The 60,948-nt window shown below is 43.9% G+C and overlaps 3 protein-coding genes across 5 annotated transcripts in view; 1 reads left to right on the forward strand and 2 right to left on the reverse strand.

Annotated features, from left to right (window-relative positions):
• Positions 1 to 17,404, forward strand: part of fscn1a (fascin actin-bundling protein 1a) — a 17,813-nt gene extending 409 nt beyond the window's left edge. The window contains exons 1-5 of the mRNA XM_040006208.1: positions 1 to 658; positions 11,112 to 11,268; positions 12,339 to 12,460; positions 14,517 to 14,684; positions 14,976 to 17,404. The exon at positions 1 to 658 is cut by the window's left edge and continues 409 nt beyond it. Of these exons, the coding sequence (XP_039862142.1) occupies positions 1 to 658; positions 11,112 to 11,268; positions 12,339 to 12,460; positions 14,517 to 14,684; positions 14,976 to 15,184 (1,314 nt within the window). The 3' untranslated portion in view covers positions 15,185 to 17,404. The remainder of the gene's footprint in view (positions 659 to 11,111; positions 11,269 to 12,338; positions 12,461 to 14,516; positions 14,685 to 14,975) is intronic.
• Positions 17,405 to 23,267: 5,863 nt separating this feature from the next.
• On the reverse strand, positions 23,268 to 42,997 carry rnf216 (ring finger protein 216). Of its 2 annotated transcripts, XM_040006206.1 has the most exons (17): positions 42,883 to 42,997; positions 41,723 to 41,856; positions 40,713 to 40,843; positions 39,256 to 40,605; positions 39,025 to 39,101; positions 38,016 to 38,124; positions 36,966 to 37,127; positions 36,768 to 36,876; positions 36,510 to 36,643; positions 35,169 to 35,219; positions 33,803 to 33,940; positions 33,251 to 33,399; positions 31,662 to 31,740; positions 25,819 to 25,916; positions 25,068 to 25,290; positions 24,599 to 24,668; positions 23,268 to 24,174 (listed from the first exon to the last, which is right to left on the reverse strand). In XM_040006206.1, exons 2-17 carry the CDS (start codon positions 41,787 to 41,789, stop codon positions 23,783 to 23,785), a joined length of 3,339 nt encoding a protein of 1,112 aa, XP_039862140.1. In that variant the 5' UTR covers positions 41,790 to 41,856; positions 42,883 to 42,997; the 3' UTR covers positions 23,268 to 23,782. The 2 variants fall into 2 exon arrangements, with proteins under 2 accessions (XP_039862140.1, XP_039862141.1); XM_040006207.1 differs by lacking the exon at positions 42,883 to 42,997 and having other exon boundaries at positions 41,723 to 42,853.
• A 1,713-nt stretch (positions 42,998 to 44,710) lies between these two features.
• smurf1 (SMAD specific E3 ubiquitin protein ligase 1) lies at positions 44,711 to 60,590 on the reverse strand. Of its 2 annotated transcripts, none has more exons than XM_040006039.1 (18): positions 60,282 to 60,588; positions 53,731 to 53,769; positions 53,108 to 53,216; positions 51,328 to 51,461; positions 51,150 to 51,215; positions 50,940 to 51,015; positions 50,491 to 50,702; positions 50,314 to 50,398; positions 48,969 to 49,115; positions 48,542 to 48,776; positions 48,315 to 48,418; positions 47,878 to 47,992; positions 47,618 to 47,796; positions 47,357 to 47,494; positions 47,122 to 47,242; positions 46,747 to 46,948; positions 46,379 to 46,463; positions 44,711 to 46,293 (listed from the first exon to the last, which is right to left on the reverse strand). In XM_040006039.1, exons 1-18 carry the CDS (start codon positions 60,334 to 60,336, stop codon positions 46,194 to 46,196), a joined length of 2,202 nt encoding a protein of 733 aa, XP_039861973.1. In that variant the 5' UTR covers positions 60,337 to 60,588; the 3' UTR covers positions 44,711 to 46,193. The 2 variants fall into 2 exon arrangements, with proteins under 2 accessions (XP_039861973.1, XP_039861974.1); XM_040006040.1 differs by having other exon boundaries at positions 46,194 to 46,293; positions 46,379 to 46,454; positions 60,282 to 60,590.
• Positions 60,591 to 60,948: the final 358 nt, after the last annotated feature.

Here is a 60,948-nt window from a genome sequence, read left to right on the forward strand (position 1 = left end):
AACGTGTTCTTCCTCAAGTCACACCTGGGCCGGTACATCGCCGCCGACAAGGACGGGAACGTCACCGGAGACAGCGAGACCCCGGGTCCGGAATGCCGGTTTGTCATCACCGCTCACGACGACGGCCGCTGGTCCCTGCAGTCCGAGCAGCACGGCCGCTACCTGGGCGGCACCGAGGACCGGATCATCTGCTTCGCCCAGACCGCCTCGGTGGCGGAGAAATGGAGCGTGCACATCGCCATGCACCCGCAGGTGAACATCTTCAGCGTGACGCGCAAGCGGTACGCGCACCTGAGCGACAAGGTGGACGAGATCGCCATCGACCGGGATGTCCCGTGGGGAGTGGACTCCATGATCACGCTCGTGTTCCGAGATCAGCGGTACCACCTCCAGACGTCCGACAACCGCTTCCTGAGGAACGACGGCGCGCTGGTCGCCACGACGGACAAGAGCACCGGCTACACGCTGGAGTTCCGCTCCGGTAAGGTGGCCTTCAGGGACTGCAGCGGCAGGTACCTCGCGCCCTCCGGGCCCTCCGGTACCATGAAGTCCGGCAAGAGCGCGCGCGTGGGCAAGGACGAGATGTTCGTGCTGGAGCAGAGCCACCCGCAGGTCGTGCTCACCGCAGCCAACGAGAGGAACGTCTCCACCCGGCAAGGTGGGTGTGGTGGTGGTCCGGTCCAGATCGTGTGTGTGTGTGTGTGTGTGTGAGAGAGAAGAGTGTCTGGTAGAGGAAGGGTTAACGTGATGGAATTTTGAGACTGCATCTCCCTCCTGCAGCGCGCGCACACACACACACACACACACACACACACACACACACACACACACTGAATGATGGACACAGAGCATGGCCTAGACTTCTAGTCCCACACCAGAGGCCTGTGCGCACTTACACATGTTTAAACAATGTCTTTTGGGCCAAATCACCCTCCTTGCATAAAAAGTACTCCTTGTGTGCCATACCAAGCAAATACAGGGCCAGTGTTGTTGATACCAGTACCAATACTTTTAACCTATAATGGCAGCTTATGTAGGGGAGAGCAGTGTGTCATGATTTATGAGAGGAATCTCTAATTTGCAAATTCTGAGCACATTTCAATGACCACTGAATCACTGATTTGAATCCACTATAATTGGCGCTGATGCAACAAAACCCACCTTTCAGCTTTTCATGTACTCTGAAACTAGGTTTTTGTTTGTTTTTGCATTTTTCATAGTGCATGTTTGGGGTAAATGATTTCCATTGATTCTATCACACTTGTATCCATCTGATACCAATACCAGCATTGGTATCGATACTATCGATATTTGGATCGATCAGCCCACCTCTACAAAACGCAGCACCATGCCATCATTAGCTGAGGGTTTTAATACAGTGGAACCCCCCCCCCCCACCACCACCACCACCCCTCCCCTCCCACCCCTCGCTATTCCCAACCCCCTCAGGCTGGAGCGGATTAAAAGCACTGTTGTATTGTCTATGGTCAGTAAACTTTACAAACCACCACCATGTACACAGAGTTCTCAGCCTCTTACACACAGAGCACCGTGTGCACACGTGCCTTCATTCAAATGTAAAACAGTCTTAAACTGGAAGGCTGACCGTGCCACCGAAGCAGAATGGCTCCACAGTTAGAGAAAGGGGAGAAGATGACTGAAAACTTGGTAGGCAACTGCTACTTTTGTCTTTATACCAAAACAGCTTGCTTAATTTAGGTCGGGTGAGGTTCTGACTGATATGACCAGGAGCATTTAAAAATGCAACACTAGAGTCCTCACCATCTGTGCAGCAGAAAAAGCTCCACAGTCTCAGCTGTCCAGTGAATGTGGATGGAAAAGCTGAAACTGGAGCCTTTGTGTCTCATTAAGAGAAATGCACAGCAGCATCCACTGCTGATGTGATTATTAGCGTCGATAAGGCGGAATAGTTTTTGTTTTTCTTCAATCTACTCCCCCTTCCCTCCATTACTGTTTGAGTGAGAGCTCATGGTCTTCATGCATGTCTGATTTTCGGCTGCATGACTGGGCAAGGACACAAGCTTCTCCCTCCACCTTCTTCCTTCCTTCCTTCCTTTTTTCCTCACCCCTCCTTACTTTTTTCCCAGTCTCTGTCTCCTTTATTGTTCTAACCTTTGTTTTTAACACCTCTTCTATATTTCCCCTCCTCCTGCCTTGCCACCCCCTCCCCTCCCCCACTCATACCAAGCCTTCAGGCTTGGCTGCTGTGTGTCTCCAGTCGTCATCGATGGCATGCCGCATGCTGAACAGTTGTCAGCCTTGATGTGTGCCTGAATATCTCTTTTCCCATCATTAATCCAAAACAAAAAAAAAGTATGATGAACTCAGCAGAAATTTGAGATCAGAGCGAGAGTGTGTGAATCATTCTCTAAATATCACTGAGCCAGCGCAGTAATCTCTGAGTATTTGCATGAGGCCGCGAGGCTCTGAAAGTAATGAACGACTTATAACTGATGCTCTCTGAATCGCTCTGAATATCTGGCGTCTGCTGAGAAGACTGGTGGTTTAGTGGCTTTTTTGTTTTGTTTTTTTAACTACAGCTTCTATTTTCATGAAGTGTGATCTGTCTATCCTTTCATTTTCCTCTCTCATCTTTGTCACACCCGGGCATGTTTGCTCTGTCTCCCTGCTTTGTGTACTTGTCACAGAGACATTCATCCTCGACTCACAAAGTAGGAGTTGCTACTTTATTTTTTTCTTTTTGTCCACCTTCAAGCTCAGTCCCAACCCACAAAATGGTGGTCCATTTTGAAGGTGGAGGTTGCGGTATTAAAAGGATGGGCCCCTGCAATGAGAGCACGAACTGCTCTTTAATAATCCACCACAAAAACAATCACACTGTGATCTGAATGGCTGGCTGCTCCACCACAGTTTATTATGGAAGGTGCAGTATCCTGCTTACATGCATGTGTTTAAGCAAATTTTGATACTAAGTGGCTTGTAATCGAGGAAACTGCAGTTTGTCATATCCATCTCTTTACGATTCTTGGATGCAGCGTGGTAGATCTGCATTAATGGTTACCTTGTAGACAAACAAAAATGTACTCTATGTTTCTCAGTGAGAAAAAGGTCAAACAGAGGTGTTGGGTTCAGAATGTCTCTTGCCTGCGACCAGAACTCGTCTACAAACCAGCGAGTGATGTCACAGGTGGTGTGAGTCACTTTTAAGTGTGTTGCTTTAAATTAACGGTGCAGGGAAAGGAGCACTGCCATCAGACTGCTTCTCGTGTCTTTAGATGCTTTATGCTGAAATATTGGAAATCATATCAGACATGTACCCATGATGCCTTGCTCATGGGTGACTCAACCCATGTCATCCCTTCTGACTGCTACAACTTATAACGAGCAGGAGATCCGAATCTTGAGAGGGGGAAAACCACATTCAGCCCGCCAACAACGGGATCATTGTGATGCAGATTAAATGCCAAGTGGAATTAAACTGCCTCCAGATGTTTTTTCAAATCAACAGCTGCTTATAGTCCCCTCCACTCCATTCTAAAGCGGCTATTCGGCTGACAGACCCAAGCCGTGATGATGGTTAAAATCGGCTGGCTTTCATTAGGTTTTTTTTGGGGGGGTGGCTCGGGCCAGCTCAGTCGGGTCACTCTGAAAGCTGCTTTTGTCCAGTCAAAACTGTTGATTTGGTGACTCGCACTTAATTGCTGTTTGTCAAGTTCTCACGCTCAAAAGCGGTAAATCCAGTTTAGACATCCTTTCATTAGTCGGCCATGATTATTGAGTCATGAAATTCTCCTTTTTTTTTTATTTTTATTTTTTATCTTTCTCATGCAACCCTACTTTAAGATAAAATTATGGTCTGCATTGTGTGTGTTTTCAGTTTTGGCTACTGCAGGTTAGTTTGAACAGACACAGTGTTACAGTGGAGCTCGCTGGAGGAAAAAGATTCAGCTGCTCGTTTCAGGTTTAGCACGTTTGATTTGTTGTGGTTACGTCATGGGAATCTGCATCTGCACACCTCAACGGTGCAGATGGTTAATATATTATGAATGCAGCTTCAGCTGATAGTATTAAGTCAGCTCATCCAAACACACCTACCAAAGACTCTGAGCTGAATGGGATTAGAAACGTTATCAGTGCTTTTGTTTGCACTTCATCATGAGACCTCCGTTAATCTAAAATGTTGCAAATAACTCAAATGTTGCAAATGTTTTTACAAGAGAGGAGCTGACTCTTTACTCCCTTCTGTGATTTATTTTATTGTTACAGCCCAGCAGTGTTTTAATAAATCCAATATTTCATATTGGTTCACGTTAAGTCTGATGTCCGTCATTGTGTGACTTTAAACAAAACCCAAACGGTGCCACAGTTTCTGCTGTTCACTAATCTGAACTCGCAGCATTTGTAATTGCTTTTTAAACTGACTCAGTGCTGCCGCTTGTTTTCGGCTCATCCACTCTTCTCGTCTCTGGTCACGAATTCTCAGAGAGGCTGTTTAACGACCCGCATATGGACTCGGACGCAATTATCAGTCAGTTAGCCTGCAGCTCGGTGGCCCTTTAGTGGCCTGTTCTTCCTCTAAACTGTAGGGCAAGTGTGAGTGAAGACTGAGTGCTGGTTTGTCAGCTAAAACAATAAGAATCCGTCACATCCTGTTGGCGACCGGTGGTTGCTTTGTGACCACAGAGTGCTGACTGCTCTTTGTAAGCAACAATTCCCTGAGGGGCAAATGTGAGGTGACTCGGGGGTCTTTGGTTTTTGGTGACAAAGCTCCTGCTGTCTCCATAAAACCCAAAGGACTATGAAAACAACTAGATTCAACCAAACCTCCAACCCCCATTGTGAAACAGTTAGCTTACAGTACTGTGTACCATCTTAAGTCTCCCTTTATTTCTTTATAATTTACTAGGAAAATGAGAAAGAAGTGCAGCAGCTTGTTGAAACATGCAATATCATATACTGTATGTGTATAGTTGTGTATATAATACTTTAAGTAATCTTCAGGAATAGTTCTCAGGGCTTCTTTAAGGGCATTCAAAGTTCTTCTTTGGGTTTCGGCTGCTGTTTCTTCTGTTCTTTGTCAAGATGATCCCAATAATGTTCAACAAGGTTGAGGTCTGGGGTGTGGAGGCCAATCATGCCTCTCAGGTCCCGTGTCAGGCCTTTGCATTCTTTTTTCACCTTTATTTCTTAATGATGTAACTTTATCTTTGGCATTTTTGAGATATTCAAGTAAACAAAATGTGAGCTAATGTTTTTTTTTTTTTTTTTTTTTTTTTGGGGGGGGGGTTGTCTCTTTTTTTTTTGACAGGCTACTAGTAATAAATTTACTATTTAAAACCGGTTCTACACTAAGTTGCCCAGTATGTGCAGACACGATGCTGATTTATCTCTAGAGCTGGGAGTCGGATTTTAAATCTCTTGAATGATTCAGTGAGTAGTAACAAAAAAAACAACCCCATTCCTCTGAAAATGATCAATTGCAACTGATGCAACGAAAAACAGCCTGAAGATGACATTTTAAGAAAATCCGGCTCCTTGGAAGCAAAATATCAGAAAATGAGGTGTGACTAAAGACACTTGCACAGTCTGGGGATCGAACAAACTGAGCTTTAAATGTAGCCAGCCTAAACATCTCTATTGCCTCACAAAGCTCACTCTTGTTAAATGGTTGCTTCTCCCTATAAAGTCATCTATACGGATTACAGGTTCATCTGTGGTTGCTTTGCATTAATTTGACAGAATCCTCATCTCCTAATTCATAAATAATTTTTAAGTCTGCACATTAGTCAGGGTGAAACAAACCGTGCAATGTGTGGTAAACTCAGGAAGCAGAAACACTGGCTCCATGTTGTGTCTGGCCACGAGTCAGCCCTGACACCCTATCTGCCTCCTTCATCCCCACCCGCGAGCAGGAAATGAGACGTGAGAGGCGCAGCTCTGACCTTGGCTGGTGTGCGATAATCCCCGCGGGGTGAAGGGCAACTATTTGCTTTCTCTCACTGCAACAAGGTCGGCCAGTAGGATAAAAAAGATGGGAAGCATTTAATTTATGCATCCTTGGTAATGCTCGCTGGCTGTGACTGAGTGGGCACGCTGGCGTTTTAATGTTTGCACGCCCTCTGCGTGTTTGTGTGCTGGGAGCGCGCCAGAGGATCGGCCTCGCGTCAGCTGCATACCCACGAGGGGGGGAACCTCTCCTCCTCGATGTCTGCACTTTATTATAGGTTAGGGTTCAGCTGGTCTCCAGCGTGTCATCCTGCCGTGCTCTGGGTGTGTCTCCACATCGCCGTCCTTGAGTTCACAGCAACTGTACTTCAGTAGAGACGAGCTGAACACACAGTTTGAATCAATTTGCCCAAAGATTTGGGGCATCCCCGGGCACGATACTCTCTCACATGCCTGACCTCCTTTTCTCTGCATGCATGTGTGTTGTTTTTGTTTTTTGAGTTGAAGCAGCAGTGTTTCAGTCAGTGTGGGCCGGCTGGTTACACTCTGTGTGTTTGGATCAGAACAAAAGCTGATGATCTGGCTCCCTGTTTGTGCCCCAGCTGGTCGCCTCCTCAGTCAGGGCCTGGTGAACAATAGCGTTCACAGCAGGCCTCTGGTGCTGGCTCACTGAGGACAATCTGTGCCTGCCGCCATTAGGCTGAGTGCGATGGGTGGAGTGGACAGAAAGATGGAGGGGTTGTTTAAGTAGAGTGTGTGCATGAGGTTTGGGAGGAATCGGCATGTGTGGTTTGCTGGTGTGTGTACATGATTGCAGACCCTCTCTGTCCTCCTTCATAACCCTGTGAGCTTCAAGACTGATCAGTGTGGACAGATCTGGTTGTGTAGCAGCCTCGGCCTCACGGCTGAGGCTGCACGGCCTTCAGGGTGACTGTTTTGTCTGTCAGTCTGGTATTTTTATAGCAGTGTTTGTTTGTTTTTTTAAATGTCCTTGTGATAACTCAAGACAAGGCAGCAGAATGTGTGAAAGTGTCTGACACCATCTGCAAGGCTGACTGAAGTTTATTCAAATCAGATATTCAGAGAAGCATTTACTCAAATCAGCTCAGCATGCAAACCTGCGTCTTAGTTTCCGGGTTTATTTTCATATAGTGAAATTCATGTTTGTTTTTTCCGCTGAAACTAACAGTTCCAAACTCACGCCAGACTTTAGCCGGTGCCGGTTTTCAGTGTCTGTGTGAAAATGCACATTATACATGCACATAAAAATCAGACGTCTTAGATTTGTACAAAAATGAAGTAAATGAAAAACATTGAACTGAGAATGAAAAACAGAAGCTAAAGTGAACCCTGCTGACCTTTTTATTCAATATTTTTAGACTGAGTTTAAAAGTGTGTGATGCTTGACATTACCCCAAGTCATCGGTCACTGAAATGAACGTATTCGAGCCTTGTGATGATTTGGTGTCAGCGGTTGTTTTATTTTAGACTGAAGTAGTTGTTTTGCTTGGGCAGAGCGCAACTGAATAGACTGTTTGTTTGAAAAATTCCCCAGTTTGGGAAGTATGCTTATCCTCTTGACTGATGACAGTCAGATAAGATGCGTGGTTACACAGTTATACGTTTTGAAGCTGTAATCTAATTTCACCGGTCGCCTCATAAGCAGAAAGAAAAAATCTCCCAAAACATTACCCCGCCAGCAGCAGCATGAACTGCTGGTACAAGGCAGCATGGATCCACACTTTCATGTTATTTATGCCAAATTCTGTCTCTAACGTGAATGTTGCAGCAGAAACTGAGACACCTCAGACCAGGCAGCATTTTCCAAGTCTCCTGTTGTCCAATCTTAATGATCTTGTGTGAGTTTTAGCATCAGTTCGATGGGTTTTCTTCTACTGTGGTCTTCTGCTGCTGTAGCTGAACTGCTCAAAGGTTTGATGTTTTACATTCAGAAATGCTCTTCTGCGTGGCTTGGTTATAACGAGTGGTTGTTGGAATTACCTTCTCCTCAGCACAAAACGGCTTGTCCATTCTTGTCTGGTATAAACAAGCTATTTTATCCAGAGAATCATTTTTCTTCTCAGACCATCCTCTATAAACCGATGGTTCTGTGGGAAAATCCCAACAGACTAGCAGTTTCTGAAATACTTGGACCAACAACCATGCTATGTATAAACAGTAACTTGCATCACCTTTCTTCCACATTCTGATCCTCGCTTTGAACTTCAGCAGGTCGTCTTGAACAGATCTACCTCATTAGGTGTGTTGAGTTGCTGCTATGTGGCTGACTGTTGAGAGATTTGCAATAACAAGGAGTTGAACAAGTGGCCAGTGAGTGTGCAATCTTTGAAAGCAGTTAAAGGATTTTCATGCAAGTTATTTTTCACCATATGAACATATCTAGCTCTTTTCACCAGAGCACTGATTTAAAAAGCCATGCCAGTTCATAATATGGAAACAGCCAGCAAAGAAAAATGATAGGAGGAAGTGCATACTAATGAATAGATATGGCCGCCACCAACACCTGTGCTCCATGTGTCATTGATGAGTGGCTCAGGTTTGGCTCTTGATTGGTTCTTTTGGAGGACGACGCGAGAAAACCACCAACTTTGCCTTTGAATAGATTTCTGTTCAGTGACTTTGAGTGCTGTGAGTCTCGTATGTAATTCATCACATTTGTATGAAGCTGAGGTTAGCACCAGGTTAGCTTGAACTGAACAGATGTAAGCAGCTAGCTTGGCTCTGTCCACAGTAACAAGTCCACCTACCACCTGCTCTTTAAAGCTCAGTAATTACCACACTGATTTGTTCGCCTCGCCCTGGTTGTCTGGTTTGACCCCAAACTTCCTGAGCTGGATATCAAACTGCTTGTTTTTCATAGAGCCGCCTCGACACTGTATCAAAAGAGAGCCCATGCTACTGCTTTGAATGAACAGCTCACGTTAACCCAACCCAGATGACATAACTCACGCTTGACGGGCTTTTTTCTTTGTGCTCTTATCATTTACAAGTCAAAATTTCAAAAGTAAAGACCTCATATTAAAATGAGGTTTTGAATGACTTTCATAAGAGTCTTTTGTAGTGTTTTTAAAATTAGCACATTTGCTATTTGCATTGTAAAGTCGTCTCTAATACCAGCCAAAAGCTCGTCATGGGTCAAAACCACCAGCAGATGGTTTGATCCACGCATAGCCACAGTCTCGGTAATACATGGGCTCTGCTTTGCTACTAGAGTTGCGTTGGCTGAGCAGGAAGCAGCGAGCATTAGAGGAGAGTTCAGAGACGTGTCCTATCTTGGAGGACACGGATCTTTTTTTTTTTTTTTTTTTTTTTTTTGCCATTTTTCTTTCTCCTTGTCCTCTTCAAACCCTTCTAAATGAACATTCTTGTTTCCTCCGTACCCCCTCCTCTCCACCATGTGGTTCCCATTATGGTTATATTTTCCTCCTTAATCATCTGTGTGTGTGCACATGTGTGCATCTCTGCATTTTTCTGCAGAAACTCAATCCCGAGTTGACTTTTAGTGAGCGCCAGACAGTCCGTGAGCAGTAACTGTTGAACACCTTCATGTAACGCTGGCTCTGTGTGAATACTGTTACTACAGAGTGCTGCTGGCAGAATAGTTACTGTTGGGGTAAAGGTTCCCCTCTTAATGTGTTCACAAACACGTGTTGTGCCACTTGTGAGGCTGTTTTTTGTTTTTTTTGTTTTTTCAAACATTTTTTTTTTCTCTCTTCATCTTCTCCTGATTCGCCCTCTCACCTCTTGCTCTGCACACATTTACATAGCAGACAGGCTCTCTCTCTCTTTTTTGTGAGCCCTCTGGCTATAGGTCAGTGCACAGTATGATTTCATCATATACAATAGCGGGCTTTGTGCTGCTTAGATTGTATTTGTGCGTCTGGGTTTTCTCTCTTATAGTTGACTCATGTGTTTACCTCTTTGTTGCTCTTGAGTGCCTGACTAAGGTTGATTTGATTTTAATGAGGTCTGCTGATCTGTACAAACACACACATGCACTCACAGACTCACTGATTTTTGTAGTTTTTTTTTTGGACTACAGATATACAGCAGGGGAAGAAGGACGTGGAAATGACAATTATAACTGTGATGTATTTTAAATGTTCACAGAGCTAAAGCTTTTTTCTTTTTTTAAATTGGCCTACAAGTTTTGTCAAGGCTAGCTGTCATCGATTAAATAGCCAATCAAATTATTCAGATAGTTCCCATTGCTTTTGGTACACCTTAAGGGACACCATCACTCTCGTTTCGTATTCTTGGAATCTGCTATAGTAGCTTTGCATGATTCACAGTTCAAAATAATCCTTTTATCTTACACTGGGCCTTGTTGCAGTTTTCTTCTGATATCTGATTGGCTGCCCCTCACGAACAGGAGGTTTGAACAGCAGGTGGGTGGAGCTTCTGTGTGCCTGAGATGACCATATTAGGGATATGTTCTCACTGACATCATGCAGAGTGGGGGAAAAAATATCTCTGAAATACTAAATGCCTACAAAACCAACAACTTATACTTTAGTTGAGTAATGATGTTTTCATGCTAAAAATGGAAGCATGTTAATATTTTATCATTATTTGGGGATGTAGATGTAAGTATTTAGCTTCAGAGCTGCTGTGCATTCTCAGATTCCCGCAGAGACTGTTGTCACTGCTGGCTAGCAAACTCTCTGTGTGCTGTGACCGTCCACTGTGACGCCTGATCCTTTGAAGTGTAGTGGGGTCTGTCTAGACCAGGACAGATGTGAGTGGGCGGGTGTGGGTTTGTGTGCAGCTGTGTTAAATCCTTCACTAATCTAAGCAGACTGATGTTGTTCATTTGGTACGTCTGATCCTGACCAGCGGATGTGAACGTGTGGGCTGTGTATACCTCGGTGGGTATAAGGGTGCATGCAGCGCTGTCTGGACATATTGAATTATGAGGACAGGGCTGATGTCCTCATAATCCTTGCAAAGAAAAAGCTTTTGGAGAATGTTTGTATAGAAGTTTCAGAAGAAGTCCTTACTATACGGTTACCTGCCTCACGTGTGCGTGCGTGCGTGCGTGCGTGCGTGCGTGCGTGCGTGCGTGTGTGTTGAATGTTAATGATGAATCTTCTGTGGTTATTCATATCCCTCTCATATTCATCAGCCTGACAAGGTCTCCCCAACATTTTAACCCCGCACAGGTATGGACCTGTCAGCCAATCAGGATGAAGAAAGTGACCAAGAGGTATTCCAGATGGAGATCTGCCGCGAAAACAGGAAGTGCGCATTCCGGACTGCCGCTGGGAAATACTGGACCCTGACGGCTAACGGTGGCCTGCAGTGCACGGCCTCCACTAAGTAAGAATCGCACACATCATCACAGCTACACCTGCTTCAGTGTGTGTGTGTGTGTGTGTGTGTGTGTGTGTGTGTGTGTGTGTGTGTGTGTGTGTGAAACTCAAACTGGTCCGTCATAGCTTCTGGTGTTTAGTCCTCACTCGTAATTTGACCGGTGTGTGGGAGGGATTGATGGCATGTTCATAGCTGTGGCATGCTGTGGGAGTTGAAGTGCATTTGTGTGCAACCCTAACCTGTGGAGTCATTTTCTTTAATGTACAGTAGTTCAGTCCAACCAGAGAGTTAGCTATTAACCCCTGACCTTTGACCCTATGCTCTTGAGTCACTTCTCTGTGAGTCCCCAGACAGATCCAGGAGTGGGAGTCTGGTCATTTTACATGTCATGCTTCAGTATTAAGAGAGTTTTACTTCTAAAGCCTCTTTCTTGAGGAAACGATGTGCGGTGATCAGGAGGAGCTGCAGATGTTTAGCATTAGCATGTTTGCACGTGTGCAGGAATGATGCAGAGGACAGCAGTAAACTGATCAGCTCTGTCACAAGCATGCGCTATGAGGGAGCTCAGAAGCAGATCATTCTGTTTAAGATAAGACCGAGCAGATCCTCGACACTGAGGGGGGCCTGCAGGAACTTCACCAGATTACTCAATCACATTCTTGAGATTTCCCTCCGTTTGCTTCTCGCAGATTAGAACACCAAAGTGCTTTTTTTTTTTTTTTTTTTTAAACCAGCTGTGGTCTGCTGAAAACATTTTGAGAATGTTTCTGAGCTTCAGAGAATCAAAATCAACTTAAAAAATCCTCTCCCAAGTGAAAGGATTTAGTAAGCTACTTGATTCCACTTAACCAAAGACTTCAAGCTTATCCCTCTACCCGGATCCTACCTATCCAATTACCCAAGAGTCCCTTGCACTGCGATAAAGCTGCTGGGTGTCTCAGTCTGTGAAGATGTGTTTGTTTTTTGTTTTGTTTTTTTAGCTGACAATCCTGCGAGTGCATTACTGCATATCTGACTGCTGTGTAATGTTTTTTGGGTACTCCTTTAACTCTTTAATTTTCTCTCCGTCTCTGCAGATCAGCTAATTGCTACTTTGACATTGAGTGGCGTGGGAAAAGGCTGACGTTCCGGGCTGCTAATGGGAAATACGTCGCCGCCAAGAAAAACGGCCAGTTGGCGGCCACCATCGACAGTGCAGGTTAGTGCAACGTGTTGATACAGCCGTGCAAACAGACGCACGGGGGATAACCAATTTACACCTCTGCAGTGACGGGGGGGAATTTCAGTGCAGTGGAAGTAATTCAATTGTGGCTCCAGTTGTGCACTTGAGAGTGGAGGGGTTCTGTTTTGTAAGCTGTTTAATGCTTTTTAACTCTGTTGCAGTCTTTTCGTTTGCATTTTTTGCCAAGTTCTTACTCGATGTATTGAATTAATGGTGCTGATTGGAAACATCATGGGAAAATTCCTGAGCAAGCAAGAGTGTGTGTGACACTAAAAATAAGGGCTGGCTTTTGTTACCAGTCTTGTGCAATGAGTGAAAAGCTTCCTGCTGACTAAAAACAAAAAACCTCTTTATATCTCTCACAGCCATGAATGTGCTGTTTATCAGCCACAACATGGAAAGTGAAACCATTGCCCAACACATTATATTGGCATTTTAGAAAATACAGGTTATGCTGACATTATGAAGGTTTTTTTTTTTTTAATGTTACCTTCAAACACTGAATATTTTAAGCTCTTCTAGTACTGCAAAAACTGAGTTTATACAAGACTGAAAGTCAATATTTGGTATGATCCCCTTTAGTCTCCAACACAGTCTGAACTCTCTTGTGCAGGTATAGAACAGTTCTCCAGGCTTCTTGAAGGACATTCAAAGCTCCTCTTTGGATGTTGACTGGCTTTTGCTCTGTTCTTTGTTAAGATGATCCCACACTGCTTCAGTGGTGTTGAGGTTTGGGTTCTGGGGAGGCCAATCCATGACTGACAGTGTAACATTGTGTTTTTTCTATCGAGATATGCAGATATGCTTTTATCCCATTGACAGTGTGTTGGGGATCACTGCAAAGCGCATTGACACAGATTTTCAGTCCAGTTCTTGTATAGTTTGGTATACCTATTACAGCCTTTTCTCCCCGTTTGTCAGTAAGAATGACTTCTTGACAGTCACCTTTCTACTGAGACCATTTCTCGTGAGGCATCAGTGAACAGTAGATGGGTCAGGTGAAGTTCTGGATGCATCTCTCAGGTCGTGTGTCAGGCCTTTCACCTAAGAGCTCTATGCGGGGGAAGAAAAAAAAAAAGGTGAAACAAATGTGTTCTTTTTGTTTTTTTGCAATAATAGAATAGAATAGAATTCAACTTTATTGTCATTGCACATGCACAGGTACAGGGCAACGAAATAAGCTGCTAGCAACAACGTGCCTAAAGGTGCAATTTAAAATTGCTTGTGTTGGGTGCCTTTTCTTCATCCTTGAATGATTCATAGTTTTAAACAAAAGATCTTCCCTGTGAAAATGGTCAGATATAAGAAGACAATGTTGAAATAACAGCTTCTCCTAACAGTCTTTTGTAGTTGTAGACAGATTTGATGTCAGTGCTAACCAGCTAGCTAACCGGCTAGCTAACAGCTGCAGATTTTCCTCATACACTGATGCCACATATTGTCAAGTAGTTTGGTTGATTTGTGTTACATTGATGTCCTTACATTGACATTACACTGAATTTTTATACATGTAACGCTTGGCCAGATAAGTTTTTATTAATAAGTGTTTATTAACTTTGGCTACAAGCACATGATGAAAGTCTTTGTGCTAACTGGCTGCCTGTAACATTAGCATTTAATAGGCAGATCAACACTCTGCAAACACCTTTTTCCTCACATTAGTCGGTGGCACAGAGGTTCTAAAAAAGGAAATGCCAAGCTTTTGCACAGAATTTAGGCTGACAGAAACTACAAGTCAGCAAGCGGATCACAAGATGCTCCGCTTATAGATCAGGCGTTGGTCTCCAGCATTGGCGGATCAAAGCTGACGGGTTTTTGCTTTGTGCTGCAGTTTCTCTTTCAGGAGGCTTTGGCAGCTTCAGCACTCGCTGACACAGATTTCTGACATGAGTTGCATCACATACGTTATTTTTTTAATGAGAACAAAGAGTCAGCATTTTTAATCATAAGCAGCATTCCAGCAAAACAAAGAAGCACAATGTGCTGATGTGAAGACCGCACATTGCTCTGACACATCTGTTGTCTCTTTCAGGTGAGTCTGAGGAGTTCATCATGAAGCTGATCAACCGCCCGATCATCGTGCTGCGCGGGGAGCACGGCTTCATCGGTTGCAGGAAGGTGACCGGGACGCTGGACTCCAACCGCTCCTCCTATGACTACTTTACTCTGGAGTTCAGAGATGGAGCATACAGCCTGCAAGGTCTGTTTTCGACACAACTGGGTCCTGCAGAGGAGAAGTCACATTAATGCAAACTTTCATTTGTAGTAACCTTAAACAGTCAGCAAGCTGATGCTATAACGTCAGTATGTGGAGAGACACAGACACGGGGGGTTTAATCATTTATTCTCCAAGAGATTTAGATTTTCACTATGGACTCACAAGGTGTCTGTGCCAAAAAAGGATTTCAATCTTTTGTTTCTTCCCCATGATTATCATTTTTAATCCTCACTTTTCCTCCTCCCCTGTGCCTCCTCTCCACTCTTCCTGCAGACTCTACAGGTAAATACTGGATGGTGGGGAACGAGCAGTCGGTGGTGAGCAGCAGCGACACGCCCGTCGACTTCCTCTTTGAGTTCTGCGACTACAACAAGCTGGCCATCTGCCACGCCGCTGACGGGAAATACCTGCGCGGCGACCACGCCGGCGTGCTGAAGGCCAACGCCGACGACCTTGAGACCGCCACGCTGTGGGAGTACTGAGGGGGAAGCGGAGGGGGAAAACCCGCGGCGAACGGGGATGTGGTCGCCTGCTGCCGTGATGCCGGAGGAGGGAAACGAGAGCACGGCGGCGGCTCGACGACACCACCCGTCCACACATATATGGTGTCCTCACCCCCCCCCCCCCTCCCCTCCTCCCTCCCCTCTTGCTCCTCAGTATATCCTGTACTTATAACTTTATATGTTGATGAACTGCACAGAGAGAACAGGAAGGTTAGAAGAAGGAAAGAAGGAGACGCTCCTTTTTCCTTTCCTTTTTATCCTTCCTCTCTTTTTTCCAGCTCTGCTCTGCAGTGCCGACCTTTATCTGTTGCCATAGTTACCACGGGGCTGTGCACTTTTCTTCTGCTCCAATCTGGTTTGCTGCTCGACCCATCCCCACCCCCCCGTCACTCCGTCCTCGCCTTACGATTGGGCTGTTTCTCCCCCCAGAGCAGAGCAGAGCCACGTTTAAAGAGCCCCCTCCTCTCTGAGTGAACCCCCTCGTCTTTCCACTCGTCTCTATTGTTTGTGTGAGCGGCACACGGTGGCAGTATTTATGGTGTCTGAGCTGATCTGGTAGAGTCCTTTTTCTACTTGATCTGATCTCTGAAAACAGACTCAAACCTCATCGCTGTGTCCTGTCAGGTGGCTGTAAGATAGGAAGGAGGAGGTCTGTTTCTCTGATGGTTGGCTCTTGTAGAAACTGGTTTTCTCACCAGGCTGTTTTCTTTTTTCTTAATTTCCTTTTCTCTCTCATGAGCGGGCCTCGTGCGCCTGTGATGACTGTGATACAACTGGAGTGGATCTGCTGATGATAAAGATGTTGAAGATGTTGTGATCGAAGGGTTCAGTCTCGCCCGTTTTTCATCTCAAGTGTAGGAAATGTCCAAACAGTTTCCCGTGTAGTTCCTCTAGCTGTTTCCTCATTGGTTTGGCAGGAAATCTGATTTCCTAGACCAAACGATGGGAAGTAGGAAGTTGATTGCTAATGCTATTGTCACAAGAATAGTGTAAAGAAACTAAGTGAAGCATTAAAAATGATGGGCCACGTGTGGTATGTGTAATGGAGGAGGAAAAAAGTCTGTGAAACACAGTTGGATTCATTTCTTTTTCCATGTCCGAGGCACAGACATTATCATGGGTAAGTGTACAGTAGGTAGTCCTAAAAAATAAAAACTGGAGTAAAATGATTTATAAACTCTTTGAAAGCTGCTTTTTCGATTCCCTCGACTTGGCGCACGCCTCAGCCTTTACATGTAGACCAAACCTTTGATACTGGAACCGACAAAAACTGGAACCTGGTGCTACTAACAACGTCCCGTCGAGCATCTCGCACACCGTCCGGGGACGGTTTTCCTACTGCCTGTCCACCTCTACACCCATTCCTTAAATCTGCTGCTTCTTTTCGGTCCGAGCAGCGCCGTGACCGCATTTACAGCGACGTCTCAATTTCTGTTTGCGTTGGATTTTTTTTCTTATGTCTGAACTGTTGGTGAAAGTTCAGTAGAGACTTGTTTTAAAAGGAGGAAAGAAGTAGTTTGGTTTCGCGTTTGATTACAAGTGGTCTGTAATGCAGTCATGTAGCACGCTGCACCCACGGGTCCTCCCCCACCTCCTCTTCGATTCTCCACCCTTCAGCAGCCTGCATTCATACTAACAGAAGCAGAAAGTTTCTATCTGCTGCTTTTTTTTTCTTTTCTTTTTTTTTTTTTTTTAACGATCCAGCAAAGATGATCTTGGCACATGCACCCCCGCCCCCACCTGAATTATTGGGCTCTTCCACCCATCATCATCCAGCATTCCTCTGATCTGAAGGTCAGTATGGAAAACCAATCACTGCTTAGCCCACGTCCAACTTTCTGAAGGTTTTTATTTTTATTTTTTGGCATGAATGGTTGAGAATCTCGAGTGAATAAAAGGAGCAGTTGTCCTCAGAGAAACCAGCTTCTCCAAGGTAACCAAGACATGGGCTTAGACAAACGGATGTGGAAGGGTAAACATGTGGTAATGACTGTGCCTTACTCTTGAGTTTTCGGGCAGTAGACAAATTAGAAAAAAAGAGTCCACATCTTTGCTTTGTATAACTGGAACTTCCTTTTGTATTATTTTGTATAATTTTTCTTTGATATTTGTGGATTAATCTCTTTCTCTCTCTCTCTCTCTCGTGCCATTGGTTCACCTAAAATCCAACGACCAATAAAACTGGGATTTGGAACGCTATGTGGCTCAATGGTATTTTTTTCTCATTTCCTGGCAAGTTTCAGACAAAACCCTGGTGTCCTCAGTGACCTCCTCTCCAGAACTGTTTTTTGTTTTTTTTTTTGAACTGCATGTAGTTTTAATTTAAAAAAAAAAAAAAAGTGCACATCTGCTGCAGTAGTAGTGCTCAAAGCTCTGATTACATTGATCACGCAGCTCACCTAGATACTTGGTCAGTTATAGTTTCTGTGAAAAAGAAGCAGTCAAGTATGATCAAATGGAGGCTTTAAACTTTAGTCTGAGGGGTTTAATGTAAATATTGCATTACTGCTGTGGAATTGCAGACATTTTTTATATTTTCCTATATTTTCAAAAAGAAAATCAGCTTATGGAGCAACGTAAGCCTATAAAAATCAAAAACTCCAAAAGGCCTGAAAGACTACAAAAGAGTGCATGATGACAGAATTATTTCCATGGTTAAGGAAAAACAATGTGAAAACCTCAAACTAGGAAAATACTATTGGATGCAAACCAGAGGTATTGCATCACAAAAAGGTAGGGGCAAGATTTAAGCAGTCTGATCAGTCCAGGAAAGACATTCATGGACAAATTAAGATTAAGAATTAAGATAAACTTCAAGAATGATGGGAGGAGAAAAGCCTGGAAAAGTACTCCTGATCTGAAGCGTGGTGGAGGTGTGGGCACTCAAAAATAACTGGGTCAGTTTTTTGATATTGTGGCTGCTGATTGGATCTGGATCTGAGAGCTACACTTTATGACGGATTCAGTCAGACGCCGCAAATGGATTGTATTAGAAGCAGCCTGCATGTTTCTGAAGCAGTGTCCTATCAAAGTGCTTCTTTAGGAAAACTGGGGATTTAAAAGCGCTAAGATCACAATGCAATAGCATTTGTGTCACTTGCTGAAGGCTACCTTGAAGCTGCAAAGACCTACAAACAGCAGCACAAAATGGTTCCAGTAGAGACATGTCAAAGGGGGATCTTTACAGGTTCCAGACTGTAAAAATATTTGATTCTTTTCATCTCAATTTGGTTATTTATATAGCATCAAATCACACCAACAGTTGCCTCGAAAAAGTTTTATATTGTAACGTAAAGACTACAGTAATACAGAGAAAACCCCAACAGTCAGATGATCAGCTATGAACAAGCACTTTGTGACTGTGGGAAGGAAAAACAGGGTGAAGTCTCCAGCAGAACTCGGAGGGGTGGCTGTTCTTGCCATCTTAGTTTGCTTTTTACTTTTTTTTTTTTAATATTTCAACATGTGAAATGTCAGGAAATAAGATGACGTTCGTGTCCATCTTGCACTTTGATGGTCTCATTTCACATGCTTTATTGTGAAGGTAAACTTGTGAAGGAGAAAACTATCCAAAAGCTTCACATATTTTCTCTTTCTTCACTACTTTCTTCAACCGCAGAGGACCGATCAGGACGATGAATGTGCCAGACTAGGGGGGGCAGGGTTGTTAACACCTATAAGGAGAAAGTCTGTGCATTTTACTCGACATTTAAAGCTTACTTTGAAGCCCAAGACTTTCTCAGGCTAAATTCTTCTTTTGTTCTTGCAAACTGATTTATTTATTGTATCCTCAAGAAGACGACATTTTCCAAGTTCAACCTGGATAATTCTGGAAACCCTAGTCTTTTCTTCCCCTGCTCGTTTCTCATGTAATCATAGCTTCATTTTTAGTCTCTTGCCAATTTCTGACCACAGCAGCTCCATTTGTTGCACACACACAGACACACACACACTTTTTTTTTTTCTGTCTCCTGAATGGAGCCGTTGTGTTGAAACATTTATTCTAGCACAGAGAAAGGGCAACTGCTCACTCACACACACAAATGCACATTTCGGGTGGTAATGTAATGTTGGAGCCTCCAGAGAAGCCCTCTAATCCACCCCCCCCCCCCCCCCCCCCCCACACACACACACACACACACACCCCTGTCAGGTTTGCAGATCCCAGGGGAACACCCAACATAGCAAAACAAACATACACCACCCTATCTAATCCGCCCCCCAACCTCCTCTCTTCCTCCTCCAGCTGCTGACTGATTCTGCTGAAAAAAATGAGTCACTCAGAATATGACCCAGATCCCAGGAATGGGTGCAGCGGTTTGTGGGTGAAGTGTGAGGCTGCAGGCGGAGCTGGGTTGGCTCGCTCTCTCTGCCAGGAGGGGGAGAGAGAGGGAGGAGAGGTTGTGTGCGAAATGGCCGCTGTCTCCACCCACATCTTGTGCACCCCAGCAGTGTTACCATGGAAACACCAGCTGCTAGAAGCTTGGATAGTGTGTGTGTGTGTGTGTGTGTGTGGCACTGTCAGGGCGTGAAGTGTCAAAAACCTTCATTGCATTACTGATGCTCAGGCCTGGTTAGGTTTAATTTGAGGGGGTGGGACTGCACTGAAGGGTGAGGGGTGAGGAGCCTTTAGGGAACAGCACCAGGAGGAGGAGGTCCCCCTTTGATCAGAGAACAGCTCATTGAGCCACGCTCTACTGTGCGGACTCCTCCTCCAGCATCCATCCTGTGGGAACGTACACTCTCCTCCACCTTCGCTATCAGCTCTCTCCACTCTAATCAAATCTACCTCCCACCATCACCATGTTTTTCCACTCTCAGGCAGTGGGTCAGTGGGTCAGCGTGTAATCTCTTTAGGGGATGTGAGTGAGCAACATGGGTCTGTGCAGGATGAATAGCAGGTTGACTCATTTTTACAAATCAGCCATCAAAGGCACGAATGACGCTTTCTGCATAGTTTCACATCAGCAGTGGGTTGGTGGTAAAGGTAGCTGTACTGAGGGGATACAGCTGCATAAGCACATGCTCATTAAAAACATACAGAGCCATTAAAGAGACACACAGACGATAACACACACAAACAAAGCCAGCAGAGGTGGAGCAGCAAAAACCATCAGGGGACCAAATGCTGCCAGACACCAGCGCTCCCTGAGGAGGAGAGCTCCAATATGCATGCACACACACACACATGCACACACACGCCTGCAGTTCTATTTTTGTGAGGACCTCTGTTTATATGATGCATTTCCTTATCCTGATTCGGAGCGAGAAGACATCCCAGATTGCTCTCACTCTGCTCCGCAGAGGTTGTGCTGGTCACCATGTAACATGCAAACAATATGTATACAGCAGTGTGAGCACAGGAACGTGGATGCAAAATAACAGGAAGCAGCAGGAAGCTGAGGCACTATTTGTCCATCACAGGTGTCCCAGAAGATATGTAGGTCACGTCTGTGGTTTGTGTTTTCAGGCCTGCCAGAATGCGACGCATTTAAAATCCGTTTCATCGTTCAATCCCATTCAGAGCTTCGGCTCCACAACCACTATTCAGGGAAAAGACTCGGTGTTTGTCTTTTAGAGGCTTGAATAGCCCATGGTGATACTGTTATTGTTCACGTTTATGCATCGCTGCAGATAAGGACAGTCTGTGCATATTTACATGACCTTTTCTGCACACAATGACCATTCGAGGTACTCCACCTATCACACACAAGACTTCAAACTAAAAGTACAGTCTATGTTGGTGACATAAATGAAATCCTCTAATCATAGCTACTTATGGGATTTGCGTCTCCTAACTGAAATTAACTATATTGGAATGGCTGGTTTTGACATATTAGTAAAGATATGCAGCAAAATATAGTAACACAGCTGGAGATAATAAAGGTATTGCTACCTTAGGACAAATAGTACGGTGAAAACGCTGATGAATGTGAGGTTTAAATAGATGACGGCGATGCTGTTATTGTACTGACTGAACTCCTGATTTGCCCTTTTATGCATCAGTGCAGTTAAGGACAGGCCCATGTATATTTATATGACCTTTTCTGCACACAATGAGCATTCAAGGTACTCCACCTATGACATACAATAACATAAGGGACGTCTGTGTTGCTGCTGTGACTGAAGTCCTCTATTATTGCTACTTTTGTCTGCGCCCTTATTCACACAGCTCCACATGTTGGATGTAGCAGAGCATTTGCACTAGATGCAAACACCCACACTCAAAGGGATTTGTGTCTCCTACCTGGTGTGAAGCAGGTAGCAAATGTGTAAAGCACTACTCTGTGGATGAAACCCTCTGTCAGCTGCTGCTATGTAATTAGCACTAGAAGTATATAGTGATCTAAACTGACTGGGCCAAATGAAGCGGCCCACAGTGGACGAACTGTTTTTTTCTTGTCGGCTCTGGACTGGATGCATTAGCATGCTGTTATCTAAGCAGGAAGCATGGCTGAGGCTGACTTGGTGGTTCAAGCCAACCTTACTGAAGTCGTGGCACAGGAAGTACAGGAGGTCCTCTACCAATCGGAAGCTTTGATCCCTGTCTCTGCATGGCGACACTGAATCCTGAATTACCCTCAATGCATCCATCAGAGTCTGAGTGTGTGTGGATGTTAGATAAAGTGCTTAGAGGTACAGAATAAAAGTACTGTGAGTGTCGCTCGTAGCAGAAGGTGCTCAGTAAACTCTACAAGTCCCAGTCTGTTTACTGCACGGGCAGCACATTAACACACACACCCTTCTCTTCAGATGTACTTTTCAGTATGTTTGCTATACTTGTGTACTTACACTTTCCTCTAATACTGTAAAAAGCCATGCCTCCATCCATGACAGTGTTTCAATCATAATACCAGGGTAACTATTGAGAGCTTGAATTGTGTAAGTGACAGCATCGACTGCGTTGCCAGAAATCTCCTTTATTCAATCTAATCATGTCAGCTAAGCCCGCCCTTTGTTGTTTGAATTAAATGAGTCATTAGGAGATAATTCCCTTTAATGCTATCCAACTGTAATCCATGACCCACACGCTCTTCTGGCAGGCCCTGGGGTGTCTTTGGGGACTAGAAAAGAATAGAGTAGAATAGGATTTCTAATTAAAAGAAAAGATTGTTTCTCAGGGATTCAAACTCATGTCGGCAGCAGTGACAGTCGGGATGAATTCTTACAGGCTCTGAGGTCAGGGCTAACAGAGGGTGGTCACAGCAGTCATGGGGTTAGCTGGAAACAATGAATCTTTGAAAGTACAGTCCAGTGAGTTTACACATTAGTCAGTCATCATGAAGGCATCACTCAGCTTGTAAAAATAGCACATGGTGTTATGAACAGTGACCCCCCTCCCCCTGTCTTTGGAAAGGCTTTTTAATCACATCTGGAAAATAAACTGATGATGTCACAGTGATGTCAGCAGAGCTTTTTTTTTTTAGTTCATTAGTATAATAAAAGCGCTCAGTTATTTTAGCTCAGATAGAGTTAAAAAAAAAGAAAAAGGTTTCAAATAACTTTAGCTATATGAAGAAGAAAAAAAAAACAAACCTAAAATGATGCAATCATGCGTGAACGTGAATTTGAGTGAACGACCCAAAAACGACAAACGTCTCATTTACATGATTCAATTCATGTCGGCTTGGCTGGTTTAAGATGAAGAGTCTGATTAAAGTCTAATTCCAGCTCTCAAAGTCTGTCTCCCACCACCCATGACTAAAACCATTAGGACCCCCAGGCTAAAATGGAGCTTTGCTGTTTGCTAGTGTGCACGCAGAAATAAGAAGACAGCAAAGTGTGTGTTGCAAAGTGATTTGTCACACTTGCAGCACGGTTGGCTGAACAAAGGAGTCCCCTCTGCAACATCACAAAGCCCGGCTGTCGCGACACGGCGATTGGTGGAAAACACTCCGTCTGTCGTGTGATTGGCGCATAGCCCTGAGGCGGGGTGGGGGCTCAGTTATCATGAGTCAGCCCCTTTTTCTGCATGAGCTGAAGGAGGAAGGAGGGGGTGAAAGAGAGGCTCAGACAGAGAGAAATGTCTCCCAACATCGGCTTTTGTACGAAGCAGCAGGTCTTAAAAATGCGAACAGAGGACTTTATTAAAAAGTTTGCAGTCTCACATGTTACACAAAAGATACAGAGCAAATGCTAACAATATTTTTTTTAATTTTACGCTTTTATTACTCAAAAATATCTGTATAAACGGGAAAGAAATTGTCTCAAGATTCTCAACTGTCCGTGAACATTTTAACGAAAACAAAAAAAAGGGTGGAAAAGAGTAACAAGAGGATCTCGCCATTATTGAAGCCCAAAATCAACACGAGAAGGCAAAAGTATCTGAAAGTGTGTTTGTGATTCTCTAAAAACGCACTTTCAGTGTGTTTTTCTTTATTTGAATTGATAAGGAGAGGCTAGCTCGCAGAGCTATCAAAACGGATGAAAACACTAGAATGAAAAACAATAATGCACAATAAAAGGAACGAAAAATAATAATCAGACGGGGAAAAACTTTACTGAAATACTGTAGTGAGGGTACATGAGTGTGTGTGCAGGGGCACACCGGGTCAAAGCAGGATTCACGCCATCGCGTTAGAAGCGTCTGTAGTAGCGGTGCGGTGGCCCGTAGTGCATCGGCATGTCCATCACATCCATGTTGTGCTGATGAAGGTTGAAGGGACCGGGGTTGTGGTGGTGATGGTGGTGGTTGTTGTTGTTGTTATTGTTCAAGGGTGGGAGGTGCTGCAGCGGGGGCACGTAGGGCGCCGGGCGAAGCCGCGGCATGATCACCTGGGGGTAGTGCGGCGGTGGCGCCGGTGGGTAGCGGGGACGCGGAGGGACGAAAAGGGGAGCTTGCACTGCCTGGGGGAGAGGAGCGGGCGGGGGGTTGGGTATGGGTGGGTTTTCTGCAGGTGGACCGACACGGGGCCGCTTGGTGTCTGCGACGGGCTCCGGTGGTGGGCCGACTCTCTTCCCTGAATTATCTGAGAGGAGAATGAAAATAAATAAAAGGATCGGTGAGGTGCACAGCAGGATCAAATGTTTCCCTCACGCCTATCCTTCACATAAACCACACACAGGAAACACTCATGCAACTGCTGCCAGCACGCCTGAATAAATAATAGTCAAAGGGATGAAGAGGAAACACCGGAGAGGAACAGTGTTGTCGTGGCAGTGCCACAGTTTCCTGCCAAAGAACATAATTCACTGCAAACTGAGCGATTAATAGCAGTTTGATGAGTGCCAACATTATTTAATATTGTTATTATTATTAGGGGCTTTTTGCTGTTATTATATAGTGCAGTGAAGAAAAAAGCGGGGCGGAGAGACACAGCAAAACCGCTGCACTCAGCCTGACGGCGTATGAGCTAAAGCTCATCGTTTTCAGAGCATGTTTTTGTTACTGACCTGTGCACTTCTTATTCAGCTCCGCCTCCCCTTCCTTCTGGATCTCCTGAATGATTCGCTCGTCATCTTGCTGTAAAAACACAACACACAGAGAAGTTGACACATTTCCAAAAACGCTGTTGCCATTATTACTTGACCTTAGACGACTGAGCTGGTTCGTGTGTTAAACGGTCGTTAACCTGCAAGTCTGCATTATGTAGTTCCCTAAACCAAACTATTTCTAGTAGCTAGAGCACGCTTTACTTCCTGCTCTGTGCTACAAGTGACCGAGGACATCAGAGGATGAGCTGGAGCTTCTCCAGCTCATTAACTGACTGGAAACTAAAGGCTGCCTGTTGGTTGCCAGTGATTCTGTAGCCAGGCCGCTGTGGGCAGCCACGGCCTCAGATGGTCAAGGTCAAAGTGCAGTGGGAAACAGAACAAGAATCAAGATCTGTGATTATGTGAGTGTTTTGAGTTTGGAGCGCACCGTGGGGTCGGTCCAGAGGGAGCACTTGCGGCAGTGGCGGCAGGGAGCGCCGGGAGACCGGGCGTGCTGGCAGAAGTGGTTATAGCCGGTGATGGGCTCTCGGCAGAGGTAGCACATGAAGCTGCCGCAGCGGCACGACATCCGGTTGCAGCCCTCCGATTTGACCAGGCCCGTCCCACACTTGACGCACTTCCTCACCCGAGCTGCCGTCATGCGCTCCTCGCTGCAGCACAGAGAAAGTTTAGGAAAATGTGACGAAAGAGGATCGGTTTTGGGATTTTCATTGAGACACACACACACACACACACACACACACACACACACACACACACACACACACACACACACACACACACACACAGTATAACAGAGACATTTTCTGTGAATGAACAGATCCTCTGGATGCAGCAGAACAAACTCCTGCTACCATGATTCCCTTTTAGTTTTGTCCTGTTAGAATCATCAGACCCCGATCCTCTGATCTGTCTACCAGGCCGCTTCCCGTCTCCTTCAGCGCCTGGAAGTAAGACTATCTGTGACCGGCTCAAAACAGGAAGCACTGCCTCCCAGCCCGCTGGGCCTGCAGGAAGCAGCCGGCCTCTCAGTTTCCTCAAATGTTGTCCGGGAAACTGAAGTGTTTACCCAGCATCCTCTCTGGTAGATGTTAAATCTAGCTCTCCTCACATGTTAAATCTGAGCCATCCTGAGCACTCTGTACATTACTGATGAAGGCTTCCTGTGACCCACTTACAAGAGCACCCTCATGCGGATCTCGTCTCTCTCCAGGACTTCATCGCAGGTCTTCCCAACATGCTGCTTCCACTGGACGTGGCACTTTCGACAGCTCTCCTAAACAGAAGAAGAAGAAAAAAAGACAGGAAGGGGATGTTGAGAAAGAGGGTGCTGCTTCTGTGCTTTTCTCATCAAAAGTCAGGAGATGCATCCACCCATAGTTTTCCCATTAATGCTGAGCAGGCGGTGTAGGTGGGTATTACACTGCAGTCAGAGTGTCTCCCACACACACACACACACACACACACACACACCGCTGCCTCTGCTCAGCATGCTGCTGGTGCTGCCACTGCAGGGACTCGGGGCTTGCACGGTTAGGTGTGGCTCTCTCTCTGCATGACTGCAGCGAGAGCGCTCGCCGCTGACTGCTCGGTTGCCTAGAAACAACGACTCCAGGCTCCAACCTTTCTCCGTCTCCTCAGCCCAAAGCGCTAGGTTAAAGGGATGTTGGGGAGTGGCGGGGTGCAGGCGGCTCAAGACTCCCACTCTTCCTAACCCTTAGCTAAGTGGTGTCACCATAAATATTTGAGCCCCTCATCTAATATTAAACAGTGTGACAGCTGATGCAGCAAAGCATGATCCACATCTCCACCGCTGCTGCTGCTGCTGCTGCACCTTCCCTCTGTGTCCTGTGACCTCCTCACACATCCTCCTTTCACTGGGGGATTTTTTTTGTTATCATGCATGTAAGTCAGAGCTGATTTCACAATATTCAGTGTGACAGCTCTGCATGAGTAAGGTCAGCCAGAGGGTGGTGGGGGAGAATCTATGGTTTTGGCTGGTGCTTGAGTGATGAGCGCTCCCTAAAAAAAGGCACAAGATCTGGATCCAGTTTAGTTGTTTCTTCAAAAAGAGAAAAAAAAACAACATTCGGAATAAAACTGATGTAGAGATGAAAAGCACGGATTCAAACCATATGGAGGTTTGGGGTTCATTATGTCAATAATTATAAAGACCCAGTGACCTAATGGATAAGGCAACAGCATCCGGGGCTCAGGATTGTGGATTCAAATCCCATCTGGACTACATTTTGTCAATTTCCCAACTGTGGAACTAATAAAAGTGATCTTAACTTATCTAACTGAGGAGCAAAGACATTAGAAACACTGTGTGACACTGATCTTGTAACTTGTGTTCTGCTAATAAGCTAATAAGCTGCCAATAAGTCTCCCCGACAGCAGTGGTCTCCCAATAAGATAACTGCAAAACTGGAACATCTCTGGGACCCCGAGAAAGTGTTTAAGGTGCTGACTCAACCTGACACAACCAAGTCAAGAAAAGCCCAATCATCCACACACACAAAATATGATGTCTCAGACGTCACAAAAACATGTTAATCTGCAGGCCGGCTGATGTAATCATGCAGATGAGTGAAAGCTAAAGAGGAAACTACCCCTAGTCTGTAGTTAGAGAATAACTGTTAGAGATTACAGAAGAGGAATAAACAGGAAAAGCTCAGGTGGAAGAAATATTCTGCTTAAACCTCAAAAGAAAAGAGCCAGAGTGAGCATTCCTGGACTCAAGTGTCACAAAACCCCCCAAATCAAAACAAGAAAACGCCAGCTCACACAAAGCCAGACAAAGGCGAGAACGACAGAACGATGAGAGATCGCCCCCTAGTGGTGACATCGAGGCCAAGGAACGAGGAGAGCAGAGCGAGCGCGCCTGTCCGAGACCTGTTTGACAAGACACTGAAAACCAGGAACACACCTGAGTTCTTATAGTGCAGCTAAAAATACAGCTGCTGATGTCACAGCCAAACCTCGAAGGGGGTGTGTCGTCCACGCCTTCACTTACACACAAACACACACACACACACACACACACACAGGAAAGAAAAAGAAACGAAAAAAAATTGAAGCAGGCTGAAATGTGACAGAGGTCACAGAGATAAACACACAGCAGCAGCACCACAAGTTTGTCTTTTTCACCCTCTCTGCATTCATTAATTCACACTCACTGCTCCTGCTATTTTTTCCCCAGCATGTTCCAGCTCGCCTTACTCCTTCATTCACTGCTCTCCTTTTCTGCGTGCCACTCCCTAACAGCACCTCCTTCCTACTTTCATTCATATTTTGCGTCTCCTCTAAATCTTTTTCTTCTTCTCTTGCGGTGGACGCTACAGCAGCCCTTATAAGGATGTGCACAGCTTCTGATGGGCTTGTAAGGGGATGTGTGTGTCTGCCAGTGTGTGGCTTTTGCTGCAATCAAACTCGAGTGGCATTTCAAACGGCAGGAAGGAAGAGGTTAAATCTGACATGACAAGCCATAAGCTTGTTGCTTGCAAACCCGTCACAGGACTTGCTCCTTTGAGAAAATTCATCTGATCTACAGGAACAGCAACACCAAGACTGCAGTGCACAGATTTGCACAGTGCTTCCACTTCCAGTGTCTCACATATCACATTCCTCAACAAGTAATCATGCACAGGCCAGGGACAAACCTGTGCAAATGTCCTCACAACCACATGTGGAATATGTTTGTGTAGGTCAGACAGAGCCAGGACAGATTAGGAGAAAGAAAAAAAAACTGAAGGAGAGGACAGAATCTGGGTCAAATTTGATGAGAACCACATTTGAAATGGACGAGGAAGTGTGACCGACCAGTCAGAAACCAGTATGAGGGGAGTGGACAGCGTGGCTAGCCAATGAGACGGCGGTGTGGAAGAAGGCGGGTGGGCTTACGGAAGTGTGTCAGTTACATAATGAGGCCCCGCCCTGCTTGAGATTGAGCGGGCTGTGGGGTAGACTGTACAGTGTGTGTATGGGAATAAAAAACACACACGTGAAAACAAGAGAGGAATTAACACCTCAATATCACCCGTCCCTTATTAAACACTGGTGATAGTACCAGCGTGTATGTGTGATGGGGGTTTCCAGGTAACAACACACATCCCAATTCTAAGTGGAAGTGGAAGCAGCTTTTTGTGGCATACACAAGCAAACACAACTGAGCTTAAACGTGCTGGCTTTAAAAGCTGACTGAATTTGCACTGCAGACGAATCACTGAGCAAGGATCAGACCCAGAGTTATCTGGAGCATGTCTAACTTTTAAGTCTCTGGGTGTGTGTGTGAGCTTGTAATGAGGTGCAGCTGTGCAGTGATGCTGCAAGGCCAGCAACTGTAAGCCTATGGCTCCACCTACAGGCTGCTGGCAGGAATTGCATTGATTGCTATTCTTCACTGCCTGAGGCGAAAATCTGCAACAAATGCAAGCATAATGCTGAGCCAAAAGGAGGCATCTGAGAGCCACGTGCTAATAGAGAAGCTACGGTAAAGACAAAACGCTACTGTGGAGCCACAAGTAAGAAGAACTAGTCCAGCTTGGGCCAAGTCAGCAGATGTAGGATTACAGAAGAGGTTTGCTATGGAGGAAAAACCCTGCTGGCACATGGAAAAGCTCAGGTGTAATTAAGAATCTGGTTAAAACCTCAGTTTTAGTTTCCTCCAGAGTTCCTTAAAAATCTTTTAAAAAGGCCTCTGGGAAAGTTGATGCTGGAAACACCCTAAAATACCAAGGCAGCAGAAATGCTGAGGAGGATAACTCACATGACTCATTTCTTACTGTTTCAATGTGGTGTCTGCACTGCTTTGAGAGCTGTTTAAAGGGCAAACAAGTCTCACACTGATGTCTCACAGCCCTCTGAAACTAAAACAGGGTTTGCTCCAACACAAAGACAAAGTGCTGCTCTTGTATGAAAACAAATTAAAAAGTTAAGTATATCCCATTTTCAAAACAGAAAATGACAAAAAGGAAAAATATTTTACACTTTGGAAGAGACTTTTTAAATATGTGCTTACACCACAGGGACATGCTACACCATAAAGCCAATTCACAACAACCTGTTTCACAAGCCTGAATATGAGAGCTACTGGCAGCGTCGGGCATTTAATAAAATATTTTTTCTCTTGACTTGTCTGAGTCCAGGTTCTGTGGGCAGCACTCTCAGCAGAGACACCCAGAGCACCCTCCTCTCCCAGTTCATCTAGGAGAGATTCAGTCTGTCCACTGTCCCTACTGCAGGAACTCTGCTCTTTAGCAGGTACCCAGAACACTTCACCTGTGAGGGGTCCGGCATCCTAGTCAGATTTCCAAACAACCTCAACCTGCTACCTTTGCTGTGAATGACAGCTCTACCCAAACGCCTGCACTGCTCCCACTGTCCCTGATGGAGAGCTCAGACTCCCTTCAGACGAAGCTAATTCCTGCTGCTTGTATTTGCGATCTCATTCGTTCATTCATTTGGTCATCCACTGTCACCAGAGCTTGTGACCACAGATCTGCTCAGTCACACAACAGTGCCTGTACAGATTGCGAGCTTTACAGTTTTACTAATGTTTATGTGCAATGCCGCCATCTTGGATTGTTAAATTGGGGCTGGTGGGGTTGCTTCAACTTTCCGAGTGGGAAGTCTGACTTGAAGGGCTGTTCAAGTCGAAAATTTCAATTGGGAACTTGGAAATTCTGACTTCAAACAGAACACACCAGAAGAACCATGTCCTCAGTCTTGGAGGTGCTAATTCGCCCCTCTCCACTTCACACTTGGCTGCAAACTGCCCCAGCACAAGCTGGAGGGGCTCGCCCGATGGAGCCAGAGAAACAACATGATCTGCAAAAAGCAGAGAGGTGATCCTGAGACCACCGAACTCGATACCATCAGCTGCACCTAGAAATGAAAACTTGTAGAAACACGGTCAAGAAGAAAAGACAAGTCTCACAGACCTGATCTGTGCGGGCAAGATCCTGCAGTTTGCCTGCACTGTACAGACTGGCCTTCTGCCATGAAACTGGTTGAGCTCACCAGCTTTATAACCATGTTCTCCGTCCATGGCTACAAATTGGTTTGAAAGCGATTGCACTACTCCTGCTTCTCTTTCTTCTGCTTGGTTTTTTAGCCTTTTTCTGTCAACTACTTTGTTAGCTTGCAGGTTTGATCTGTGTTTTTCATCATGTACATGTGCAATGTTTTGTTGGCCAGATTAAAATCTTCAAACGGCCCAAATCTGGCCCACGGGCCTTCAGTTTGACATGAGAATTGAAAGAATGCGAGCTCATCGGTTAATGAAGGGTTTGACCATATACCACTGTGCGAGGAGTCACACATTTTTCTTGTATGGCTACTGACATAACCCCCTCCCAACTTCTCTCCTACCTTTGAGGGAATGCAAAGATAGCAGAGGTGTGTGTGTGTTTGCTTCTCTTTACAGTTGTGAGCAGGAGTGAGTGCGAGACGTTTACAGAAGCAGAGCTCACAGAAAAACAGAGGAAAACGGGAGGGTTGTATTTATGTGGGGAAAGGAGCGTGAATGAGCCTGTGTGTGTTTCTGCCAAATAATGAAGGTTTTTTTTTTGGCCTGGAATTTGTGTGACAACTCCGGCAGACAAAGAGCATCGCCTCCCCCTGCATTCCTCAGACAGAGGGAGGAGGCCCCGAGATAAACAGAGAGGGAGCCAGAGGTGGCGACCTCGCCACATGGAACGGTTCATCATTTCCAAAAGCTGCTCATCAATCTCTCCTCTGCCTCTCTCTCTTATGCATGTCGGGCTTCGTGTCCAGGCTGCACGGAGATGATTTATAGGTAGACACCATTTTGCTGTCACGACGCTCTGAATTATTCACGATTCAGTCGTCCACTCTTGGTTTGAAAATTTAGATTAGATCTTCTGTGCTGTAAGTACTCTTACCCAGGGTCACATCAGAAGATGTGCAGATGAGTGTCGACCTACTTTGGTGTACACTTCTTTGCGAGAGTGTTGAATTTACTTTATAAACAGAGAGAGAGCAGAAGAGCAGAACTCACCTTGCGGCACCGAGGGTTGGGACAGCTAAACAGAGACATGTCTTTGTCCAGCAACGCTGGGAAGTTGCAAAACGGACACCTGGAAGAGATCAGAGAGGAAAAATGAGCTAGACAAAGCAGCCAGATCTTCAACATCCCACATTAGGAGAGACAAAGTGCTAATCATAAATAGGTTAGGCTGCAGCTAGCTATTATCAATCTGCGGACCATTTTCTCACGGCAATTTCTCTAAGCCCCCCCTCCCTTTCGTTCTGTAAAAGTGAAGATGAACCATACTGAACATGAATCCAGTCTGTGGGAGAACCTCAGCTGACTGGCTTTTGCATTACAGCTGAAATATTTTCTACTGTTTCTGTTTGCATCACCTGATTTGAATTTCCACCCACCCATGTTGTCGTGTAGACTTTGAATCTACTCCTGATTCGTTGTGTTTGCTTTGAACACATGATTAGCCCATGAGCCCAAGTTCTAGCCAATATTTAAAAAGTTTGATTTTTTTAAATGAAAATTTTACATCTTCAATAAAGGCTGGAGGCCACTTCTGCAAAATGACAGGGGGCTCAGCAGCCAGTTATTAAAAAATAACTGATTATCATTTATCATGATTTAATTTCATTCAGTTATATTTTTATAGCACTGAATCACAACAGTCGCCTCGAGGCGCTCGGTAAGACCCTGCAATAGGACAGAGAAAACCCCAACGAAACAAATCAAACGACCCCCTCAAAGCAAGCACTTGGCGACAGTGAGAAGGAAAAACTCCCTTTTAACAGGAAGAAACCTCCGGCAGGACGAGGCTCAGGGACGGGTGGCCGTCTGCCAGTTGGGGTGAGGAGAAGGAGACAGGACAAAAGACAGACAGAGAGCCAGAGATTAGTAATAACTGATGACTGCATGCAGAGGTGTGTATAAACAGAGTGAGTGTGAAAAAAGGTGAGTGAAGAACACACACTTGCAGTGCATCATGGGAAGCAGCCTAGGCTTATTGCAGCATGGTCACCAGGGTCACCTGAAGCTGTAACTACAAGCTTTATCTAAAAGGAAAGTCTTAAGCCTAATCTTAAAAGTAGAGAGGTTGAATCCAAACTGGGAGCTGGTTTCACAGAAGAGGGGCCTGAAAGTTGAAGGCTCTGCCTCCCATTTTATTTTCAAATATCCTAGAAACCACAAGTAAACCAGCAGTCTGAGAGCGCTCTGTTGAGGTGGAATGGTACTGTGACGTCTTTAAGATAAGACAGGGTCTAATTATTCAAGGCCTTGAACTTTAAACTTTAAATACTGAACAAACATTAAAATGCCCACTATTCATTTTTAAAATAGTGCATTTTCAAATTAACTGACTTTTTAGTGTTAACTTAGTAGAAAGATTGGACACCAGGCTAAAAGATGAGCCTTATGTCCCTACAGCCCGTAATTCTATCCATCTGTAAACATTGCTGGAATCTCTTTATTCAATTTTATTAAGTCAATTAAAAATCTGTTTGTGGACAAACTGGCACCTCGAGTTATCAGTTACTTTATTATACCTATAAATCTGGGAGCAAAGAAAAGCAGAATCCAGCTACAGAGCTACCCCCACACACACTTACCTCACTAACTCATCTGCACAGGTGGCAGCAACCGCCTCCTCCGCCTGCCTCTCGTAATATTTACACAGTATATTCTCTGGTAGGACCTTCTCCAGCTCACACACAGGGTAGGAGCACGGGCAGCCCCCCTCCATGCAGCTCAGGTCCGACTACAAGAAGAGGACGGAGCGCGACTTCATTACAGAGCAGAGACGCTGCACGTTCACAGCCACCTCCAGTTTAACTGACCATTATTATGACACATTATTAGGTACAACAGTGCGGTCAGATGAGGCGAATGAAAAACACGACAACCTTTTATGCAATACAGGATACACCAGTACCAGCAACAAGGCACCTAATAAATGGGAAAGTCTTTATTTTCACAATAATACATGGACAACAAACATTGATGATATGCGAAATCTGTGCCCCAGCTCATATTCAATCTTGACATTTATTTGACAGCTCATCACTCAAAGAGGTGTGTATTATTATGGGATTAGTCAGTTATAGTTGCCAAGCAACATTACCAGGTAAGTCGTATTGAAAACAGAAAATGTCTGCGTGTACCTTCCCAGAGCCGAACACCGCCTCCTGAGCGTATTTGACCAGGCACTCTTTACAGAACAGGTGACCGTCCGAACACTGCGTCATCTTCTCAAAAGCAAACTCCCCAAAACAGCAGCCACACTCTATCAGCTGACCATCCTGGAAAAACAATCGGAACACATCATAAGTCAAAAACCTCACATTATGCAGAAAATCCTGACAATATCTAAAATGAACCTCGAATGAAACCAGCACATTCTGCAAGCTAACAAGTTTTATACTGGATTTATTATGATTATTTCTGAAATACAGAATATGAGGCAAAAACAGACATTGTAGAATTCTAAAAAGCTTAAATTTCAGTATTTTGTACCACAAAAGACCACATTTATTCTTCAACACAATCTGAGCTCTCTTAGGCAGCTTTCTTGTCATTTCTTTAAGTCATCTTCAGGAATAGTTCTCCAGGTTTCTTTAAGGACATTCAAAGCTCTTCTTTGGATGCTGACTGCCTTTTGTTTCAATCCATGACTGATACTTTCCATTGTGTGGTTTTATATCTAGGTTTATTTAACTGCATTGCTGGTGTGTTTGGGATCACTGTCATGCTGAAAGGTTAACCGTTTCAGTTAGATACTGAGTAAGATCCTCAATAGCTTCTCAACAGCCACCCTTCCACAAAGACCATTTCTGATGATCCTTCAGTGGATTAGTTGGATCTCTCAGGTCCTGTGTCAGATCCTTGCTTATGTCTTCAGGACACGACTTTCAGACACTGAAATCTGCTGTAGATACTTCTTTAGACCTACCACTTCTTCTTTCATCCTCCACTTCTCCAGTTTCCGCACTGCTGACCAAGCCAAGCTAGACAAGCTTTCAGGTAATACTTTGGGAATCACGTTATATTCAATTTTATGCCTGTCAAACTGTGTTGTATTTGGCATTTTTAGTAGATTCAGCGAAAGAAATGGGAACAAATACGTTTTTTGTGACAGGCTGCTGGTAAAAAATTGGCTAAAGATACAATATAAAACTGGTTCTAAGCAAAGTTATCTGTTATGTGTAGGCACAACACTGGTGTCACAGAAGCTGCCTTATTATCATTATTATTATCATTAATACTATTATTGTTGTTGTTTAAAAGCTTGATTGAAATGAGTGAAAAGGCAGCCAAATATCCAAAGAAAAAATTTAAGAGCTTTTTAAAGCCGCAAAACCACGTTAATTAAAAAAAAACAAAAACAAACGTCTGGCTCCTTGGCAACACTATAAAAAGAAATGAGGGGTGTCTCAAGACTTATTCACAGCACAGTGTTATCTGGAAACATCACTGAAAAGCCACTTTAGACTGAATCAACAGATAGAGATGCATTGTGATGAATCCTACCTTCTTATACTCATCTTCATTGACCTGAAGAGCAAGGAGGAAGTCCTCATGCTGGAGAGAGAGAGAGAGAGAGACAGAGCGGGGCAGTCGATTAATTGGTGAAGATCGGGCGCACGAGGTAAGCTGTAAGCCAACATTGATGTAACACTTTTCTACCTCTGCAGAGAGTGACCTGAAAACAGAGAGTCCCTGGGACTGAACCGACTCCGCTGCTGGGTGTATGCTGCCATGGGTGTATGCTAATTTAGCTACTGACTGTGCCTAAGTTTGACTAACATATTCACCCTACTAAGTGCTTGAAATCTAAATGACTGAACATTAGCCTCAGAAACCTCTGTATTCCATGTTATGCAGCACGTCACAAGGTTATCAACAGTTGCGAAGCAGCTCTATGCAACATATCCAATCATTATAATTGTTCTATTCGCTGAAGCAAGACGCCTTTAATATACTGAGCAGCACCACATTATTCCCTGGTCTTCGAACAAATGCAGCTTCTAACAGTGGAGTTGTCCAATTAGTAACTTAAATCCTCAAGCGGCAGATAAATACAACCGCCTGTGCAAGGCAAGAAATTATCATCATGAAGCTGACTGCACAATATGAACCTCCAGACTAGTTCCTATATGCCTCAGTTTCACTATGCAGTTCTATCACCTGCTAAATGGTTAATGGCACAAACAAAATAGGGAGAGGATAGCTACTGGTAGCTACCACAGGCAGGGGAAATAGCAGACAGTGGAAACTCTACTCAGCAAAAAATAAATAAATAAATAAATAAAAGGCCTGGTAAACAGAAGCAAAGAAGGTGAAAGAGACCTAATAAAAACAAGAAGGAGCTTTGGATACTGGATGGAGAGACCTCCAGGACATGAGAGGGATTTAAAGCAACATAATTAGCCCCATATACCCGACTGCTTTAAAAGCCAAAGCTATCCAGTCTTTGAGACAATGGTGCAGGGTGGGGAAGGGTACAGTGGGAAAAGCTAGAAAGAGTGCTTGCTATACAAATGAGTTACTGCATTAGAAAGCTACTGTTTAGATAAGTGAAGTATATCATTATCTGTTAAAAAATGAAGGCTTATAGAGTTCAGGGTTTTCTTGCACAGAGGAATTCTTGGTGCAGAAAACAAAGAGGTTTTTACACAGCCATAAACACCCCCGTAAGGAATGTAAGGTAACACAGACTTGCTGCCTTTATACTCCATGAACCAATTATGGTTGTTGTGCTCAGTTCACTCCGCCACCCCCCACATAGGGCCATTCTGGGCTATAAAAATCGTGATAAATGCAACACTGAAGGAAAACAGAGTGCCCGAGTGAGTGTATTTGTGTGTGTACCTCTGCCCATTCCTTTGCCTTCTGCTGATAGAACGAAAGCTCCTTCTGCACAGATGCCTCCAGACTGCTGTATGTCCTACAGTACCGACGGTCATTCTCCAAGAAGTACATCCTCTTGTCAAACTTAACCGAACCTGGCGGACAAGGAAGAAACCAGTTACTGAGAGTTTCCAGTGGCTTGTGAAAGCAATTTCTGAATGTGCAAAAGAGCAATAAGTAAAAGATGCAAAAACAGGTGCATGCTAAAAGTTTTCTCACCGTACTCAAAGTGGAAATCGACGTAGCAGCGTTCCGAGGTCCTGCTCCGTCGTTTCTTTCCCGACGGGTCCCCTGACTCTTGCCACTTCTTCAGAGCTTCACATAAGGCCTGGGAGGAAGAGCGAGGGAGAGTTGAAAGGTACGACAGCAAAGAAGACAGAGGAGGCATGGTGTGCTCTCAGATGGGACTTTAGGTACCTTGCGTGTGATTGCATAGTGTCCCTTCAGGGCGTTGAGAGCCCATTTAATGTCCTGACAGCTGAGCATCCTGAAATCTGCCATGAGCAAGTCAGCAGCCTGCATCACAACTTCAGGTCCCACTGCGCCCAGCTTGCCATAATCAAACAAGTCCTCGGTCACCTGAAAGACCGCAAACATGAAAACAGACACACACATTAATATACGATTCACAGATTATATGAAGCTGTAGTCAGTGATCGGCTTGAGTGGAAAGGTAAAATAAATAAATATCGGTAAACCTCCAGCACTTAAAAGTCAATTCAACAATGAAAAATTGCAGTGTTTACTTGAACTAACAGCTACACCCTGACACAGGCAGTCATAGCTAATAGCTGTCTGCTAGGCCTCACCTCCACCCATTTGTATCACTGATGTGAACCTCTTCCCTACATTTACATCGGAGGAGACGTCTGGGACATTTTTATTATAATAATCTCAAAAATAAAAAGGCCTACTCTGAGATACAGCCCATCCATAAGGATAGTCCCTCAGTTTTGCTTCTATTACTTCTGAAGTCCACGAATTAGTAGATATTAGGGTCTGATTGTTGCAGTTAGCTAATAACTTAGCACTCAACCCTTTGGTCTTAATATAATCACTTCTGACATCAAAATACCCCCAAAGAACATAGACAGTCTATATTTACATACAGCATGATTTATTTCTTTTAATTTGGTTACTAGACGGAGCCTCAGCACATCCATTCCATCATTCTACATCAACACTCTTTAACCACATTATAGACATAATCTGATACCAGAAATAGTTCCATTAGAAACTATAATGGTCTGCTCAGCTTGAATTCATGTAACGAGGAACCACGTCTCCGTTATTAATTTGTATCTACACTTTACATAACTGTCCTAAAAGGGCTTTTAAACCCTGACCCACACTGCGAGATCCTAGCTTACGTTGCACTTTTTACTGATTGAAATTCTACTGTTTGCACATTAACACAATTTACACACATTTTCTGTGCATCTAACACGCACACACAAAGACACCTGCCTCATTTTGGGTGCCACCAGACTCTAGTAGGATGCTGGTGGGAGCTGATGTGGCCGCTGCCGTGTCTTTCCTCGGATAATCTTGAGTCTCCAACAGCAGGTTACAGATACTGGGAACAGAGCAGAGGGAAGGGGGGCTGCATGTGTACAAGCTCTCACAAACATTCGCACAGTTACAACTGTGCACAGTGGCAATCATTTCATATGTGACCACCTACACCTGTCTTTATGACGCTGTGTAACATACAAGCTAAAACAGAATGCAATAATTTGCAAATCCTTTCAAAGGATAAAGGTACTACCAGAGAGTTAGAGACTGTATTGCTGACAAATATCAAGAAAACTGAGAAAAATTGTTATACTATCAGTCCAGAGGCCAAAAACTCTTGACCCCAGGCTCTTTGAAGACAGACTGAGGAAAAGGGGAAAACTGCCCTGTGATCAGACCAATCAGTAACTATCTTTACCGTGTACTCTACACTAAAGCAAAGAGTTTAAATCAGCTTTTTTAAATCAGTGTACAGATCAAGACCCAAGATCCGTGACGATACAGATGTACATATATGAAGGCATCACTAATACTGGAGAAGGTTCTGCTTATTTTAGCTAGATAATGGGAAACCACATGTTGCACAAAAATGATATATTATACATGTAACCACTTGAAACTGCAGCTTAGTATCCAAAAACTTGCAAATTGCTGATAAAAGAAGAAATGACACAAAACAGAGGCAGATTTGACCTTGTCCCATCTTTTTCTGAATGCGTTCTTGGCATAAATTCCAAATAAACTTGTGTATTTAAAGGAAATACAATTTCTCAGTTTCATCATTTATTTTTTCATTTGAACTATTTTGAATTAATCACAGACTTTATATGACTTGCAAATCACTGCGTTCTGTTTTAAAATTCACATGTGGCACATTGCTTCGAACATGGTTACCCAACAAGATATATGTATCTATTTTAAAGCTCTACGTTAAGGTTAAATTAGATAAGATGATTCTTACACATTCAAGTCTTTCACATTATTCTTTTGGATCAGTTCTGCTACATAGGTTTCTTGGACGTCGGGGAGTAGATCCAACTGTAGAGGATATTCAAAAAGTTGAGGAGAGCATGGCCGGAAAGAAGAATGGGGTTGGAACGGATGAAATGCGAGACAACACAGCACAATTACACTCATTTAACTTTATAACAGATAAAAGAGATGCAAACAATTTTCATAATGAGATACTCACAACACCATTGATAAGGGCTCTAATGTGAGGCTGGTGCTCTGGTCTCTCCTGTTGTGCGGAGGGTCCAGGCCTTGCATCCTCTATCTGGGGAATGTCCTCTGGTGCTGGAGGCACTGCGACCAGATTAAATCTTTCTGGGTTCTGACCCAGAATAAGTCGTGCTTCTTCTCTGTTGTGTGGGACTGAAGCTGCGGGAGCGGGAGGAGCTGGAGGAGCAGGAGGAGGGTTAGAGTTCACACCAGGTACCCTAATGTTAAGTCTGTTGGCTGGCTGAAGCAGACCCGAGGGACCAGCCTGAGCTGGAGGGTTTGGAAGGGCATTTTTGGGTGCCTGGCTCCCCAGGATGATCCGGTGACCTGCTTCTGGAGGACCCAGTCTCTCTGGGGCTGCAGCTATTAGAACTGCAGGGGGCATCCCTGGTATAACCTGAGGGGGTTGAGGAGGCTGGGCCGCAGCCTGGGCAGGGGCCTGAGCCAAGGGCTGCGGCTCAATCTGAATGAGATTGCCCCGCATTCGAGTGACTGGCACAGGCTGCAGCAGACCCTGGGGCTGGGTTATTAGAGCCGAAGCTTGATTTGGCTGTGGGGGAAGAACAACTAGCTTCACCTCCTTCAACTGGATGAGATGGGGCTGCACTGACACTGTTCCACCAGACTGGAACAGTGAAGTACTAGGCTGAGGGTGCGTCCGTATACGAGATGGAGGATGTGCAGACGAAGTACTGGCCTGAGGATTGTCTTGCGTAAGGCTACTCGTGCTAGCCTTTACTTGAGTCTTTGTAGAAGAACTTGAAGCAGTCACTGCAGCAGCACTAATATTGTGTGTGGCACTGGCAGAGGAGTTCGCGTGATGCTCCAACCGTAACTGTGCTGAGGAGCCAGGTTGTGGATGCGCGAGTCCAGATGTGCTAGGCTGAGGCTGGACAAGCACTTGTTCAGGTACTTGTGCAGGTATTCTGGATGAGATGGTGTTGGCCTTGGCATTTGTGGAGGTAGATGGGGTGTGGACAGAAGAAATTGCATGGAGCTCCCCGCTTGTGTCTGCTGATGTACCGTCGTGCTGCTGTGAGTTTATGGTCGGTTTTGGCTGGGAGAGTGATGAAGGGCCGAGATCCAGCAGTGTGTTTCCAGATGTGCTCGAGTGCGCCGGAAACTGTACTTTAATGGCTGCTTGGGGAGACGTGGTTCCCTTGGCATCTCTGGAGGTAGAGGGGGCACAGGCAGGGACTGGGTCCAGTGTGGAAACCCCAGAAGATGCGCTACTTTGACCTACAACTTTAATTTGGTTGTGCGAGGCCCCGCTCCATTTCGCCGCTGGGCGGATCACGTGTCTGCGCGCAGGCATTAGCGGCTGAAGAGAGAGCAGAAAGAATCCCAGAAAAATGTATTCAAACATATATAAATAAGTCTCAAGTGACATACACGAAGAAAGGTTCAAGAATAATCTGCATCAGTTACCTCCAGTATGCTGACATCGTCGTCATCTGCATCGTCCGGGACTAAAACGGGACTGCTCGGTACAAGAGTCACAGGCTCTTCATCCGAGTCATCAGAAATAGTGATGAGCTCTCTCAAATGAGAGCGCGAGCCTGCACAGACACACGCACAGTGGAGTTATTAAACGATGCATTTACAGGGGATGTAAAAAGGGACATTCACTGCATCGTGTAAAAATTTAAGACAAAGGAGATGAGCGATTGCAACATGAGCCAATGCTGAATTTCTTTGCAGAAACCGTTAGTTCATCAGACAACTAGCTGAGGTGCTGAAAATAATCTGCACTTTTGCACTTCCTCCTAAAAAGTACAAAACACGAGGTTTAAATGCGTGTGTGCAACAGGTCAAATACAAGAAAGTGGCTCGACCTCTCAGAGCATAAGCAGAACATTTACATCTTAAAACGTGAAGCTCTGCAAGGCAAGATATTCGAGCACATTTTGATAATTGTTTTTAGGTTTTTATTAACATACTGTTACTAACCTGAAGTTTATAAAGGTGCTGACGGGTTTATTAGATCAGCAAATTATTTTTTTTATATAGTTATGGAGCATCTGTTGCACTTTTTACACTGTTACAACAAATGCATATACTATGCATGTCTGTGACTTCTCTCTGTGTACTCCAGCTTCCTCCCACAGAGCAAAACATGCTTGGTGTAGCAAGGCTGACTTACAATTCTAAATTGACCATAAAGCTTGATTTAGACTTCTGGTTGAGATTTATGGAAGGAGTTGAATTGGAGTGTTAGTGTGAATGGTTGTCTGCCTCTATGTGTTAGCTCTGCAACAGACTGGTGACCATTCCAGGGTCTACCTTGCCACAGATGCGAAAGGCTCTAGCCCTTTCCGTGACCCTAACTTGGACAAGTGGAAGCAAGCAAATGGATCGATGCATAAAAACAATAATCATATATCCTGGAGACAGACAATTGTGTCTACGTGCATGCCAGTGCGGATGTGAAGTCTCACCTTGGCTGCGGTGAACGTTGAAGCTTGCCAGGTGAATGACCTCATCATCGCTGCCTCCATCTGCCATTGTGAAACTACACTTAGCAGCTCCCTGAATCAGCCCACATACACAATCACTGCTCAATCAGTAACATCTACACCCACACACACAGACACACACATACAGAGAGTTATGTTTCCATCAGAGGACATTACATACACACGCATTACTTTCCTGGAGATTTACCATAACCATAATCACTGCCTTTTAAACCCTTACCACAAACAAACTCTTCAAACGAAAATAGATTCGTGTTATGGGAACTTGTTTTATTTTATTTTTCTCGTAAAAAGGAGGCAAGTCCCTTCAATGTGACTTTTTATAACCATTAATTTCTATCGTTAGAATGTCTATGTATGACACGCGCACAACAACACTATCACCCTGCTGGTATTCCCCTGGAATCCAGCAAATGGTTTCAGTTTAACATCTGTCACATTTACAGAAAACGAGGAGAGCTGGACTCCACCCTGAGAACACAACTAATCTAATCGCACAGACTACTAAAGACTCAGGAGCACGTTAGTGACTCCCCCAAACACGTTACTAGAGAGAACTCAACAAAGACGGAAGCTCCACGGGGAAACAGAATGCGGAGTTGGGCTCATTTAAATCACCACCGACGAATAACATTAGCGCTACCACTGATGTGTTCGCCGGCACAGTCGTGTAAACAAATATGTGCTAACGACCTGTATCGGCTTTACTTGCGGGCGCAGCTCTGATCGTCCTCGATCTGATCAAAGGTGGCACAAATCTTGTGTTGTTAAAACAGGACACGCTAACCCAGCGAGAAGCTGCCTGTACACGTCCCCCGCAGTCGTCCCCCGCACTTGCACCGCTTTCCCCGCCGTGACATTAGGTTTAACATGGCCCTTTTAGCATCAAGTTTAAGGCGGTGTTTGAAAACAAGCATCCCATCATGGCTATCGATCATTTCCGCTGACACAAACAGAACAAACTGCTCGTAGCCAAGCTAGCATTCGTTAGCTTGGCTGGCTAGCTAGCCAGACTAGTTAGCTGACTTGTGCGAGGTTTCCTGTCCACAGAACCGCTTCAAACAGTCCCCACACGGCTCGAAGTCACAACACGAGAATATCTATGTAGAAAAGTACTATACCGCAGCTCCGTCTTGGTTCATGAGTACAATACGTCTTCTTGGTCAAGTGACAAACCGTGAATAACGAAACAAACTGCCAAAACAAGAACAGCAGAGACGTCACGACGTTAAAAACACCCAGTCACCACGTTCAGAAGGCCTGTGGGAAATGTAGTCCCACCCACACTTGCCTGATTCTTCACCAAGCGTTAAGTCCAAGATACAAACGTACCCATTCTGTCGCGAAATACAGGTTATCTACTGCGTGAGGTATTGTATTTATATGTAGGGCTCCTTAAACAAGAAGCAGAAAAACTTTGAACTATTAGCTCTCTCTCCCTTTTAGTTAGGATTAAAGAAAACCATACTCAAACAACAGATCAAAATAATATACTTAAAATGACTTTGAATATGAAAATCATATGTAACTATCAAATCTGTATTTTTAAATGCTCTGTAACGCTATAAGCTATTTTAAAGGAAACCAGCTATGCTTTTCACGTTTTCCTAACAGTTATAGGATCTATTGCAATGATGAATTAAATAAATGAATTAAATAATCATAAATAAACAGTTCAGTGTCTGTCCAAGTTATCCCACAGACTGCACTAAATACTCTGTTTCAGATGACTGACTCAGCCACTGAAGAATCTCCAGTTTCTTTGCCTCTTGGGTTATTTTTTACAGTTTGCTTTGGGTCATTATCCATTTGCAACATGAAGCTCTGTCTTGCAGGATTTAGCTGAATCTGAGCAGACAGTACAGCCCTATACACTTCACAATTCATCCTGCTGCTTCTATCAGCAGTCACATCATCAATAAACACTGTATGGCAGCCATACCTCCACCATGTTTGACAGATGATGTGGTATGTTTCAGATCATGAGCCGTTTCTTTTCATCTCCAGACTTTTCTCATCATTCTGGTAAAAGTTCATCTGGGTTTCATCTGTCCATAGAACTTATTTTGTTATTTTACAGAGATGCAAAGGCTCTTTTAGATGTTTTCTCGCAAAGTCTAATCTGGCCTTATTCATGAATAACAGTTTGCACCTTGTTTTGAAATTTCATTCATGAAGGTGTTTCTTGATTGTAGACTTTGATAATGATATGCCTACCTCTTCCAGGGTGTTCTCGGGTTCGTTACATGTCGAGAGCACCCTGGAAGAGGTAATCTGCTTTTCTTAACCTTGGGAGTTACCTACTGAGTTGTTGAGCAGGTCAGGACATTCTGTCTTTTACAAATGAACCAGATTGTTGATTTGCGCTCTCTCTCTGCGGTTTTATTTTTGCAGTCGAATGAAGGTCTCCTTAATTTGCATCAACATTTGTTTGGCTCTCATTTTGAAAAATCCAGTAAACAGCTACAAAATCCAACACTTGGAATCAATTCCTGATACTTTCTGTGCTTCGGCTGTTATGGAATACCATGGGAACAGGCCTCACCAGACTGTGAAACTGTTTGTCAGTCAATTGCCCAATTACTTCAGAGCCTCTGTAAATGGGGGCACTGTGCATAAAATGGCCTGAATTCCTAAACAGTTGTTAAACCCATTGAATTCAAACTGAAAGTGTGCACTTCAATCACAGTTCCTTTAAAATCCACTGTGGTAGTGTACAGAGGCAAAAATGTCCAAATACTTAAACTTTACTGCAAATATTAATCATTTTGAATCGATTTGTGTGATTCATGCAAAGTCCAAGAGCAAAGCAGGTCTCTTTTGCTTACATGCTCTCATTAATGTTAATGTTTGAAGTGATGGAAACCTGCTTAAGAATACATATAATAAATGTGTTTGGTTTAATTAGACCCATAAGTGTCGACATAGAGACACAAGACACAAGCAATGTATTTTCAATGTAATTTCTTTTAATATAATCTTATTTACAACGCAATTTTCATAAATGTTTAGTACATAGTAAGTTACAATACTTCTGCATCCATTACACAGTGAACTCATACCCTTGATAATACAGACTGAAATGGTCCTGCTTATTAACAGTCTTCAATTTAAAACAGAACTTTCTATGTTGCTTGCTCAACTTCTAAGCTTCTGATTTCGTTCAATTTGGAGCATTAATGACTGCTAAGAAACTCATTCATGGTCTTGAAGATGACTTCTTGCCAACATTCAGGCTATGGAGAGAAAAAGGGGCGGGGATCAGGGCCACAAAAAAAAAAGCAGGTAAAATGAGGGCTAAAACTTGTATAAAAGGCTTAGGAGATGTAACTATACAGAATTCCAGAAACACGTTCTTTCAATCCTCGGTTTAAAAAAACAAAAAAAACCAAATCCAGATGACCTCTCCATAACATCAGTAGAGTTAGAGTTTTTTTTAAATCAAGGCTTGGGAAAGCCACTTTGATTTCATTTTTAACAGATGTAACAGGGCATTTAAAAACACCAAAAACACTAGCAGGTTTCATACAATGACAAGGAGTATTTCTCTGCAGTAATACGAATGTTAAAAAAATGTAACAAAATTCAATAGAACCCACTTTGTGGGTTACTTGCATGTGAATTGACCCTTCAACTATGGGGGAGGGGGTGATGAGGACATTAGTGTGGGCTCCACGCAGAGCATATAGCAGCTTGGTCAGTAATCACTTAGTAATAAATAATAAAATAGAGTGGATCAGAGTGGTCGCAGATACAAACAAAGGAATTAAGATTAAAAAAAAAAGAAAAAGAGGAGCAGGCTCATTTGATCATTTTTACAGCGTAACCGAGTGTCATGCCTGACACAAACGCAAAAACACGCAGACACATAGATCTGCACTCTCTCACATGCACACACACCCAGACAAACACGTGTACATACATGCGCTCATTCTGAGACACGACAGTGGTTAAACACGAAGCATGAATACTAGTCAATCAATCGACTCGTCAGGCAGAAAGACAAACAGGCTCTGTCTTTTTTTCTTTTTTTTGTTTTGTCGTCTTCTTCACAAATCTGATTTCTATGTTCCCGGCTTCGTATCCGATTGGCTGAATCCGTCCCGAGACTTCGCTGCGGTGGTTAAACATTCTGAAGGATGACATCATAGCTTGTTAAAACAGAAGGATAAAAATGCTTCTTCAAAACATTTGAAAAAATTTTTAGTCCTTTTTTTTTTTTTTAAATGTTCTCCTCCCGCTGTGCTTCCTCCTTTAACCTCCAACAGGTTCGGGAGGTGAAGGTGTCGCAGGAGAGTGAGTGTGTTCTTGTGATGCTTGGCTGCTCTGTATACTTGGTGTATACTTGATATTCCGTTTGTGTGTGTGTGCATATATGTAAAATGTCACATAGTCTGTGTGCACGTGCAAGGGCCAAGTGTGCGCAGATTCATCACTCCACAGCAAAGCCGCAGGTCTCCTCCACAGCAGTCAGCAGTTTCTCGTAAAGCTTCTCGTAAGACTCATAGGGAGGGATGTCTATCCTGTTGAAACTGGAGGCAGAAAAGAGTGAATTACTTCACTAACAAAAAAATAATTGACACAAATATAGACACACTAAGAGAAATCTGTTCTTACCACGTGTGAGCCTTGGGCAAGTTTTCTGTGTTAGCATCTATCAAGTGGATGGTGAAGAGTCTTGGTCCTGCAGAACCTGTAGAGCCTTACACACATACATTCTAGTTATCACTGCTCTGGTACACAGAAAAGACTTTAAATAGAAAAAGCTCTCAACACTCTTTAATGGGTTTCAGATTGAAACATGCATCTAACCATTCTCACATGAAGCTAATATCGTTCTAATTTGGGTTAAAAAGTTTGCATTTAAAGGCCTTGTATATGAGTTATGTGTGGAAAAAGTGAACTAAATGTTACCATCAAAGGAATAGCAGAAGCAAAGTGTAACCAAAAGGTGTATGTTGTGTTTGTACCAGTGCATGACCCACCCTGCAGCGCTTTGAATCCCTGTAGGGGGACCCTGGTGGAGCCTGTGACAAACTGCAGGAGGCGTCCTCTCCTCTCCTCACTGAAAGCCTCCACTGCTTGCCAGAACCACCGCACCACATTGCTTTCACTTGTGCAGTGTTTCAGACGGGTGTTAGTCTTCCAGTCTGCAAGGTCTATTTTTCCTAGTCCACCAATGATCAACTGAAGAGATTTAGAGACGGGGTGGTGGGTAGGGGTTTGAGATGGATATAATGAATTAGATAACAGATTAGAAGAAGAAATTTAATCAAAACTACCAATCCAACATGCAGATATGGTAAAAGTCATAAATATTTAATAAGTACTAATATATTGTTGACGTATCAATCGAGTACCTCAAGTTCTTTATGGTCGAAGGGTTTGAGGAGGTGCTGTGGGATGAGCTCACTGAACCCCTTCTGCAGAGCCAAAAACTGGGCTTCAATTCCACGCATAAACCTCCAGTTCACATAAAGTCTGAAATGAATAAAAAAAATAAATAAATAAGTAAACGTCTGGCAGACGTTTGCAAGTAATGTTTACACTCTGTATCCGACACAGAGTTTAGAGTACTACTGTGGAGTTATGTACCTTACATATTCCTTCTTGTTCTCCTCAGTGACGGGGACATTACGACCATTAGGCTTGAGTTCATGTTGTGAGAACTTCCCAAAGGCATTGTGCTCTACACAGAACGTGTGATCAAGTACTGAAGTGATGTCATTCTCCCTGCACACAACACATCAAAGTAAAAGCTGAAACGGAAACTATGTAGACAAGCACGCAGGACACAAACTAAGCAGTCTGCCTGTGCCAGGCTGAGAGCATTCATTTATTGGTGCTTTTGCTCACAATATCCAGACGAGGCTCTTGTGCAACTCGGGGTCGGTGGTCTCCAGGTCGTTGAGTTGGATGGGTTTGCCCAGCAGCTGTTTGTAAAAGGGCAACGTGAAGCTCCCGTTGATGTAGTGACCGTGAAAAACTGCCAGGCCCATCACACGACCCACAAAGTGGAAATATGACAGGTGGTCCTTAAAAGAAAGACAGTGTGAGACCCAGAGTCGGGACTTATTAGCATTATTCGTTATGTGGGTTTACTTGTGTGTACTCACAGGATTGATGGAGGAGTCTGGGTTGATCTGTAGTGTGTAGATATTGTCTGTGGAGTACTGGAACAGGCCGTAATAGGGGTTTAACATCTCGTGACACAGCAGGTACAACCACTCCCTGCAGACAGACACCACAATGATCACAAAGATGAAGTAGCACCAAGACTTTAGTGAAAACAATCAAATACAAGATCCTGTCTTTGTATCCAGTCTTTTGTACAAGCAGTTGATGTAGCACTTTTTCAAAACATGTGGTAAATTTATAAATTATATAGTAATTAAGTTCACAGCTGTATGTCAGACTACCCCTTACTACCTGTAAATTCTCAGTGGGAAACACTGCAGTAACATTTAAGCGCAGGCATTAAAAGAGCTGTCACCGTGTACTTAGCACTGGTACTTGGACGATAGGACGATAAAAGCACCGTGCAGCAAATTACCTGGCCACTCCACCATAATCGAGTCCTTCCTCTCCCCTGAACTTCACCATTAGCCGTTTCTTCAAGTCTTTGGGCCTCATCTTCATTATCTGCCGGTATGACTCCTGTATAACGCACACAGCTTTAATTACAGGCTATCAGGTTTAGATCAGTTTTCTTTTGTTAATCGGTTATTTAATATTCACAGCCAGTGCTTCTCTGTTTCCTCCGCTTCCACCTGCACTCACCTCAAAGATCTCCTCTCGGGACACCTCTATACGACAGTGTCCCGCTTGAGGCTGCTGCAGCGACAGCTCGTGGCGGAGCAGCTTTAACTTGTGCACCAAATCTCTTTCGTATCGCGCTGCCACATCTCCATCCCCTCCTCCTCCGCCGCCGCCACTTACTCCTCCACCGCCCCCCTCCTCACCCCCCACATCCATCTGGGGGGCCTGGGAAGATTCCTTCACTTGTGATTGCTGACTGGAGGTGGGAAGAAGTAGAGGAGGAGAACAGAAGGGAAATATAAGGTTGTGGAAGAACGATACGCACAGGATTACACACAGCCCCATTCAGCATAAGCAGTGAAATCTACCATAAGCTCATGTTTCTGTATATCGCACCAGTCAGCAGCGTTAGTAGGTCGGTGGCAGATTAGATTGGTCCATGCTTTACCTGATAATGTTGTGTAGGCGCGGGTCTGTGAACTGTGTGGTTCGGTTGTTGTGGTCCACAAAGTAGATCCGGCCAGACACGGTGCTTCGGACCTCCCAGCCTACAGGTAAAGGCCCGAGTTCCTCACAGCTCACGCTGGCCAAATCCCTGCACCAGTAACACATAAACACAGTGAGACAGAGCACCACATTTCCACCTGTTCTGAACATGCATACTAAGTAGTATAATCCTCATACTGAACTAAACTTGGACCCCAAAGGCCCATGAAAAGCTACTAAGAGTTATTTTATTTATCTGCTGCTGAATAAGAGCATAAAAAAGACACCGGGCATGCTCTAAAGACACATGGAGCAAAGTGTTTGTGCATTTCATTTAGATATCGCTGCTCATTACAGGGTCGAACTGTGTATTTAGTGTCGGGTCACAAATTTGAAGAAACTGTTAAACCTCTTTGGGCTGCAAACTTTGAGAACCTTATTAAAACCAAAACATTTGTTGAAGAAATGCTTGTACATGTTTACTGTGATCAGTACCTCACCATAACAGATTTTGAAATTTTCCTCAGTGTGAAACAAAACACTTGAATTTCATCATTTTTTGGCCCTCTTTACGTAACCCTTGAATCATAAACTTTAAAACACAGTCATTTGGACATGTTTATGATTAAGGTCAGCATATAGGGTCAGAAGTAATGGGCTGTTATGACAGATTTATAGTTAGCAGTAATTAATATTGCTGACATTTTTATGACCGGGGGCAGTTCGTACTGTCAAAACCATCCATAAATCTTACTAATTAAGAATTGTAAGTGGTGTAAAACTGTCACAGTCACCCATTAGCACAAATTATGAGATCATAAAACAAGATGTATCTACACAAAGTATAACTTGTAGATAAAGTATGATATAAGATGTAGATAAGGCCTAAAATGTTAGCCTGAGTGTATAAATCAAATGCTTAAAACATTAATTTTAGTGTATTGACAAGTCAACCATATCACTCTAGTTTAGAATAGGTACAATATTAGAGTTATAATCCCAACTATCCGATGGTCCTCTATGAGCATGCACTCAGCAAAAGTAGGAAGGAAGAACTCCCTCTCAACATGCAAAGGAAAGTTTAAATTACATGTAAACCTACATGTGAATGCACTCACTTACAGAAACAGACTTTTCTTGTTAAGCCTTTAGAAAAATTTTATACAATCCTGAGTATAACCCTGAGAGTAGAGTACTTTAAGGGTATGTGTTAAGTCTGTCTGCAGATGCAGTGGCTAAGTCTCTTTGTGGGCTTTCACCTCTTTTCCAGTTATGCTTGGACTAAATGAAGTGCAGCATAGTCATACCGTGGTATCCGGGGGTCATGCCAGGTGCTGACGCCTGTCTGTGTGTGGAGGAAGTACACCTGGCCCTGCACTGTTGTTCGCTGCTCTGTTTTAACAAGAAAAGAAAGCCATTAAATGGACTATGTGAGGTTTAGGTTAAACAAATATCTATAGCCACAACAGGAGTTCATCACTGACCGTATCCCTCTGGCAGGTCAGGCGGTTGGTGTCCATGCGGTCTGTTCTGAGGGGTGTGGCCATGACCTCTGGAGTCCTGCCCTCTGATTCGCTGGGTCTGAAGACGGCTCTCCTGACTGGGAGAGTCGAGCCGACAGTTCCCGCCTCCCGCGGCACCGGTGGAGTCTGAGTAGGGCAGCGGTTCTTCACTGAAACACCCCTCAAACACAGGCCTACACACAAACGCACAAAGAAAAACACACTGGAATCACATGACGGGTCAACTGCTTTTTATTTAAAACTCAGCGCAACAAAGACAGCAGGAGGGACAAATACTTAACAAATAGAACTAAAATAATCCGCTGACCTAAAACAGGTTGTTGTGTAACATCACATGAGATCCAAACAACAGTCTTGTATTTAAAAGTTAGGGTGTGATATTAGCAGGGTTAACATCTGGTGACACTCACCCATCATTTTCTAACAGTCCTCTACAGTCCACAACAGGGCCTCCGCTGCCAATGCGGTCTCGTGTTTGCAGGCTCACTGTAAACAAGGAAGACGGACAGGTCAGAGAGTTGACGCCGTGTTAGAGGGGGGAGTGCAGAAAATGCACACAGTGAAAGAAAAGCAACAATATGACTAATCTGTACATACGCTCCATCGCTGTCCAGCCTTACCTACAATCTGCCCTCGCACTGCATCACTGTCAGAGGGGTTCAGCTTACATAGATCTAGACGCTGGTCTGAAACAGGAAGCAAATACATTTTTATTTTCTGGACAGAGCAGCACTAAATAAATGGTGTGAAAATGTGTGTATTTAAAATCAGAGCAGTAGATAAAGACGACGGCCTTACATCCTGTGTCTTTTAGCCTGCTGATGGCATTAGAAAGCAGTCGTATGCAGCCCAGAAAACCTGCCCCCTGTCGTTTATGGATCTTCTTGTGGTTCCATATACTGATGGTGATGGAGTCTGTTTTACCAATGTAGCTAAAAAAACAAAACAAGTGACAAGTGCAACAGGTCTCTTTAATCCAGCTTTTTATGAAGGCAAGCCATTTTAAAGGTCAAAGATCTGAATGAATGAAACAATCAACATCTGTAGATCTTCTGCATCTTTAATGAGTTGTTACATTTGCATATAACTGAAAATCAATTAAAATGATAAAGAATAGATGAGTTGCTGCCAAAAGTGGAGGAGTTTAAGTGTCTTCAGGTCTTCACAAGTTCAATTCAATTCAATTTTATTTATAAAGCTCCAAATCACTAGAACAGTTGCCTCAAGGTGCTTTAAATTGCAAGGTAGACCCTATGATATTACATACAGAGAAAAACCCAACAATCACATGACCCCCTATGAGCAAGCACTTTGGCAAACGTGGGAAGCAAAAACTCCCTTTTAACAGGAAGAGACCTGCAGCAGAACCAGGCTCAGGGAGGGACGGCCATCTGCTGCGACCGGTTGAGGTGAGAGAAGGAAGACGGGATAAAGGATATGCTGTGGAAGAGAGCCAGAGCTGTGAGACTGACGCGGGGATTGGGGGCAGATGCTGTACTGATCTGTGGTGATGAAGAGAGAGCTGAGCTTAAAACTGAATCTGTTGATTAACTGGTTGACCTATGCTCCTACCTTCACCTATGGTCATGAGCTCTTGGTAGTGACCGAAGGAATGAGGTGGCGGACACCAGTAGCAGAAATTAGTTTCCTTCGAAGGGTGGCTAGCCTCTCACTTAAACAGATTTCATACTTTCTGTGTCTGTGAGTTTGCTAGGGTCTGTTTGGGTCCCAGTGACGTCAAACTCATCATCAGACAGTCAGTGTGAGGGTCAGCTCAGGCATCCACGTACCTGCTGGCTTTTTGTAACCGCACAGATTCATCTGCAGAGAATTTACATTACAATCCACTAATGACGCATCCCATCAAGGCAGCGTACTTCAAAGAAGTATAACAGGAATGAATATTTGGCTGTAGGGTCTCCAGCAGTCTGTGTCCCCAACAGAGCATAATGCAGGCTTTAGAGACAGGGTGAGGAGTTGAGTCATTTGAGAGGGATTCAGAATAGCGCCACTGCTACTCCACATCGAAAGAAATGGTTCGGGCATCTAAAAAGGATGCCTCCTGGACACCAGGCCTCAGGTTAGACCCAGAACTTGCTGGGTCCAACCTGCTGGCTTGGGAATAACTCCGTGTCGCCTGGTGGTGACTGGGAAGAGGTGGCTGGGGCAAGGGGAGCCTGGGTCTCTCTGTTTGAGTCCCCAGTATACCTGGTGCGTTTATTGCTTTGTGTGCTGCCGGTAATGTCTTTAAAAGTCACTTCTACTCATGCCCTGTGATAAGGCACAGGCAGCCGCTAATGTCTTTTCATGAATGATAGGTGTCGCCACTCAGACAACACCAGCACATCTGTGCTGATATAAGACAAGAAGTCAAAAACTGTTGTTTTATTTTATTCTGTTTAAAAAGCACGGCAGAGGACTGCTGCCTCCGTGACCTGAACACAGACAAGTGGTAGAAAATGGATGGATGGCTATGTTAAACTAATTATCATTCATTTTAAATATCTATACCTAAGCAGAAATTACTTTACTGCAAACGTATAGTAGATTTGTTTTTAGAGCTGTGGAGGAGACTCACAGGTCATAGTGCTGATTCCATTTGGGGTCCAGTGTGCTCTTTACTGTGTCTGTAGAGTGGCATTGACCTGATCCGTCCACCACGACTTTGGCAAAAGGATCTGGCAGACCTGCACACAAAACTTGTAATTAAAAATCTGTTGCCCATAAAGTCTCTCAAAATCCAAAGTGGCTTAGGTGCTTCTCATAAACATGATCTCCATGATAAAACATTTAACATAAATGGAGTTGTTGTATTTGTATCTAGACTCATACTGGCCTGCAGTTTAAAAACAAACAGGAAATTCAGTTTGTTTGCCATTATTATTAACAGTACTTGAGATTCACCATCTAATCTGACAGGAAATGAAGACTCTAATCCAGGCAGCCTTTAACAAATTCTGACCAAGAACAAAACTGGGCACACTCGGAGAAGCTTTGCAGCCTTAAACAAACCCCTGATTGTGGGGTGACAGTCAGGGTCATTGTTGTATTCCAGCGCTACCACAGGTCAACAGTTATCCCTCAGAACAGCAAATGAGCAACATCAATGGCACTCTGTTTTCACAGTCGCTCCTATGTCACACGGGCTCTTTATAATGCCAGAAATATGCATGTGAAAAAGATCACAATCAAAGTACTTACGAAAGAAGTCTTTCTTTGCGAGGTTCTTGGCACATAATACTGCAAGAGAAAGGAGAAAAAAATTACACAAATATATGTAATATCACAGCACGTAGGCTGACACAGTGGACGCATCTGAGGGGAAAGAATGTGGGTCAGGATAAATGTATGAATACCAGAGGACGGTCATGAAAATGGATATGACACGGACAGAGAAGTACAGGCTAGTGTCAGGCAAAACGCACAAAGACAGACACACGCTGAAAGACCACCCACGGATAAAGCAGGAGACCACTTTCTATACCCACACCATCTTTGTAGAGTCAGAGAGCAGAGCTCAATCTGACCAAGACTCTGAGAATTTGTAAGTGTGTGCAAACTGTTGTTTATCGTGTACGTGGGTGTACACAAAGTCTGGTTATTTGTTTCCCCAGACAGCTGGCATATGACACCCTAGGCTAGCTCTCCTCTAACACTGAAAACACAAGAGATCAACAACTTTACAGCTATTTCTTTCTTTCTTTCTTTCTTTCTTTTTTTTTTTTAGAAATACACTCAAGTGTTTGTTTCAGGGCAGAACAAAAACAAGCTGCATGTTGGTTTTCACAGCTGATGCAATGCAATTCAAAAGGTAAGCTGTAATCAACACGGATAATGTTTACACTTCAAGTCCACTGGGCCTTTGTCAAATTTATATGCAGTGTTTTTATTTGGGCTGGTAAGTAAAGTGTAGGGTGTATACCTGTGAGCTCTGCTTTGTAAAGAAACAGTAAGGTTTTTGTTCTGACTGCATGTGAGCTTTGTGTTTGCTGTTCGACACACTTATCTGTAAAGATCAGCTGATCACCGTGCATTAAAAAGGACCTTCAAAGTTCCGCTTTTTTTAGTTAACTGTCCTGATGTTTCATCTCTTATTTCAGCGTGTCATAACAGTCCGTATGCTTAAGATTAGATTATCATCTTCTTCCGGTGTGCTAACATTTCTAAAGGTTAAAAAAAAGAAGAATGTATTTGGCTAGCTTCATTTAGTCACCATCAGCGTCCAGAAGACACTGTAGTATTTCTGGCTTCTCTTCCCATCACAGACGAAGGCAGATCTAAACTTAGTTTTAGTCATTTTTAACTTTAGCTTTTAGGAAAAGGAAGAATCCACACACTCCATGTCATGACTACGTGGGCAACAGCACAAATGCACAAACAGCACTTTCTGCCATAATTAGTAATCGTTTGCTTTGGAAGGCACTGAAGAGTGGAAATCACTAAAGCTGCACTAACTAACAGCTACAACTAACAACTTGAGTGAAAGTGACTACGTGCAGGCAAACACAGCTGTCCCAATGCCTCTAGCCTCTGCTGTCAATGCAGAAAAAACCACAGTTAAGCCACTGTACTGGGTTATTGACAACATATAGGTTATGTGTGGATAAAGTATGATTTCCGTTGTTGTCATGTTGCACATTTACTCCTGTGTTACTGCAGAATGTCAGTGTGAGTCTAGTGATTCACAGTCACACTGATATTTTAAGGAAGTAAATGCAAAATCTAACGTGAACAGCACATTTCTTGAGCTGGACTGCAATGTCAGCAATTTATTTATTTTTTGATTATTCTTTAAATATTAAAAATACACACCACTATGGACCAACATAAAGGTCGCCAGAAAGTATTTATGAGTTCTTGTGCTAGTTTCAGCTCAAACTGTTTGACATGACAAGTAATTAAGATAAACGGCCTGCTCTGTGGCCAAAAACAAGACAGCCTGACAGAACCTTAGAAAAATAATGCGGCTTCATCTCTCTGTTGTTCATTTTCATATTAAAATGAATTGGGGTGGGGTGGGGGGGTCAAAATCAGATCTGAGTTAGAATGTGTAACCCAATCAATCACCTGCATGGAGCTTGGCAGGGGAGCAATGGGTGCATGAAGTGGGTAGGAGAGTCATCCCACACATCTGAGGGGTTTTGTGGCCTTCATTACACATCTACCACAACTTTAAATTACCTTTCATGGCAAGTTGAAATAAGCTGACTCTGCACTTAGTCTACTTTGATGATCCCTTAATTATTTGCCCTTCTTTTTTTACCCAAATGACCAAATATTTGCGTTCCTCAACATGTAAATTTGGTGCTTTTCTTGTTTTGTGTCCATTAATAGATTTAATCTTTGAGCTTCACGCTGCTGACCCGATAAAGCAATATTTTCATTTATTACCCCAGGCACTGGACTAGATCAGTGTAATTAATTCTTTAGAAGCTGATTTAAAAAAAAAAAAAAGTATTCTGCATATTAATAAAGATAATCTCAAAAGTCCTCCATCCAATCTACACTAACTGAACAATGCTGGTGAGACACTGGGAACATTTCAGAGTTAAGTACTGCTGGTACCGTCAGGGGAAAACAACCTTAGATCTTAACTGATCTGCCACACACCTAAACTGCCTTTTGATTCGGTTTGGCCCAGACAGCTATCTAGGAAGTTAGTCAGGCAGTCAGTGGTTTAGGATGTGGTGACCAGAGTGGCACGTACGTGTCTGGTGTTGCCTAGTCCATTTCCTGTGATTACCCAATGGAGAATGGCTTCAGGATATCCTTCCCTGTTCCCTGTCAACCTCTTCCAATCCTTTCCTCCTGACTCACACATTCCACACTGAGACTTCATCTTTTCTACAGACGTAATGAAAGAAACGCAGTGTGTGAGGAAAGGGAGGGAATCGAGTTTCTAAAGTCTGCCACCTATTTCAGACTGGAAGTAAAGGAAGCCTCTGTCGCTGTCCCTGCTGTGCTATTCACCAATTCTTCCCACAATGTGTTTTCTGACTTGCTCTTCTGTGGCCCTGAATGTGTGACAGGACCTTTCTCAGCATCTCAGGAAATTCCTCATTCTGCGAAGGTCATGGCTGGTAAAAAACACACAGAGCTTACAGCCTAACAGCTCAGCTGGTTCTCAGTTTCTTTCCCCACTGTCATTTCCCTTTCTTTTTATTTGCATTTACTGCCTTTCTGTTTAAAAAAAAAAAAAAAAAAAAAGTATGAAAAAGCTAGACAGTCAGTAGGGTAGTGATGGCGGGGGTTCTATTCATCCAATCTTGATGGGACAAGCAGAAACAGTTTGAGAGAGGTGAAGAAAAAGTGAGCCTCTTTTGCACCAGTCAGTCAGCTACATAAGGAATTTAAAAATCACATCAACCATCTCCTACAGACGTTTGCAAACTTGCTCTACACCTCTTTGGCACCAGATATTCTTTGGATAATGACCAGAAATGCACAACTGCAGCGCCTAATTAAAGCTTCCTAAATCACCATTAATGGCCGAGTGCTCCGGTAACGAAGCCAAGGTAGTGCAATCTCTTTGCACTTTGATCACAGCTCGAGTCAAAAAACATGATGAATGCTGACAAACTTCGAGCGGTCTAGACTTTCTTGTCTCAGCAAGCGCCCGCAGCCTTACAAGCAGAACAACTCGTGAGCTTATGATGATGTCATTTCCTGTATGACCTTCTTCTTTCGGCAACAAAAACAAAGCAGCGGTTGGTGGACATGTGAGCAAATATCACACCTGCTTAATAACAAGTAGCCTGCAGTACACAGACGCAGGACAACAGAAGGGCTTGCACAAACACCCAGACAATGGTTCTGTAATGAAGAATAAGTGGACGCTGAGGCTCTTTAACCTCTTCATCCATGTTTCTACATCCTGTTTTGCATGCTTTTCTGTAAATGTGTTTCTGCACATACTGCAAGCTTAGTAAGTGAAGGGATTAGAAATGCTTATGCTGCTTCCTAAGTAAGCATGAATCTGACTCCCCCCTTCTCTCCTCTGTTGTATCCATCACACAAACACTCATTTTTATTTCACTGCTTTTTTTCTCCTTTTCTTTGATTGTTCCTCATTCCCTCGCACTTCTGTCCTCCTCTTTTCAGCTCCTTCACCCCTTCCCTCTCAAGTAACCTCTTGTCCTGATGCTGCCCTGTATTGCAGCTCAGGCAAGTTAAGCACTCAATCCGACTGACTGGCACCAAAACCTGAGCGGCACGTGTTGCGTCCACTAACTTTATCCTACTAAATGACTGATTCTTTAATTCCTTTCATGGCATTTTCCACAATAAAACACCATTCACTTACAAACAAAAACACCCTTTTCTCCACCATTTTTGACCTACTTATGTTCTGCATCTTGCCTTGACCATATTTTTGCATTCAAATGTTATGTTTCACAAGCTCAAAAACCAGAGATACACTACAGCTAGTTATTTTATTTATTTATTTTTTAAATATTACTGCAGTTGCAAGTTTTTGGTATCAAAACTCACAAAATTAGCGTATGATCAAACATTTGGTGCTTTTTTTCAAAATATTTAACACTGTGTATGACATAAATAATTTGGTTATACATTGGTTTCAATACAGAAGCTACTTCTGACTGTTCCCTTCTCACAAGCGGTGGATGCACTAGGTTGATTTGGTAGAGTTTTATGCCAGATGCCCAACCTAATGCAACCCCAGGGATTCGTGTGTCTCTGGCTGGAATTCAACCAGTATCCTTTTGCTTCCTAAACAAATGTCTATACCGCATTACACAAGTTTCAAAATAGTTTACATTTTTTTCCCCCGTTTTCATGAAGTATTTGACTTACTTAGGTCTTCCATGTTATTCAAAGCAATACTTAAGCTTAAGAAAAAGATAACGAACACAGGAAGACACAACAATCACTTGTAAACACAACAAAGTCTCTCAGATCTGACCCAGTGTCAAACATGCTTATGTCCCTACTGCACACACACACACGCTTTTCAGATATACTGATGTTAAGGGGGGGAAACAACCAACTCTTTCTGGCAGACTGAACAGAGCTGGCCAGCCTGGCAGCATTGCACTCCCATTGGCTCATTGCACATTCCTTACCCAATTAGAATTCCACTCATACCTGTGGAGGCGGGGCACAGTCAGGGGCAATAACCTCTGGTTGCATACAAGTTTACACACACATACCTTCTCTGCTTGCTTTCGTTTTAACTCACCTGATGAAACACTTTACGATAACATACTTCTTGTAGAGCTTATTTTACCAGAGTCGCTTACAGTAAACTTTATCATAAGAGGACACGATCTATTATAATCCCGGATGACTGCAGTGTTTTAACTGATTCTGATTAAAATGATTTGTTATCAGTTAATCTACCAATCTTAGTAGTATATAAAATACCCGCTTACAGTTGATACAATGACATAATCTATTTTGATCACTGATGTCACTCTTGAATGTCAAGAGTGACATCAGTCCTTTGTTATTATTTCAAACAAAAGGAGCGATGAACTGTTCTTTTGCAGATCTACGTGACTAAGTGAGACTCAGTGATAACGTCAAGCGCAGATAACTTCAAACTGAAATGTATAAACAGTGGGATAAGTGACGAAGTGTGCTAGATCCGTTGGTCTGATTCCCGTCCTTCCTTCTTGAAATCCACTCTGAGAGGAAGAGTCAGTAAGTAAACAGCATGTGGGGCGCATTTTCAGACAGCACTTCACCACATCAGTGCTGACAGGCATTTGCTTTAAAAGACATCCATCACAATCATACCTTTGCAGTACACTGCTGCAATGTTCCATGAAAACCACACAAAGAAATATTTAGTCTGACAGAAAGCAAATTTTAGTGTGTGTCATTGCTCAGTTTTGACTCAGGGGGACAAGGCGTCTGCTCAGCGGCTCAGATGGGTCATTTCCATTTGAATAGAGGCCCTTGGATGCCCAGTGGGGTTACATTATCAACAGTAGGAACCTTTGTTCCAGCTGTGACTGTATGTGGAGCGGAGGAGGAAACTTCTATATGACCTACAGGGCAGACTCCGACCCACAAACTGAAAAATAAAAAAAAAAATCTCAATTCGGTTGAATAAATGACCCCTGAAGAACAAACATGCTGCACTTCCTTCAGTGGGGACAAGTTCAACGAGTCCGACATTTGTGCAGCTACAGCTGACACAGCAGCGAAATGCCAATCGATACTCATTGGTAATCCGGACTAGGATGTCAAATCTAGCGGGAGATCAATTTTCATACAGGCTGCCGCTCGACATTTGCTCTCTCCCCAGCGTTACAGAGCTCGCCGCATTCGGCTGAAGCGGAGGTTTCGGCTGGTGGTCAGCACCCCCCAAAAAGGGTGTAGCTAGCAAGCGCTAGCGGTCAACATTAACCACAATGTTACTATTAGCTAGCAGGCTAAGAAGCCACTGTTAGTGGTTGATAAAGTTTCTGAGCGTGGCTTTCAAGCGTCGGCATTCACCACGACTAGCGGACTAGTCGCCTGTCTCAGCTGCAAAACGCACAGGACAGTGAACAGCTCCTCGGTTGTCCTCTCGGTAATTTACTTAGCATCTAAGCTAACAAGCTAGCACTCGGCTGGTGTTTGCCACACAAAAACCGGATGTTTGGGCGAACAGCAGACTCGAGAGGCTCAAAGACACTTCGCGTTGTCTCGTTGGGTTTGCTAAAATCAACACGTTACCGAGCAAACACTGAGTTCCGGTTTAAACGTGCACCGTAAGCTCTTTCTTTCGCTCTCGCTTTTACCTGTCAGTCGGATTTTGATGCTGGACCCGTTCCTCCGACTCCCAGGATTCGACATCACTCCGGGAAAAACGATCACACAAACTTCCCTGTCGAGCCAGCCAAAATCACAGTTTCACCAAGTAATGGAACTGCGAATAACTTCAGTTTCCACACATGCGGTTTGCTTTTGGTTTCCTCACGGATAAAAATGTATTATTTCACCGCAAAGTCTTGCGCTCCTTCGAAATCCGACAACACGGGAGAACATTTTCGGGCAGGCTCAAGCACGTACTGACGTATTGTTCTCAGTGTCTGTACAGTACGTGCTCGCTCCGGGAAGCGTGGGCGTGCCCGTGGTGATCAGATTCTTTCAAGTCTTTAGACATTCTGTTTTGGTTTTTATATCAGTAATTAGGGCCCGGGCACTAAAAGTACGAAGACCCTACTGGAATTGCTACGTTTATTATTATTCAGACAAAACAAGTGGCTTTTTGAGGGCTTTAACATACTTAAAAACAGAGAAAAAATAAAGAAATGTTGCACACGTGTCAGGTCTGGTAAAAAGAAATTGGTATTTTAATAGTTTCGCATATGCGTGGTGCAAAATGGCTCTAGAGCGCCACCTATGCGTTGTTAAATAAAGTCCTATGACCACATAGTTTGAGCTACATGAATGAAATTTGGCACA

This window comes from Simochromis diagramma, unplaced genomic scaffold (assembly GCF_900408965.1).
Source record: "Simochromis diagramma unplaced genomic scaffold, fSimDia1.1 OVJJ01000510.1, whole genome shotgun sequence".
Taxonomy (NCBI): domain Eukaryota; kingdom Metazoa; phylum Chordata; class Actinopteri; order Cichliformes; family Cichlidae; genus Simochromis; species Simochromis diagramma.

What these genes read in the sequence shown, in the direction of transcription:
- rnf216 (XM_040006206.1), bottom strand. Translation starts at nt 41,789, where the DNA reads ATGGCAGATGGAGGCAGCGATGATGAGGTCATTCACCTGGCAAGCTTC. An exon ending in GAGCCCTTATCAATGGTGTT is followed by an intron (nt 39,102 to 39,255) that starts GTGAGTATCTCA and finishes TATCCTCTACAG; the next exon opens with TTGGATCTACTCCCCGACGT. An exon ending in TGTGCAGATGAGTTAGTGAG is followed by an intron (nt 31,741 to 33,250) that starts GTAAGTGTGTGT and finishes GATCTCTTCCAG; the next exon opens with GTGTCCGTTTTGCAACTTCC.
- smurf1 (XM_040006039.1), bottom strand. Translation starts at nt 60,336, where the DNA reads ATGTCGAATCCTGGGAGTCGGAGGAACGGGTCCAGCATCAAAATCCGA. An exon ending in CCCGAGAGGAGATCTTTGAG is followed by an intron (nt 48,419 to 48,541) that starts GTGAGTGCAGGT and finishes TGCGTTATACAG; the next exon opens with GAGTCATACCGGCAGATAAT. An exon ending in CAGACTCCTCCATCAATCCT is followed by an intron (nt 47,797 to 47,877) that starts GTGAGTACACAC and finishes CTTTCTTTTAAG; the next exon opens with GACCACCTGTCATATTTCCA.